The sequence below is a fragment of the Aotus nancymaae genome, unplaced genomic scaffold (genome assembly GCF_030222135.1).
Source record: "Aotus nancymaae isolate 86718 unplaced genomic scaffold, 86718_ANA_hifiasm-v0.15.2.pri h1tg000022l_1, whole genome shotgun sequence".
NCBI lineage: Eukaryota > Metazoa > Chordata > Mammalia > Primates > Aotidae > Aotus > Aotus nancymaae.
In genome coordinates, this window is record NW_026988435.1 from 36614817 (window position 1) to 36683023 (window position 68207).

The following is a 68207-nucleotide window of genomic DNA, read 5'->3' on the forward strand; positions in this document are numbered from 1 at the left end:
GGAAATGCGTCATTCTCTTTAGTAAAATAAATGACTAATTGCTGGGATTAATACTTACACTAGTCAAGACCAGGCACGGTGGCTCATGCCTGTAATCCCAACACTTTGGGAGGCCAACGTGGGCAGATCACTTGAGGTCAGGAGTTTGAGACAAGCCTGGCCAACGTGGTGAAACCCCAACTTTATTAAAAATACAAAAATTAGCCAGGCATGGTGGCACACACCTGTTATCCCAGCTATTTGGGAGGCTGAGGCAGTAGAATCACTTGAACTTGAGAGGTGGAGGTTGCAGTGAGCTGAGATGGCACCTCTGCACTCCAGCCTGGACAACAGAGTGAGACTCTGTCTCAAAAAAAATAAAGTCAAGCTAAGTACAGAGTCATGAAAGTTTTGAGTTGGAAGCACTCTTCTAAATCATCTGTTATAGGCATATACTACACCTGCTTATGAACACAGAAAACATATGCAAAGAAAGAAAATTAGAAGGACGAGACCAAGATAAAAGAAACTCTTCAATAAAACAAAATAAAAAAATAAAAATAAATCATCTGTTGACAGGGCATAATCCATAACCCACTGGCCAAATCCAGCCTATTCCCTGTTTTTGTAAAGCCCGTATGCTAAGAATAGCTTTTACATCTTAGAATAATTGGAAAAAAGTCAAAAGAAGAATATTTCATCACACATGAAGATTATATGAAATTCAAATTTCAGTGTTCATAAATATTTATTAGAACCCAGAAGGTAAACTGGGCTTAGTGGCTCATACCTGTAATCCCAGCACTTTGGGAGGCTGATATGGGCAGATCACTTGAGGTGAGGAATTCAAGACCAGCCTGGCCAACCCTATTTCTACTAAAAATACAAAAATCAGCTGGGCCTGGTGGCATGCACCTGTGGTCCCAGCTACCCAGGAGGCTGAGGCAGGAGAATCACTTGAACCCGGGAGGCAGAGGCTGTAGTGAGCTGAGATCGCATCATTGCGCTCCAGCCTGGATGACAGCAAGGGTCTGTCTCAAAAAAAAAAAAAGGACTTTGTAGATAATGTTTAAAGAAATCTGGATACTCACCACTATGGTCTCTGTGTCTCTGAAGCACCACAGCAGACAGAGAGGCTCTCTGAAAGGAAAGGATACTGATTTGGTAATAGGGCATTACAAGGGGAGTACATGTGCCAGAGTAAACTATGTGCATATTTAGGCAGATAAAGGAAAACAAAGGTTCTTAAAGGAAAAGTGAGGAGGATTAGATCATTGTTTTAAGATAATTATCCTTGGCTAGAAGGATCAATAGCAAGGGTGATTCCAGTTTGAGTTTAGCAGGCAGTTGCTGGGCAGATGTCCTCATAAAAGTGTTTTTTTGTGTGACGCTGTAAAGGGCTTTGTACAAGGCTGAGGTTTCTGCAGTCTTTTGTGTTCATTTTTTATTTATTTGTTATGAGACAGAGGAGTCTTGCTCTGTCGTCCAGGCTGGAGTGCAGTGATGTAATCACAGCTCACTGCAACCTCTGCCTCCTGGATTCAAGCAATTCTCCTGCCTCAGTCTCCTGAGTAGCTGAGACTACAGGGTCCTGCCCCCACGCCTGGCTAATTTTTTTGTATTTTTAGTAGAGACAGGATTTCATCATGTTGCCCAGGGTTGTCTTGAACTCTTGACCTCAAGGGATCCACCTGCTTTGGTCTCCCAAAGTGCTGGGATTATAGGCATGAGCCACCACTCCCGGCCGTGTGATCATTTTTGTTATCAGCATTTAAGCATGAGAATCGGTCTCTTCAGGGCCTTCCCCAGCTCTATTTGTCCATTTTTGTTTGTCTGTTTAAGTGATCCCATTTTGATTTTGACAACTTTCACACTATGCAGTCACATCTCTGAGGCATCCAGAGCCCTCCAAAATATATTTGCTGTCTGCCAAATAGTCTCTATTTGAGATGAGAACATCCCCAGCTGTCCTGTTTGGTGAGGCATGAGACTACACCTCAGCATTTTCCAGAGATGCAGTCACACCTCCCCGCCCTTTGCTGCCACTCCCAGCCTCCTGTGACACTCCAGGACCGTCCCATGGGAATGAAGTGAAAGTGATGTCTTCCTCCTTGTTTCCAGTCTGTGGTGAAGGAAAACACCTGGCTGTGCTTGGGAGGATATGGAAACCGGTTAGAGCGGGTACTTAGGACCCGGGCTTCAGAGCCGCCCATTGCTAAGGAGAGGACTCTGGTCAGGGCAACTTGCCAATGATGCTCTACAAAGATGCTCTAGGAATGACACAGCCTAAAAAATTCACCCCAGTGTAGAAATATAGCACTAGCTTCTCAAAAATAGGAGGGAGATAGACCCTTGGGGTTACTTTACATCCATATACCTAGCTACAATAGAAACATTAAATGATATGGGCCGGGTGTGGTGGCTCACACCTGTAATCCCAGCACTTTGGGAGGCTGAGGCGGGCAGATCACTTGAGGTCAGGAGTTCGAGACCAGCCCGGCCAACGTGGCGAAACGCCATCTCTGCTAAAAATGCTAAAATTAGCCAGGCATGGTGCCACACACCTGTAGTTCCAGCTACTCAGGAGGCTGAGGCACGAGAATCGCTTGAACCTCGGAGGCGGAGGTTGCAGTGAACCAAGATTGTGCCACTGCATTCCAGCTTGGGTGACAGAGAGAGACTCTGTCTCAAAAACAACAACAACAACAACAAAACCCACAACATATGCTATTAATGATTTTCCTTGAAATTAGTGATATGAGTAAAAATGTATAATAAATGTAAATATTAATTCAACTCGTTTCATTTCTGCATTCAGGTGAATAAAAATATCTGATCTATTCTCTGTGGGTAATAAGAGTATTTTTGTTCCTGAAAAGTTTAAGACAGGGTGAAACCCTGAAAGAGCTGTTAAGTCCAGGTAGAACCCTGAGGTCCTTGGAGATGGGCAGGTATAAAATTTTGCCTGGCATAAAATTCAGTTAATCAATCAAACTAATGTGTTTCTTGACTATTTCCTTTCTGAAATGTTGCTGTGACCCTCAGTACAACTGTGAGTACCTTCAGGTGTCCTCCAGACACTTCTCCAGCGGCCAGCCCCACGCTACTACTAAAATCCACGGAGCAGCAGCAGTCGGGGCCGTGAGGACATTCCTGTAGGTGCTGCTGACCTAAACAGAACACAAAGGCACACAGCAACTGCTAGCGGTCCTGATACATAAGCCACTCGAGTTCCAAATGCCTAGTCACAGAAGACAAAGACTAAAGGACCGTTCCAAATTTAAGAGACACTGCAGGGTCATGACAACTAAATGCAATGCGTGACCATGGGCTGGATCCCACCAGAAAAATAGAGGGTTTTTTCTTTACTATAAAGTACATTACAGGGGTAATCTGAAAAATTTGAGTAGGCACAAAGTACTGTATCAATGTTAATCTCCTGACTTTGGCATCGTATTGCAGTTATGTTTTCAGGGAAATGGACACAGTATTCCAGGGTAAGTAAACAGGCATCACATCTGCAGCATGTCGCCAAACATTTAAAATAACAGACCAAAGCAAATTCAGTAAGATGGTAACTTCTGGGAATCTATAAATTCTTTGTGCTTTTTTTTTATCCCCCTGAAATGGAGTTTCACTCTGTCGCCCAGGCTGGAGTGCAATGGCCCAATCTCAGCTCACTGCAACTTCCACCTCCCGGGTTCAACTGATTCTCCTGCCTCAGCCTCCCGAGTACTGAAGTACAGCCATCTGCCCCATGCCCAGCTAATTTTTGTATTTTTTAGTAGAGGTGGAGGTTTCACTATGTTGGCCAGGCTGGCCTTGAACTCCTGACCTCAGGTGGTTCGCCCACCTCAGCCTCCCAAGGTGCCAGGATTACAGGCATGAACCATCGTGTCTGGCCTCTTTGTGCTATTTTTATAACTCTCCTGGTAAGTCTGATGTTACTTCAACATAAAAAGTTAATCTCAGGCTGGGCACGGTGGCTCACACCTGTAATCCTAGCACTTTGGGAGGCCGAGGCGAGCAGCTCGCTTGAGCTCAGGAGCTCCAGACCAACTGGGCAACACGGTGAAACCCATCCTCTACAAAAAATATAACAGTTAGCCAGGCGTGATAACACACCCCTGTAGTCCAAGCTACTCAGGAGGCCGAGGTGAGAGGATCTCTTGAGCCTAGGAGGCAGAGGTTGCAGTGAGCTGAGCTCACACCACTGCACTCCAGCTTGGGTAAAATAGTGAGACCCATCTCTTAAAAAAAAAGAGAGAAAAGAAACCGCTGGCTGGGTGCAGTGGCTCACGCCTGTAATCCCACACTTTGGGAGGCTGAGGTCAGCAGATCCCTTGTGCCCAGGAGTTCAAGACCACCCTGGGCAACACGGTGAAACCCGTCTCTACAAAACATTAACAATTAGCCAGGCTGTGGTGGCATGCATCTGTAGTCTGAGCTACTTGGAAGGCGGAGGTGGGAGGATCATTTGATCCTGGGAGGCAGACGGTGACACAGTGAGACCCTGTCTCCAAAAAATAAAAAGTAAAAGTAACTGCTGCTGGAAAACAGCACAATTTACACCCTTTTTGGAGAGCTCTCTGGTTTTACGTCTAGACCCCTGGGGTGGGAAAGAGGTTAAGATGCTCCCCAAATCAAAGACCCAATGCTGTCTACACTGGCATAAACCACGAGGGTCTAGACAGTCTGTCCTGCCATAGTTACTCAAAGAAATTTAAAATGTCCTATTTGCCACAGCTAAAATAAATGAAGAGGCAGCCAGGCGCAACGGTTCAGGCCTGTAATCCCAGCACTTTGGGAGGCCGAGGTGGGCGGATCATGAGGTCAAGAGATGGAGACCATCCTGGCCAACATAGTGAAACCCCGCCTCTACTAAAAAATACAAAAATTAGCTGGGTGTGGTGGCGCGTGCCTGTAGTCCCAGCTACTCGGGAGGCTGAGGCAGGAGAATCGCTTGAACCCAGGAGGCGGAGGTCGCAGTGAGCCGAGATCGCACCACTGCACTCCAGCCTGGCGACAGACTTGGAAGTCTTGCTTGTTTTTCTTAGCATGGCACGCCACCTTGTGGCAAAAAGTTAAAAAGTCATCAGATGAGGAAGGAAGTCATCTCTACTAAAAATACAAAAGTCATCAGGGGAAAATAAAAAATGCTGGGCGCAGTGGCTCACACCTGTGATCCCCGTACTTTGGAAGGCCAGGGCGGGTGGATCACCTGAGGTTAGGAGTTCGAGACCAAGCCTGGCCAACATAGTAAAACTTCGTCTCTATTAAAAATACAAAAATTAGTCACCTATGATAGTGCACAACTGTAATCCCAGCTTCTCAGGAAGCTGAAAAATGAGAATCACGTGAACCCAGTAGGCAGAGATTGCAGTGAGCCGAGATCACACCACTGCACTCCAGCCTGGGCAACAAGAGCAAAACTCCATCTCAAAAAAATCAAGAAATAACGTTTTTGGACTGAGTTCAGCCCAGGGTTTCTCAAGCTTCTTTGCCACACACACTTTTTCTCAGGTACACCTTCAGGGACACCAGTGTTCTACAAGCAACTTGGGAAAGGTGCAATTAAATCTCAAAAGGAGAGCTGATTGTGTTGGTGCACACCTATCATCCTACTCAGTAGGCTGAAGGAAGGACTGCTTGAGCCAAAGAGTTCGAGGCAGCAGTGAGCTATAATCATGCCACGGTGTCCCAGCCTGAGCAAGAGTGAGACAGTGTCTGTAAAAAGGACTCCATAAAAAAGAACAATGAAAACAATGGCTCCTGAGTTGATGTTGTGACTGAAAACCCTTCCATCGGGGAAAATGTAGAAAACATCATGAGTTTAATGCACCCATGTCAAATCTTCTGGGGGCTCTTGCTCAAGGGGCCAAATTATATGGTTTGATATCATCAATCTTTCAGTCTTCAAATTTCATTTTGATGCAAGTCAATGTCTTTGTATAGAAATGTATATAGATAGATACCAGTGGGCGGTGGCTGGCAAGATAGCAGGATAGGAACAGCTCCAGTCTGCAGCTCCCAGTGAGATCAACACAGAAGGCGGGTGATTTCTGTATCTCCAACTGAGGTACCCAACTCATCTCACTGGGAGTGGTTAGACAGAGGGTGCCGCTCATGAAGGGCGAGCCAAAGCAGGGTGGGGCATTGCCTCACCTGGGAAGCGCAAGGGGTCAGGGAACTCCCTTCCCTAGCCAAGAGAGGCCGTGAGAAACTGTGCCAAGAGGAATGGTGCATTCCAGCCCAGAATGCACTTTTCCCACAGTCTTCGCAACCTACAGACCAGATTCCCTCGGGTGCCTACACCACCAGGGCCCCGGGTTTCAAGCACAAAACTGGGCCACCATTTTGGCAGACACTGAGTGAGCTGCAGGAGTATTTTTTCATACCGTAGTGATGCCTGGAACACCAGCAAGACAGAACCCTTCACTCCCCTGGAAAGGGGGCTGAAGACTGGGAGCCAAGTGGTGTAGCTCAGCGGATCACACCCCCATGGAGCCCAGCAAGCTAAGATCCACTGGCTTGAAATTCTTACTGCCAGCACAGCAGTCTGAAGTCAACCTGGGATGCTATAGCTTGGTGGGGGGAGGGGCGTCTGCCATTACTGAGGCTTGAGTAGGCAGTTTTCCCCTCATAGTGTAAACAAAGCAGCTGGGAAGTTCGAACTAGGTGGAGCCCATCACAGCTCACCAAAGCCACTGTAGCCGGACTGCCTCTCTAGGTTCCTCCTCTCTGGGCAGGGCATCTCTGAAAGAAAGGCAGCAGCCCCAGTCAGGGGCTACTGAAAAATCTCCCATCTCCCTGGGACAGAGCACCTGTGGGAACAGGTGGCTGTGGGCACAGCTTCAGCAGACTTAAACATTCCTGCCTGCTGGCTCTGAAGAGAGGAGCAGATGTCCCAGCACTTGAGCTCTGCTAAGGGACAGACTGCCTCCTCAAGTGGGTCCCTGACCCCATGCCTCCCAACTGGGAGACACCTTCCAGCTGGGGTCGACAGACACCTCATACGGGAGAGCTCCAGCTAGCGTCTGGCGGGTGCCCCTCTGGGATGAAGCTTCCAGAGGCAGGAACAGGCAGCAATCTGCTGTTCTGCAGCCTCTGTTGGTGATACCCAGGCAAACAGAGTCTGGAGTGGACCTCCAGCAAACTCCAGCAGACCTGCAGCAGAGAGGCCTGTTAGAAGGAAAGCTAACAGACAGAAAGGAATAGCATCGACAACGAAAAGGACGTCCACACAAAAACGCCATCTGAAGGTCACCAACATCAAAGACCAAAGGTAGATAAATCTACGAAGATAAGGAAAAACCAGCACAAAAAGGCTGAAAATTCCGAAAACCAGAACGCCTCTTCTCTGAAGAATCACAACTCCTCACCAGCAAGGGAACAAAACTGGATGGAGAATGAGTTTGACAAATTGACAGAAGTAGACTTCAGAAGGTGGGTAATAACAAACTCCTCTGAGCTAAAGGAGCATGTTCTAACCCAATGCAAGGAAGCTAAGAACCTTGAAAAAAGGTTAGAGGAACTGCTAACTAGAATAACCAGTTTAGAGAACATAAATGACCTGATGGAGCTGAAAAACACAGCACGAGAACTTCAAGAAGCATACACAAGTGTCACTAGCTAAACTGATCAAGCGGAAGAAAGGATATTAGAGATTGAAGAGCAACTTAATGAAATAAAGCGTGAAGACAAGATTAGAGAAAAAGCATCAAAAGGAACAAACAAAGCCTCCAAGAAATATGGGACTATGTGAAAAGACCAAATCTACGTTTGATTGGTGTACCTGAAAGTGACGGGGAGAATGAAATCAAGTTGGAAAACACTCTTCAGGATATTACCCAGGAGAACTTCCCCAACCTAGCAAGACAGGCCAACATTCAAATTCAGAAAATACAGAGACCACCACAAAGATACTCCTCGAGAAGAACAACCCCAAGACACATAATCTTCAGATTCACTTGAAATGAAGGAAAAAATGTTAAGGGCAGCCAGAGAGAAAGGTCAGGTTACCCACAAAGGGAAGCCCATCAGACTAACAGCAGATCTCTCTGCAGAAACTCTACAAGCCAGAAGAGAGTGGGGAGTTGATATTCAACATTCTTAAAGAATTTTTAACCCAGAATTTCATATCCAGCCAAACTAATCTTCATAAGTGAAGGAGAAATAAAATCCTTTACAGAGAAGCAAATGCTGAGATTTTGTTACCACCAGGCCTGCCTTACAAGAGCTCCTGAAGGAAGCACTAAATATGGAAAGGAAAAACCAGTACCAGCCACTGCAAAAACACCAAATTGTAAAGACCATTGACAGTATGAAGAAACTGTATCAACTAATAGGCAAAATAACCAGCTAGTATCATAATGACAGGATCAAATTCACACATAACAATATTAACCTTAAATGTAAACGGGCTAAATGCCCCAATTAAAAGACACAGACTGGCAAATTGGATAAACAGTCAAGACCCATTGGTGTGTTGTATTCAGGAGACCCATCTCACATGCAAAGGCACACACAGGCTCAAAATAAAGGGATGGAGGAATATTTACCAAGCAAATGGAAGGCAAAAAAAAAAGCAGGGGTTGCAGTTCTAGTCTCTGATAAAACAGACTTTAAACCAACAAAGATCAAAAAAGACAAAGAAGGGCATTACATAATGGTAAAGGGATCAATGCAACAAGAAGATCTAACTATCCTAAATATATATGCATCCAATACAGGAGCACCAGATTCATAAAGCAAGTTCTTAGAGACCTACAAAGAGACTTAGACTCCCACACAATAACAGTGGGAGACCTGAACACACCACTGCCAATATTAGACAGATCAATGACACAGAAAATTAACAAGGATATTCAGGACTTCAACTCAGCTCTGGACCAAGTGGACCTAATAGACATCTAAAGAACTCTCCACCCCAAACCAACAGAATATACATTCTTCTCAGCACCACATTGCACTTATTCTAAAATTGACCTCATAATTGGAATTAAAACACTGCTCAGCAAATGCAAAAGATGGAAATCATTAACATTCTCTCAGACCACAGTGCAATCAAATTAGAACTCAGGATAAAGAAACTCACTCCAAAACGCACAGCTACATGGAAACTGAACAACCTGCTCCTGAATGACTACTGGGTAAATAATGAAATTGAGGCAGAAATAAATAAATTCTTTGAAATCAAGGAGAACAAAGACACAACATACTAGAATCTCTGGGACATAGTTAAAGCAGTGTTTAGAGGGAAATTATACCACTAAATGCCCACAGGAGAAAGCAGGAAAGATCTAAAATCAAGATCATAACATCACCATTAGAAGAACTAGAGAAGCAAGAATAAACAAATTCAAAACCTAGCAAAAGACAATAAATAACTAAGTTCAGAGCAGAACTGAAGGAGATAAAGATAGGAAAAACCCTTCAAAAAAATCAATGAGGCTGGGCATGATGGCTGACGCCTGTAATCCCAGCACTTTGGGAGGCCAAGGTGGGTGAATCACAAGGTCAGGAGTTCAAGACCAGTGTGGCCAACATAGTGAAACCCTGTCTCTGCTAAAAATACAAAAATTAGCTGGGTATGGTGGCACACGCCTGTAGTCCCAGCTACTTGGGAGGTTGAGGCAAGAAAATCACCTGAACCCGGAAGGCGGAGGTTGCAGTGAACCGAGACCACACCACTGCACTCCAGCCTGGGCAACAGAGCAAGATTCTACCTTTAAAAAAAAAAATCAGTGAATCCAGGAACTTTTTTTTTTTTAAGGATTAACAATAGACTGCTAGCCAGACTAATAAAGAAGAAAAGAGAAGAATCAAATAGACACAATAAAGGGGATATCACCACTGATCCCACAGAAATACAAATTACCATCAGAGAATATAATAGACACCTCTACACAAATGAGAAAATCAAGAAGAAATAGATAAATTACTGGAAACTTACACCCTCCCAAGACTAAACCAGGAAGAAGCCGAATCCCTGAATAGACCAATAACAAGTTTTGAAATTGAGGCAGTAATTAATAGCCTACCAACCAAAAAAAGCCCAGGACCAGACGGATTCACAGCCGAATTCTACCAGAGGTACAAAGAGGAGCTGGTAGCATTCCTTCTGAAACTATCCCAAACAACAGAAAAAGATGGAATCCTCCCTAACTCATTTTATGATATCAACATCATCCCGATACCAAAACCTGTTAGAGACACAAAAGAGAATTTCAGACCAATATCTCTTATGAATATAGATGTAAAAATCCTCCATAAAATACTGGCAAACTGAATGTAGCAACACATCAAAAAGCTTATCCATCATAATCAAGTCGGCTTCAGCCCTGAGATGCAAGTCTGTTTCAACATACACAAATCAATAAACGTAATCCATCACATAAACAGAACCAATGACAAAAACCACGATTATCTCAATAGATAAGACCTTCGATAAAATTCAACACCCCTTCATGCTAGAAAAGACCTTCGATAAAATTCAACACCCCTTCATGCTAGAAACTCTCAATAAACTAGGTATTGATAGAACATATCTCAATAAGAGCTATTTATGACAAACTCACAGCCAATATCATACCGAATGGGCAAAAGCTGGAAACATTCCCTTTGAAAACTGGCACAAGACAAGGATGCCCTCTCTCACCACTCCTATTCAATACAGTATTGGAAGTTCTGGCCAGGGCAATCAGGCAAGAGAAAGAAATAAAGTGTATTCAAATAGAAAGAGAGGAAATGAAATTGTCTGTTTGCAGACGACATGATTGTATACACGGAAAACTCCATCGTCTCAGCCCAAAATCTCCGTAAGCTGATAAGCAACTTCACCAAAGTCTCAGGATACAAAATCAATGTGCAAAAATCACAAGCATTCCTATACACCATAATAGACAAACAGCCAAATCATGAGTGAACTCCCATTCACAACTGCTACAAAGAGAAATAAAATACCTAGGAATACAACTTACAAGGGATGTGAAAAACCTCTTCAGGGAGAACTACAAACCACTGCTCAGGGAAATAAGAGAGGACACAAACAAATGGAAAAACATTCCATGCTCATGGTTAGGAAGAATCAGTATCATGAAAATGACCATACTTCCCAAAGTAATTTTTAATTCAATGCTATCCCCATCAAGCTACCATTGACTATCTTCATAGAATTAGAAAAAAACTACTTTAATTTCATATGGAACCAAAAAAGGGCCCGTATAGCCAAAACAATCCTAAGCAAAAAGAACAAACCTGGCGGCATCATGCTACCTGACTTCAGACTATGCTACCAAGTTAAGTAACCAAAACAGCATGGTACCGGTACCAAAACAGATATATAGACCAATGAACAGAATAGAGTCCTCTGAAATAATACCACACATCTACAACCATCTGATCTTTGACAAACATGACAAAAACAGGCAATGGGGAAAGGATTCCCTATTTAATAAATGGTGTCGTGAAAACTGGCTAGCCATATACAGAAAACTAAAACTGGACCCCTTCCTTACACGTTATACAAAAATTAACTCAAGATGGATTAAAGACTTAAATGTAAGACCTAAAACCATAAAAACCCTAGAAGAAAACCTAGGCAATACCATTCAGGACATAGGCATAGGCAAGGACTTCATGACTAAAACACGGAAAGCAATGGCAACAAAAGCCAAAATAGACAAATGGGATCTAATTAAACTAAAGAGCTTCTGCACAGCAAAGGAAACTATCATCACAGTGAACAAGCAACCTACAGAATGGGAGAAAAAATTTGCAATCTATCCATCTGACAAAGGGCTAATATCTAGAATCCACGAAGAACTTCAACAAATTTACAAAAACAACCCCATCAAAAAGTGGGCAAAAGATACGAACAGACACTTCTCAAAAGAAGACATTATGTGGCCAAGAAACATATGAAAAAAAGCTCATCACTGGTTATTAGAGAAATGCAAATCAAAACCACAATGAGATACCATCTCATGCCAGTTAGCATGACAATAATTAAAAAGTCAGGAAACAACAGATGCTGGCAAGGCTGTGGAGAAACAGGAACACTTTTACACCATTGGTGAGAGTGTAAATTAGTTCAACCATTGTGAAAGACACTGTGATGATTCCTCAAGGATCTAGAACCAGAAATACCATTTGACCCAGCAATCCCATTACTGGGTACATACCCAAAGGATTATAAATCATTCTACTATAAAGACACATGCACGCATATGTTTATTGCAGCACTGTTCACAATAGCAAAGACTTGGAACCAATCCAAATGCCCATCAATGATAGACTGGATAAAGAAAATGTGGCACACACACACACAGAATACTATGCAGCCATAAAAAAGGATGAGTTCACTGGGCATGGTGGCTCATGCCTATAATCCCAGTGCTTTGGGAGGCCAAGGTAGGTGGATCACGAGGTCCAGAGTTCGAGACCAGCCTGGCCAATATGGTGAAACCCCATCTCTACTAAAAATATAAAAAATTAGCCAGGTGTGGTAGCAGGTGCCTATAATCCCAGCTATTCAGGAGTCTGAGGCAGAAGAATTGCTTGAACCCAGGAGACGGAGGTTGCAGTGAGCTGAGACTGTACCACTGCACTCTAGCATGGTCAACAAAGCAATATTCTGTCTTGAAAAAAAATTTTTTTTAATCATACCCTTTGCAGGGACATGGATGAAGCTGGAAACCATCATTTTCAGCAAACTAACACAGGAACAGAAAACCAAACACCACATGTTCTCACTCATAAGTGGGAGTTGAACAATGGGAACACATGGACACAGGGAGGGGCACATCACACACCAAGGCCTGTCGGGGGGATGGGGGGCTAGGGGAGAGATAGCATTAGGAGAAATTCCTAATGTAAATGACAGATTGATGGGTGCAGCAAACCACCATGGCACGTGTATACCCATGTAACAAACTGCATGCTCTGAACTTAAAGTATATTTACTTTAAACTTACACTTAAAGTTCTGAATCAGAACTTAAAGTATAATTATACACACACACACACACACACACACACATATATATTCCATTATATATATATAATGGGAAAAATATAGCCTCTGGGTTTTTTACTCAGTGACGACAGCACAAGGAATACAAGGATCTCAGAAATAGAGCAATAAAATGAAATACTCTGATAATATTGGTCCACATACAAAAGACACTCAGATTGAATGACCACTGAACCTATGTGACAGCTTGAGAACTTTAGTAAGGGAAGGACATGCATTTTTAGATGATTACCAAAGATTCTGCTTTTTCTGACTCATAATATTTGTAAGAATGGATACTAACATAATCTCTTTTAAAATGAGGGAACAGAAAACTAAGTGATTTGCTCACAGCTAAAAAACAAATTCAGGGCTGGGTGTGGTGGCTCATGCCGGTTACCCTAGCACTTTGTGAGGTTGAAGCAGGTGGATGTGTTGAAGCCACGAGTTCAACCAGCCTGAACAGCATGAGACCCCTTCTCTACAAAAATACAATTTTTTTTTTAACTAACCGGGCATGGTGACACGCACCTGCAGTTCCAGCTACTTGGAAGGTGGAGGTGAGAGGACTGCTTGAGCCCTAGCGTTTGAAGGTGCAGTGAGCTGTGGTTGCACTATTGCATTCCGGCCTAGGCAAGAGCGAAATCTTGTCTCAAAAAAAAAAAAAAATTCATGGCACAGTCAAAAATAGAAAAAAACAGCCACCATTTCCAGTCAATCTTCAGGAAAACCTTCAATAACCTTCACATGAGCATCTTACAAGTCTATTTCTTGTTTTATAAACTTAACTGCATCTTTAATTGGGTATACTTGAACAGTTGAAAACTGAATAGCAAATCAATTTTTATGGTTCATTTTCTCCAACAAACAACAATATTAAACGGCATGAGAAGTAATATTTATTGCAACAAGTTATGAGGGTGGAAACAAATCATTAGTCTTACAATTTGCTAGAGGCATGACAGAGCTTGCTAACATTTTAAAGAAAAACAGCAAAGAAAGAAGTCATCAAACGAGATGGTATCTTGACAAAGGCACAGCGCTCCACAACTGCTTCATACCCTGTGCACAATAAATCCTCTGAGAGAGAGGAGAGGAGTGATGCCAAATGGGCTTGCATGTGAGCTGTGGACACTACCACTGGTATTATTCATACAACCAAGGCTCTACGACACCCCACTGGAGAACAAAGTGCAACATAAAATCTGTGTAACAAAGGAATGCAAAAGTAGCAATAAAGGCCCAGAGGAATACAAACAGTGCAAATACAGTACTGCAAACTCAGTAAAAGGAGTTTTTGATTGGAGTATGAACTTCCAAGTTGAAGATGTATTTCGCAGGAACATTCACCCAAAGCTTGAGAGCTAGAGTGAAGAGAGACTTGCAGTTCGGAACTGAAATGAAATGCCTAATTTTTCACTAGCTGATAATTTCCTTTGGGAAGAAATGCTTTATCTTTAACTATTCCACTTTTTGTTATATGGTTCATGCTTTTAAACTGCGATTGTCTCAAACTTGCTTGCTATTGAATTGTGTAACATCAGATAATGGCAGGTTGTCAAAAGATAACCCCAGTGGATAATTTAAGCTGCTTTTATGAGAAGCATGGTACTGAGCTGCCTTACACAGTCTTTTTACAGTAACCATAAAAAACTGAGTTTATTTGATCATGTATTATCCCTTCTCACATAAAGTCATATTAGAGGAATTCTTTTTAAAAGAAGCTTTCAAACTAGTCCTTTGGGCATTTAAAAAATCATTATATAAAAGTACACTTCTTCAATACATAAGAACAAACATTTTCCTTTACAAAAAAACCTTATTTTTAGGCCAAAATAAATTACAACTTGCTGAAATACCTTTTATGGCTCAGTGCTCATTCCAGATATATGAAGCTATATTTTTTGCACATCTTCAGAAATTAGAGATACTGAGTGAAGAGTGGTTACTTTTTTTTTTTTTTTTGAGACGGAGTTTTACTTTGTCACCCAGGCTAGAGTGCAGTGGTGCAAACTCAGCTCACTGCAAATTCCGCTCCAGGGTTCAAGCAATTCTCCTGCCTCAGCCTCCCAGGTAGCTGGGATTACAGGTGTCCACAACCACGTCCAGCTAATTTTCGTATTTTTAGTAGATGGGGTTTCGCCATGTTGGCCAGGCAGGCCTCAAACTTGACCTCAGGTAATCTGCCTGTCTTGGCCTCCCAAAGTGCTGGGATTACAGGCGTGAGTCACCATGCCCAGCCAGAGAGAAAGTGGTTACTTCTAAAATGACATGATGATATAACCCTGGCTCAGGGAACGGATCAAGTTCTAAATCTCAGGAATAAAAAACTGATACTCATTATCCAATTCATATAGTCTTGTATTATATACATATTAACAGTCTATGCAATGAAAAAGAACAGAAATTTCATAAAACTATTTCAAAACCCAGAACATAAAAATGTAAAGAAACAAAACATTTAATGTACAATCTACTCCATTTGGCAATGTGTACTGAGAGATAAAAAAAACTTATCTACAAACAGAATATAACAAAAGGAGAATGTGATTTAAAAAGTGATCTCAGGTCCATAGCTCTTCAGTTCTTCCAAATTTGTAGATCAGAGTGCTAGAAAGATAGGAAAACAAATCATGAGGAAAAAACAGATGAGCAAGCAACACAATTCATTTTCTCAATATGCTTTGACAGGTACTTCACTGATTCCTTTCTATCCATTTTTAAAATTAAATTAAACATCATGGCAGTGTTGGTCTCAATTTGCTTATTTTGTAAAGCAGTCTGTTAACCATGATGGCTGAGCATAACTGTATTCTTTTTTTTTGTTTTTTGTTTTTTTTTTAAAGATGGGGTTTCACCATGATGGCCAGGCTGGTCTTGAACTCCTGACCTCAGGTGATCCACCCACCTCGGCTCCCAAAGTGCTAGGATTACAGGCATGAGCCACCGCACCTGGTCTGTATTCTTTTTTAAAGCCTGGAAAGTTATTATACAGGAAACTTGTAAGGAGAAGAGACATTTCTCTATGACTCAGAAACAAAAACAAAAATGAATTAAAAAAAGAGACAGAGACATTTCTCATAGTGACAGGTATTAGGGCCATTTTACCTAGGAGTCTACCATATCTAAAGTACAATAACTGAAGCACCCTACAACAGAACATGCTGCAATTCTTCATTCCTTTAACAAATAATTATTGTGCACTGAGAACTGGCTATGTATCAAGCACCTGGCTAAGTGCTAGGATGAGACTGTGAGTCCAGACAAATGTGTTCCCTAATGGAGCTAAGGATCTAATAACAAGACAATCAAATAAATATAAAATTCCAACTGTAAAAAAAAAAAAATGCTATAAGCAAGAGTTACACAGTATCCTAAGAGTGAAACATAAGGATCAGACCTAGTTATAGAGGTCAGGAAAGGTTTTCCTGAGAAGTGGTGACTGAACTGAGATCCAAAAGAAAAGTGGGAATTATCTCAGCAAAGTGAGAGTGGGGATAAGGAGTGGGGAGCAGAGAGATGGGACACTCCAGGGCCATGCGTTGAGCTGTGGGCATACTGAATGTTCTGGATTTGTAATGTCAGCAACCCAAGAAGGGATGTTAAGCAGGAACCTAGACATACGGTTTAGACCTGGAAAGGAACATTTGTGACTCACTGGCACATAAGCAATAACTGGGAGTCCTAAGCATACATGAGTTCACCCAGAGACAGAAAAATAACAAGAAGTTTCTTAAGGCCAAGAACAGAGCTTTAAGAGATTTCAAAAGGTAGTAGCCAGAGAGTGGAGGATCAGCTTGCAAAGGAAACAGAGGAGTGACCAGAGATGTAAATAAAAGAGGTTGTACCCCGGAGCTTAGAACAGGCCCCAGCACACAGGCTGCCTGATAACGTGCTGGCCTCTGGGCAGAGCACATAGCTGACATGGCTGTCACAATCTACGTGAGCATACAAGGTTTCTATTCATCCAACTGTCATGTATGTGGATTCATCTACCACCACAAAGTGCTGAATTCGAACTTAATCTCTAGAGACTGCCTAAAATGTCTTTATGATAACTTATTATATCCCTGAAGGCTGTCAATTACATGCCAAAGACATGTGACTGACAGCACATAAGACAGCAGAACTGCCAAACATCTTTCAAAACCAAGAGTGTCAAGGCTGTAAGAGGAAATCCAGGTACAGCATCTCCTCCTGAGAGTTGGAAGAGACCACATGGCAAGAGTTTGCCAAGCAGCGTACAGACAGCCACACAGAGGGAACGCAGGAGATCTGCAGGGAGTGTTCCTCGAGTCTGCAGCTGAGTATTGATCAGTCTATACACAAGAAGAAACTACCCGAGGAAAGGAAAGAACCACTGGAGAGAACACGTCCCAGAGCTACCACAAGGCTGGAAGAGAGGTCATATTCTCACAAGTCAAGTGGAGAAACCTTAGAATACATGGAGCATCAGAGCATCGAAACACTCAAAGGGTATGACTGCCTTAGTAAGGGACAAATTAGTCCTGGACTACAGCTGCTCTCATCCTGCCTATAACAAAGCTTAAAAGACACAAAAGGATCATATTGTTTCAGAGTCACCTAACTGCATCCCAAAACAAAGCTCAAAAACATTTAAAGGACTAGCAAATGATCCAGTCCCAACAAATTACATGCAAAGCTCCAAATAATAGAAAACAGATCCAAAATGAAGAATAAACAGAAGCAGACTTAATCAATAGAAACAGATGTAGAAATGCACAGGCAATTAGACCAGGACCCCGAGATAGCTATAAATATACTCTGTGTTCAAGAAGGTGAAAGAGAGCATGAGCATGTTAAGGAAGGACATCAGAAATATTTTTAAAGACCCAATCAAGCTTCTACAGATAGAAAATACAATGTCTCAGATGAAAAATTAATTGGCATGGTAGATTAGACACTGCAGAAGTAGAGATTAATTTATTTCTTTTAATTCTCCAAAGTGACAATGGACAGATTAATTTAATTTAATTTTATTTTATTTTTTGAGATGAAGTCTCACTCTGGTTCCCAGGCTGGAGTACAACGGCACGATCTTGGCTCACTACAACCTCAGCCTCCTGGGTTCAAGCCATTCTCCTGCTTCAGCCTCCCAAGTAGCTGGGATTATAGGCACATGCCACCACACTCAGCTAACTTCTGTATTTTTAATAGAGACAGGATTTCACCATGTTGGCCAGGCTGGTCTCGAACCCCTGACCTCAGGTGATCCACCCACTTCGGCCTCCTAAAGTGCTGGGATTACAGGCATGAGCCACCATACATGGCCTCCATGTATTAATTCCAGTTTTTCCTTTTTTCTTAATAAAGGTACTTTACCTGTTTTGTTTTGTTTTTCAAAAGGCTGGTCAAGTGAAGCAGTGAGCCTGACAAAGCTTTTTAACAAAACACAGGCTATGCAAGCAGCAGTCTGGATTCAAATCCCAGCTCCTCATTTACTAGCTAGGCATCCTAAAGCAAGCCCTAAGCCTTATTTCCTCATCTATAAAATGGGAATAATGCTGGGCTCAGTGGCTTACACCTGTAATCCCAGCACTTCAGGAGGCCGAGGCAGGCAAAGGCAGGCAGATCTGAGCTCAGGAGCTCAATATCACCCTGGGCAACATGGTGAAACCTCGTCTCTACTAAAATACAAAAAATTAGCTGGGCATGGTGGCAGGCACCTGTAGTCCCGGCTACTCGGGAGGCTGAGGCATGAGAATCACTTGAGTCCCGAGGCAGAAGTTGCAGTGAGCCGAGACTGCACCACTGCATTCCAGCTTGGGCTACAGAGAGAGACTCCGTCTCAAAAATAAATAAATAAATAAAAATAAAAATAAATAAAATGTGAATACCATCTGATGTATATTTAAAATAATTAAATGGGAATTTATTTATTTACTTTTATTTATTTATTTGAGACAGGGTCTCACTCTATTGCCCAGGCTGGAGGGCAATGGTGCAATCTTGCCTCACTGCAGCCTTGACCTCCCAGGCTCAAGCAATTCTCCCACCTTAGCCTCCTGAGTAGCTGGGACCACAGATATAACCACACCTAGCTAATTTTTATATTTTTTTTGTAGAGACAGGGTTTTGCCATGTTGCCCAGGCTGATCTTGAACTCCTAGGCTCAAGCAATCCAGCCACCTCAGCCTCCCAAAGTGCTGGGATTACTGGCATGAGCCACTGCACTTGGCCTAAATGGGAACTTACAAGGTAAATAAGGCCAGGCGCAATGGCTCACACCTGTAATCCCGGCACTTTGGGAGGCCAAGGCAGGTGGATCACGAGGTCAGGAGTTCAAAACAGCCTGGTCAAGATGGTGAAACCCCATCTCTATTAAAACTACAAAAAAAATTAGCCGGGCGTTGTGGCAGGCACCTGTAAGCCCAGCTACTTGGGAGGCTGAGGCAGAGAACTGTTTGAACCTGGGAGGCAGAGGATGCACTGAGCCAAGATTGTGCCACTGCACTTCAGCCTGGGTGACAGAGCAAGACTCCATCTCAAAAAAAAAAAAAAAAAACTATAAAATATATAAAGCATCCAGCTAAAGTCTTGGTATACAGCAAGACCCCTAGTTAAAAGGCCTATGTCTACTCTTATGTAACAGTGGAATTTTCACCTTTTAAAAATCCCAGCACTTTGGGAGGCTGAGGCAGGCAGATCACCTGAGGTCAGAAGTTTGAGACCAGTCTGGCCAACATGGTGAAACCCTGTCTTTAAAAAAAATAAAAATAAAATAAAATAAGTTCTATCATTGTAACCAATCCATGGGATTTATATGTACTCCATGTATATGCTGCCTTAATTAAGCTGACATTTCTGTAAATGTTATAGGTGTGGTTAAGAAATTAGACAACTTACCTAAAAAATATAAGTGCATTTTGAAAAAACACAGCTAGTCCCGGATAAACATCAGTATCTACATATATAAAGTAAAACAGATTAGAAGGTTAGATAGGCAAATGGCAGTATAAAGTATCAGTGCCTTTCATAATGACACATTTTGTGTATTACAACATACTGCTATTATTCATTAACTCTAAGACATCTATAATGAAATTGAAAGAAGAAAATGCCAACTTCATTCCCCCAAAACAAAAGACTGCTCTTACTCTGGATAAAAGTCAATGAACTTATCAAGTTTTCTTTTTGTCTCAAGTAATTGCTGGTTCTAGCTACATCAAACCTGCTGAGAAAGCAGTAACTTGTTCCTTTGCCTCCTACGGCCAATATTGAAATACAAAATCGTAAAAATATATAAATTAAATTCTTAAACTTTTAAACAGCCTGTTATTTTCTTTCATGAATTCAAAAGGCTTATTTTAGTTTTTAAAGAAATGGGGCCTCACTACATTGCCCAGACTGGAGTGCAGCAGCTACTAACAGCCACAATCACAGCACACTACAGCCCAAACTCCTGGGCTCAGGTGATCCTCCTGCCTCAGCTTCCCACGTAGCTGGGACTACAAGCACACACCACAGGGCCTGGCTCTCAATCCAGGAGTTTTATTATGCAAATATGTCAGATATAAACATCATAATTACAATTTATCATCATTCTCTTTCACTCAATCTATCCAGGAGTTACTATCTTTATAGGAAGAGAAAAGAAACAAAATGGAAACTACTTAAATTTTTGTGGATGATTAACTTTTGTAAAACTATAAATATAGATTAAAAAATACTGGACAGGATGAAGAAACTGGTTCAATTCTGAGCTCTTGATATCACAGCAAACAATACAGAAGCATGGTTAAGAGCTCCAAGTTTGAGCCAGACACAAGTTTGAATCCTATCTATACCACTGACTAAATATATGACCTTGGGCAAATAATTTAACCTCAGCATATCTTCATTTCCTCACCTGTAAAATGGGCATTGTAATAGCACCTACTCTAGAGTGTAAGAATTAGATGAGCGACTCTATAATAGTGCTTAGACCAGTATCTATCCTATAAAGTAGTATATAAAAGTTAGCTATTATTACGAATATTAATAGTTCAAGCAAATCTGCACAGTAAAAGACTTGAAACGTGCTAGAAATGCTCTCTGAAATAAAGTCATATTCACTTTACAAATAGAAAAGTATATTTAGGCCAGGCATGGTGGCTCACGCTTGTAATCCCAACACTTAGGGAGGCCAAGGCAGGTGGATCACTTGAGGTCAGGAGTTTGAGACCAGCCTGGCCAACATGGTGAAACCCTGTCTCTACTAAAAATACAGAATTAGCTGGGTGTGATGGCAGGTGCCTGTAATTGCAGCTACGTGGGAGGCTGAGGCAGGAGAATGGCTTGAACCCAGGAGGTGGAGGTTGCAGTAGACCAAGACTACACCACTGCACTCTAGCCTAAGGAGGGCAATAGGGCGAAACTCCATCTTAAAAAAAAAAAAAAAGAAAAGTATATTTAAATGAGCAATGCTGTTGAAACAGGAAGATGAAATTCACAATCAAGAAATTTATCAATATGTACTAGTTCTTTAAATATTAAGATACAATCAACTGGGCTCGGTGGTTTACGCCTGTAATCTCAACACTTTGGGAGGCCAAGGCAGGTGGATCCTCTGAGTTCAGAAGTTCAAGATCAGCTTGGCCAACATGGTGAAACCCTGTCTCTACTAAAAATACAAAAAATTAGCTGGGCATGGTGGCAGGCGCCTGTAATCCCAGCTACTCAGGAGGCTGAGGCAGGAGAATTGCTTGAACCCAGGAGGCAGAGGTTGCAGTGAGCTAAGATCGTGCCATTGCATTCCAGCCTGGACAACAAGAGCAAAACTCCATCTCAAAAAAAAAGATATAGTCAACAAGAGTACAGCCTTTGCAAACACCATTTCCCTACATACTTTGAGGAAATGGCAATTTATTTCTGTTTTCACTATAGAAACTGTAAAGTTCATGCATCACTTCAACTGCTAAAGTAAATAAGAGGCCATTAACCTGAGGCTACCTCCCTACTCTGAGTTCCTGTATGACCCCCAACCTAACTTATGAAAACAGACTGAAACCTAAGGATATATTTTTGTAATAACTGAATTTTAGCCAATCACAAACAGCTAAGCTTTAGCCAATCCCAAGCAGCCAACTGATGAGACCATGCATAAATAAGACACATAGCTATAAACAATCTAAATTATTATCTTTTTCTTTTTTATTATTATTTTTTTTTCTTAAGTCCATTTTCTGTTGCTATAACAAGACAATCTCAATTCTTGACTTTGCTTTCTGTTCAGCCTATAGCTGCTCATGCTGCTGGGTGAAGCTCTCTGAAACTCTTCTTGGTTCTGAGTGCTACTCGATTCATGAATCATTCTTTGCTCAAATTGTTAATTTATCTGGAGTTTTTCTTTAACGTAACTATGGAGACCTTTTAAGAAATCAGTGACAGCGGCCCATCCTTCTTAGAGTCAGGGATAAAATGAGTCTAAAACACACTTTCCAGTTGGGCACAGTGGCTCACACCTGTAATCCCAGCCCTTTGGGAGGCCGAGGTAGGTGGATCACCTGAGGTCAAGACTTCGAAACCAGCCTGACCAATTTGGTGAAACCCCATCTCTACTGTAAGCAGAAAAATTATCCGGGCATGGTGGCATGCACCTGCAGTCCCAGCTACATGGGAGGCTAAGACAAAAGAACTGCTTGAACCTGGGAGGCAGAGGTTGCAGTGAGCCAAGATCATGCCACTGCACTCCAGCCTGGGCAACAGAGGCAGACTCCATCTCAAAAAACCAAACAACAACAACAAAAAACACTTTCCTATAAGATTCCATGTATATGAAATAGATATACCTATAGAGACAGAAAGTACATTAGTGGCTGACAAGGGCTAGGGGAAGGGAGTAATGGAGAGTGACTGCTAATGGGTATGGGGGCGATAAAAATATTCTCAAATTGGATTGTGGTGATGGTAGCACAATTCTGTGAAAATACTAAAAACACTGAACTACATACTTTAAATGGCTGAATTATATGGTATGCAAATTACATCTCAATGAAGCTATTTTTAAAAAAGCATTTTCCTTCAGATAAGTTTCATACCAGAACTGTGTGCTCTAGCAGTATTTTTAATTAACTAAAAAACACGTTTTAGATATAGTTGATGAGCAATGTTATTTAAGCATTAGCCAACCACTGTCCTCTTGTAATCTGACTTATTTTGTACCAAGTGAAAGACAAAGGAAAAACAAAGGTATTCCAAAGATCTTATACTGATCAAACTATGAGACTTAATTGATACTATAAAAAGTATTCAAAAATCAGCTGTGGGTCAGGACAAGGAGATGTGACAGTTAGCCAAAGAAAGATTCCAGAGGCAGAGGAGTCAGAGGATGAATAAATTGTGTTCTCTGAAACTGACTCCTATCTTTGCAGCAAAGGAAGAGGGCCAGTGAAACAGTCTTCCAACACTTCCAGAGACACTTTTGAAACTGGGTTCTGTTTTTCAACACTACCGTGAATGAAAAGCTATGGCACAAGGCACAGCCAGAAAACTCAGAATGGTGTAATAAGAGCTCATCCCACTCCATCAATTGTTTATAACTAGGTTGGCAGCAAAACCTGACCTAAACTGACTTGGGGCTCACTATGGTCTTTACCCCATTTAGTGTAAGTATTCAGATGTTTTATTGTAGGAATGAATATGGATATACTGGATCCAATATGAAGGGTATTGTAAGAAGGGTATGAAGGGTACACATATATGTAGGCTACATATATGTGAAGGGTACACATACATGTACAAAGGGTACACTGTATAAAGGGTACACATATATGTCTTCAGTCTCGCGCTTAAAAAACTCCCCTTGTACCTGTGACTTAAAAACTACAGGCCGGGCGCGGTGGCTCAAGCCTGTAATCCCAGCACTTTGGGAGGCCGAGGTGGGTGGATCACGAGGTCAAGAGATCGAGACCATCCTGGTCAACATGGTGAAACCCCGTCTCTACTAATACAAAAAATTAGCTGGGCATGGTGGCACGTGCCTGTAATCCCAGCTACTCAGGAGGCTGAGGCAGGAGAATTGCCTGAACCCAGGAGGCGGAGGTTGCGGTGAGCCGAGATCACGCCATTGCACTCCAGCCTGGGTAACAAGAGCGAAACTCCGTCTCAAAAAAAAAAAAAACAAACAAACTACAGGACTGGCCATGCCCGGTGGCTCACACCTGTAATCCCAGCACTTTGGGAGGCCAAGGTGGGCCGATCACTTGAGGTCAGGAATTCGAGACCAGCCTGGCTAACATGGTGAAACTCTGTCTCTACTAAAAAAAATACAAAAATTAGCCGGGCATGGTGGCATGCACCTATAATCCCAGCTACTTGAGAGGCTGAGACAGGAGAATTAATTGAACCTAGGAGGCAGTGGTTGTAGTGAGCCGAGATCATGGCACTGCATTCCAGCCTGGGCAACAAAGCAAGACTCTGTCTCCAAAAAAAAAAAAAAAAAAATTACAGGATTAGGTTGGAGAGAGACGGTGTTAATGAAAAGAAAGATTATCCACTGATAATCCATAAATTATTAGATAAAGGGTCTACACCCCTTATCTGAAATCCCTGGGGCAAGATATATTTTATAATTCAGAGTTCTTCAGATTTAAGAACAGTAAGGGAAAGCACATATATTACATAGCATCACCAGCTGGGTAGGGACAAACATCCTATAATCCAATATATCCGTATTCATTCCTATAATAAAACATCTGAATACTTACACTAAATGGGATAAAGACCATAGTGAGCCCTATGTCAGTTTAGGTCAGGTTTTGCTGCCAAACTAGTTATAAATAACTTGATTTTCAGCATTTTGTGGATTTTAGAATTGTATATAAGGGACTGTACACCTGTACTGGTTTCTCATTTTTTCTACTGCAAGGAATGGGCCTCTAGCATAAAAGCCTGGCTGTCTAAAGTAAGGAAGGAAAGCAGGAAGTCTGGAGACAGCTGAGAGGTACAGGCTTTGTCAGTGGCTTGGATTTCCTAACCAGGACTATCCTACTGCACTAAGTGTTCCCACTGACAAGTTTTATTAAACAACTAATGTATCTTCACACAGAGTAGTATCTTCACTCTAGCTGAATCATTAGACTAAATTGTACTCAAGGTAGAGTAAGCCAAATATAAAAGACATATCTGAATCTCTCTTATAAAATATAGGAAGATTACATACTTACTTTGAGTAACATATGCACCAAAAAGAATCCACATGGAAGCAATAAGTGACCCAAACATCAACATGAAACCAATGAAAAGCCAAACTCGAGCACCTGTATGGAGAAGAGGCTTTACGATTTTGCTCATTTTTGCAGCTCTCTAATGTCTCAGAAATATATAATACTAGGAACCCTGTTAGCCTAATATATATTATACATATGTTAGATAGTCATATATTTATATAAATCTGCTGTAAGTTAATGTTAATGATGATAAAAAATGAAACTAAAAGAAGTTAAACCATTCATCAAAAGAAAAAAAGAAAGTTACCTTTTTACTTACTAGAGAAATGAATGCCCTAACTAAAAAATTACCCTGTTGTATATATTATCAAAGTAATTGCTCTATTAAAAGTAGCATATATATTCTAGACAGCCATCACCACATAGGAATGAGAGATTTCAAATGAATAAGGAATAATATGCCCCTTTTTAATCAATGGTAAGCTTCTAAAATCACACCATTACTCAATATGGTACAAATAATGGCCATTCTTTAGGAGTATATTCAGGCCTTTTTATGGCTGAGGCAGCCAATCTGTACCACATATTCTTGAAAAGTTCAAAATCAGAAGCATCTCTTCAACCCTGCATTGAACAAAATTCTAGATCTCAATAATGTAATCATCTGGACACTTGAGTAGATTCAACACATTTTTAGGAAAGCAGGTTAACACTTGCACCAGAACCTGTTCACAAGTATACTGACAGCCCCATCACCTGTGGAAGGAGAACAACGTTCTGCTGAAGTAAAAATAAAATTCTAGCCAACTTCCATAACAGAAAACTAAATTTGCCTCAGTTGAAAATATTTTGTTACCAGTGAATAGATTCATTTTAGACACCAGATAATGAAGAAGCACTGATCAGAGCTCATCATGGTTACAACAGCTGATATTTGAGAGAAATAGGCCTCTATGATATCTAAATTTTATTACAATACTAAGCAGATCTCCAGAATTAAACAGTAATGTTTAGTTGTTTGGAGAAATACAACCTCTAAATTATATTCAATCATATTTTTTATCTAATATGAATAAAGGAACTATTAAAAAATCCTTAAAAGCCAGGAATGGTGGCTCACACCTGTAATCCCAGAAATTTGTGAGGCAAAGGAGGGAGGATTACCTGAGCTCAGGAGTTCGAAACCAACCTGGGCAACATGGTAAAACCCCGTCTCTACTAAAAGTGCAAAAAATCAGCCAAGTGTGATAGCAGGTGTGATTTGTAGAGACATGGCAAAACCTGTCTCTACAAAAAATAGAAATAAATTAGCTGGGCACAGCAGCATGTGCCTATAATTCCAGCTACTTGGGTAGTTGAGGTGGGAGGATCACTTGAGCCCAGACGGTGGAGGCTGCAATGAGCCAGGATCGTGCCACTGCACTCCAGTCTGGGTGACAGAGTAAGACTCTGTTTCAAAAATAATAATACAAAAAAAAAAGAAAAAACATTAATAATAATAACAAAATAATTAATTAACGAGGCCAGGAGCAGTGGCTCATGCCTGTAATATCAGCACTTTGGGAGGCCAAGGTGGGCAGATCACAAGGTCAGGATGGAGACCATCCTGGTTAACACAATGAAACCCAATCTCTACTAAAAATAACAAAAAATTAACTGGGCATGGTGGCACACCGCCTGTAGTCCCAGCTACTCGGGAAGCTGAGGCAGAAGAATCACTTGAACTCAGGAGGTGGAGGTTGCAGAGAGCCAAGATCGTACCACTGCACTCCAACCTGGGAGACACAGCAAGACTCCATCTCAAAATAAATAAATAGGCTGGGTGCAGTGGCTCATGCCTGTAATTGCAGCACTTTGGGAGGCTGAGGCAGGGGGATCACAAGGTCAAGAGATCAAGACCATCCTGGCCAATGTGGTGAAACCCCATCTCTACTAAAAATACAAAAATTAGCTGGGCGTGGTGGCTCAAGCCTTTAGTCCCAGCTACTCAGGAGGCTGAGGTGGGAGGTGCTTGAACCCAGGAAGTGGAGGTTGCAGCGAGCCGAAATTGCACCACTGCACTCCAGCCTGGCGACAGAGCAAGACTCCATCTCAAAAGTAAATAAACAAGTGAATTTTATTGTACTTTAATTATATTCAATTAAGCTAACAAAAAGAAAAATAGTTCTCAATGGGAAACAAGCATAGCATGGTGGCTAAAAGCACAGGCTCTGGAGCCAGACTGTCAGTGTTCACTCCCGGCTCCAACACGTACTTGCTCTGTGACTCTGAACAAGTTATTTAAGCCCACTGTACCTTAATTTCTTCACATTACAATGTAACTTTTTAAAAAATACAATCAGATGACAATTCAAAAGAATTCAAATTACAAAAAAATAATTTATGTGTAGACAAATAGCATCTTTCTTCTCAACAATTTTGTTGCAGTCTGTGGGTAGCTACTCAGGTGATCAGAAGTGAATGTAAAGACACTGTAGTCCTAGGTTAGATCCCCTAATGTGTTCATTATTTTCCTGGCAATAATCATAGTCAGCCATCTTGTAAGTAACATTATTGGTCAACAATTGGGATAAGAATAAATCCATCATTAGCACTGGAGTCCAAGATCCATTTGAATAGCAATATTTGTTTATCGGTATCATTGGCAGTATAACATGACAAAAACAGTAACTTCTAGCAATAACTTTAACTTTCTTAAGGATATGAATAACACCAAAACTTTTTTTAAAGCAAATAAAAAATATCCTATATAATTATTACCAGTCCTGAATAAAGACTCACAAGAGACGCTTTTTTTCTGCTGATAAATTTATATTTTGTTAACACACATTAAAAACTCAAAATCTTTACCTGTTCTTCCTAAACAGCCGCTTTCATAGCTATCACCTCTCACCTGAGCATTGGAGACAGCATTTATCCTAGAAACAGTACAAAATCATCAAATGAATTTCAGTATTTGCTGTTAAAATACTCAAATATTTACATTATCACTTAGAAGGAAAACAGATTATTTCATAACTAAAGTCAGTATCTGAATAATTTAACATATCTTTTAACCTAATAAAAATGCTAGTGGATAGAAATGTTAATCTTATTTTCATAAAGTACATCCAGAAAATACATTTATTTTAAGAGATTTCTATCACTTGTCTCCAGAGATTATACAAAAGATGCCAGTTTTCTGGTTTCTTTGTCTATTTCACATTTATACATGAATGACTCAGTGTTATACCATTTTAAGGTTCTCATTAAGATCAAGGGTTAAACAATTTCTCTTTGTGTTTAAAGTCAGGTAATTTTCTATGATCCATTTCGTAAGCGCAGAGAAAACACAGTTTATGTATAATAAATAAGCCCACTTTATTCAGCTTCCCCTTCGATTTCTGTTAGAGCAAGGTATATTAATTGTAGCAGGAATTGCTTTTTAGCAGCCAGAATGGATATAAGTAGTTTCATTTTCCATAATATAACCTTTTTAAAACTCCTGGCTGGGCAGGGTGGCTCACACCTGTAATCCCAGCACTTTGGGAGGCCAAGGCGGGCAAATCGCAAGGTCAGGAGTTCAAGACCAGCCTGGCCAGCATGGTGAAACCCCATCTCTACTAAAAATACAAAAACATTAGCATCTGGGCATAGTGGTGGGTTTCTGTAATCCCAGCTTCTCGGGAGGCTGAGGCAGGAGAATCACTTGAATCACTTGAATCTGGAGGTGGAAGATGCAGTGAGCCGAGATAACACAACTGCACACCAGCCCAGGCCTCGGCAACAGAGTGAGACTCTGTCTCAAAAAAAAAAAAAAAAAAAAACCTCCTGACAGTATAAGGAAATGTAATCTTAATGTTTAATATTTTTTTTTAATTGTTAAAAGACATCCATAAAAAGCTTCCAGCTGGGAGTGGTGGCTCATGCCTGTAATCCCAGCACTTTGGGAGGCTGAGGCGGGTGGATCACGAGGTCAAGACATCAAGACCATCCTGGCCAAAATAGTGAAACCTATTTCTACTAAAAATACAAAAATTAGCCGGGTATGGTGGTGCATGCCTGTAATCTGAGCTACTCAGGAGGCTGAGGCAGGAAAATCACTTGAACCAGGGAGTCAAAGGTTGCAATTAACCAAGATTTCTCTACATTAAGCACCACAGCACTCCAGCCTGGCAACAAAGCGAGACTCTGTCTCAAAAAAAAAAGCTTCTGGGACTCCATGTTTGGATCCCCTTCCACGAACACTCTTGTGGGAGCTGTTTTCCTCCATCCTGGATTTTCCCTCTGGAGTCCTTCCACACTCTCTCATGGAAACCTGTTTTCCCCTCCTAAACTCCATCTTTCTATTCCCTTCCACTCAGTGTGACAGCTGCTTTTCTCTCCTGGATTCCATCTTTCTGGATTCTCCCACTCAGTGTGAGAGTTAACTGTTTCTTTCTCTCTCCTCCTGTTTCTCTCTCTCTAAATAAATCACTTCTACAAACAAACAAACAAAAGCTTCCAAGCTCTTTGATGAAATGAAATAATATAAACCTAAAAATAATTTAATAAAAAACAAAACCCAGCTGGGCGCGGTGGCTCACACCTGTACTCCCAGCACTTTGGGAGGTCGAGGCGGGTGAATCACGAGGTCAAGAGATCGAGACCATCCTGGTCAACATGGTGAAACCCCGTCTCCATTAAAAATACAAAAAATTAGCTGGGCATGGTGGTGCGTGCCTGTAATCCCAGCTACTCAGGAGGCTGAGGCAGGAGAATTGCCTGAACCCAGGAGGCGGAGGTTGTGGTGAGCTGAGATAGCGCCATTGCACTCCAGCCTGGGTAACAAGAGCGAAACTCCGTCTCAAAAAAAAAAAAACCCACAAACAAATCTCTTTGAGGCCAAACACAGTCAAGTAGCACACTAAAAAAAAAATAATAATACTCCAGCCAGGCGTGGTGGCTCACACCTGTAATCCCAGCACTTTGGGAGGCCGAGGCAGGCGGATCATGAGGTCAGGAGATCAAGACCATCCTGGCCAACATGGTGAAACCCCATCTCTACTAAAAATACCAAAAAATTTAGATAGGCGTAGTGGCATGCGCCTGTAGTCCCAGCTACTCGGGAGGCTGAGGCAGGAAAATCACTTGAACCCAGGAGGCAGAGGTTGCAGTGAGCTGAGATGGCGCCACAGCATTCCAGCCTGGCGACAGAGCAAGACTTGGTCTCAAAAATAATAATAATAATAATAATACTCCAAGGTATAAGTTGAGTGTATTACAACACCTAGGGATGATTTACTACTAAAAAATGCAGAAATGTAACATGTTTTATTAAATCTCAGAGGCCATCAATTTTAAGATACACCATTACTTTTTAATGCTGACAAGAAATAAAAATGTTATCGATTATAATTCTAAGATGCCACTGACTGTAAGATGCATCCTGATATTAAGAGGTATTAAAATATAAAAAAAAATCTTGGAACTGAAAATACATAACAGACCAGATTTTAAAAATATGAGAAAAAAAAATCATAAGATAATCTTTACAGATGCTAAAAAGATATTTGACCAAATCCAGCACTCATTCTTGGTCAAAAAAAAAATTGTAATAAAATGGGAATTATGTATGTATTATGTTTAAAAAGAATTTATCAATTAAATTAAAAAGTTATTCAAGAGAGCACTGCACATTAAGGGGAAAATATTTTTAGAAAAATCATCTTGAATAGAGAATGATCTTCATACTTACATGAAGAAAGCCAATGTGGAAAATACACCACATGTGTGAAAGGCATGGTTCAACTGTTCTGGCTTAGGATACACCACAGCTGCATCAATCATTATCCACCAGCCTGTAAAAAACTTAAAACACAGCCCCAGTCATTGAAACACTAAAACTCTTGCTAGCACAATACCTGCTTTTTAACATTCCTTTTGTCCTACAGATCATATAAATGGGCCAGGGGCAGAGGCTCATGCCTATAATCCCAGCACCTTGGGAGCCGACACAGGTGAATCAACTGAGGTCAGGAATTCCAGACCAGCCTGGACATCATGGTAAAACCCTGTCTCTACTAAAAACACAAAAATTAGCCAGGCATGGTGGAGTGTGCTGGTAGTCCCAGCTACTGGGGAGGCTGAGGCAGGAGAATTGCTTGAACCCGTGAGGTGGAGGCTGCAGTGGGCCAACATTGTGCCACTCCACTCCAGCTTGGGCGACAGAGCGAGACTCTGTCTCAGAAAAAACAATCACATAAATTAAAACTAAAATATTTCTACTTTGAAATCTGGATGCTAAAATGTAAAAAATAAGAATCCTTTGTTTACTTACTGTTTTTTGTTTTGGTTTTTAAGAGACAGGGTCTCCCTCTGTAGCCAGGCTGGAATGCAGTGATGCGAACTTAAACTAACTGCAACCTCAAACTCCTGGACCCAAGCAATCCTCTCACCTCCTGAGCAACTGGGACTACAGGCTCATGCCAAAACTCTGGCTCATTTAAAAAAATTTTTTTTTTTGTAGAGACAGGGTCCCATTATGCTGCCCAAGCTGGTTTCAAACTCCTGATCTCAAGTGATCCTCCTACCTCAGTCTCCCAAAGCACTAGGATTACAGGCATAAGCCATCTTACCCTTATGCTTTATAGCAGATGAGGTGAACATCACTACTCAAATCTATATAAGATTCTGAAGTTCCACTCTCAGTACACACAGACATATTTATTATTTGGAAATGGATTATCTGCTTCTTTCATCCACCATTGCTACATGCAGTAGAAACTCTCTTAACCTCCAACATAACCTACTCCCTAATGACCTGATGTGTTCCATTCTTTCTAGAGAACATTCCTTTTAATATGCCCAAGCACTTTCGCTCCCACAAATGAGTTGTATGCTTACCAAGACTGTTATCAAGTCTCCAAAACCACTTAAGCCTGCTAGTTTTAATTATGTAATTTAATTAAATATTGTATAACTGAACATGGGTTTGTAGAATGTAATGTTTCTATGTAAATTAAGCTGAACAGACTTAAAATAGACAAGTTGCTAAATAATTTCTTAGACAAATAAGTAGAGTTAAATGACCATAAAGAGCAGGAAAAACTTACAAATATCAAAAAGAATTCTGCATGGAGGCCAGGCACTGGTGGCTCACACCTGTAATCCCAGTACTTTGGGAGGCCAAGGCAGGTGGATTACTTGATGTCAGGAGTTTGAGACCAGCCTGGCCAATATGTTGAAACCTCATCTCTACTAAAAATACAAGGCCAGGCAGAGTGGCTCACCTGAAAGTCAGGAGTTGGAGACTCTACTAAACATACAAAAATTAGCTCTGTGGGGCGGTGGGTGCCTGTAATCCCAGGTGCTCAGGAGGCTGAGGCAGGAGAATTGCTTGAACCTGGGAGGCGGAGGCTGCAGTGAGAGCTGAGATCACGCCACTGCACTCCAGCCTGGGCGACAGAACAAGACTTCGTCTCGAAAAAATTCAAATACAAATACAAAAATTAGCTGCGCATGGTGGCGCGTAGCTGGGCTCCCAGCTACTTGGGACGCTTAGGCACAAGAATTGCTTAAACCTGGGAAGTCAGAGGCGGAGGCTACAGTGAGCAGATTGCTTCACAATGATCATTAGTTCTTGCTCTGCTTTATTTCATTTTGTTTTTCTATTGGACTTTGGGTGTAAAACTGTACACTGAAAGAGATGAATTTTTAAAATGTAAACAGATAAAGAAATTTGCTTCCAAAAAATGCAGTGGGAGCCAGGAATGGTAGTGTGAATCTGTAGTCCCAGCTAGTTGGGAGACTGAACCAGGAAGATTGCTTGAGGCCATGAATTTGAAGCTGTAGTACACTGTAATCACACCTGTAAATAGCCACTGTATTCCAGTCTGGACAACATAGCAAGAAAGATCTCATCTCTTTTAAAAAAAAAAAAAGCAGTGCGGACAGGGAGTGGTTGATGGAACTATAAAGCAAGATAGGTCCTGATTTTGGGTGTTGTTTTTTTTTTTTAAAGCTGGATAATAGGTACATGGAATAAAAGAGGAGATGGAACCTTTATACCATTCTCTCTTTTTGTTTTATGCTTCTCATTTTCAATAGTAAAAAGTTTAAAAAATTGTGGAAAGAAAACTAAACAATAGTTTCCTTCACAAATGTCTTCCTCTTATGTTCGTCAGTGTTGCAGCTGAGGAAACAGAGATAGTATTTCTTCCCTAGAGTCACTGCAGGGCTTCAGTTCTAATGCAGCCAAAGGTTGTTACCATTAACTGCAGAGTGCCGTCACTGTTGTCTAACCTTCAATAAGTCACAACAATAATTTTGGGTTACATCAAATTCTGAGCCTTTAAGGATCTTAAAGTACTGCATGCAGAACTGTATCACATATTGTATCACTAAGTTTAAAATGCCATTGCCTATAATAATTATATTATCACTGGAACTGAGGAAAAGATATTAAATACACATTTACAAAGTCAAAATGAATCCAGGGCCTACCATATTCTGTTCGGCAATAGTATCTAGAACTCTGATAATTATTTATACAAAACAATAGTGAAATAAATAGTTCTGGAACGCCATTCTCAGTTCAAAGAAATCAACATTAATTTCCAGAGCAAAAGGTAAGGCATAAATGTCACCAACCAGTCTTTCTCACTTACCAATATACCTGCTACAACAGACGCCACGGCATTTCTTCTCTCACTCCAGTCAATACATTCACATTCTGGCCAACGAAAATTATCTAGGAAGCCTGCCATTTTTACTTCTTAAGCATAAATTTTTCATTAAATGCTGTATCCTACAAACAGAAAGACAAAAGCTAATCAACCTAAGAAAATGTTTTTTAACAGTCTAATACCTTACTCCTTTCTTCTTTTTTTTTTTTTAAAGATGGGGTTTCACCCTGATGGCCAGGCTGGTCTTGAACTCCTGACCTCAGGTGATCCACCCACCTCTTACTCCTTTCTTAAAGCTTTATACACAACTTTACTTTAGGTCCTATTCTACTGTAGTTAAGAAAAATTCAATATTTCAACAAGTACCTAATTGAGATGTATATAGGACTATGCTAGGACACATGGGGGAGGTTGCTATTTGATAAATGAGCACTATGGTTTTAAAACATGTCTAGGAGCTAGGCGCAGTGGCTCACGCCTGTAATCCCAGCACTTTGGGAGGCCGAGGTGGGCAGATCACTTGAGGCCAGGAGTTCGAGACCAGCCTGGTCAATATAACGAAACCCTGTCTCTACTAGAAATACATGATGACACACGCCTGTAATCATAGCTACTCAGGAGGCTGAGGCACAAGAATTGCTTGAACCTGGAAGGCAGAGACTGCAGTGAGCCAAGATCATGCCACTGCACTCCAACCTGGGCAACAGAGCAAGACTCTGTCACAAAAATAAATAAATAAATGAAATAAACATGTCTAAAATATTTCATGCTGCTTCCATTGAGAGGTAGATTTATGTCATACCCTTGAATTTGGGTCAACAATAAAGACTAGCTGACCAGTAGAGGAAGTGATGCTATGTAACTTCTGCCATGCAACTTCCAAGATCAGGTCACAGAAGGCAATGGAGTGTCTGCCTGGGTTTCTGAACACTAATGCTTGGGCTACCATGCTGTAAGGAGACCATTTATAGGTGTTCTGTCCCACAGTTCCAGTTGAGGTCCCAGGCAACAGCTAGCATTAATTGCCACACATGTAAGTAAAGACACTTTTAGGTGACTGCTATCCAGCCATAGCATATCCCCCAAAGTTTGAGCCTTCCCAGGTAAGGCACCAGATACATAGAACAGAGATGCATCATCCTGGCTGTGCCCCTTCCAAATTCCTGACCCATAAAATCTAATAAACATAATAAAATGACTGTTTTAAGCCACAGGGTCTTGGCGTTAATCTATAATACATAGATTCATGTAATGTAATACATAACTAGAAGGAAAAAAATCATGTGCCTAAATAACTATGAGTGCAACATACTATTTTAAAAACACAAAGATACTACGTCTAGATGAGATGTTTAAAGGCCACCATAAATTCTAGAAAGAAAAAAAACATTTGAAAGCACTGGAGAGGGCTGAAAAGCAAGCAGAGTAGGCCGGGCGCGGTGGCTCAAGCCTGTAATCCCAGCACTTTGGGAGGCCGAGGCGGGTGGATCACGAGGTCAAGAGATCGAGACCATCCTGGTCAACATGGTGAAACCCCGTCTCTACTAATACAAAAAAAAAAAAAATTAGCTGGGCACGGTGGCGCGTGCCTGTAATCCCAGCTACTCAGGAGGCTGAGGCAGGAGAATTGCCTGAACCCAGGAGGCGGAGATTGCGGTGAGCCGAGATCGCGCCATTGCGCTCCAGCCTGGGTATCAAGAGCGAAACTCTGTCTCAAAAAAAAAAAAAAAAAAAAAAAGAAAAGCAAGCAGAAATTGGACGAAACTTCACCCTTGTAAGAAGGAACACAAGGCCGGGCACGGTGGCTCACGTCTACAATCCCAGCACTTTGGGAGGCTGGGGCAGGTGAATCAGCTGAGGTCAAGAGTTTGAGAGTAGCATAGCCAACATGGTGAAACCCCGTCTCTACTAAAAATACAAAAATCTGAGGCAGGAGAAGCATTTGAACACAGGAGGCAAAGGTGGCAGTGAGCCAAGATTGTGCCACTGCACTTCAGCCTGGGTGACAAAGCAAGACTCCGTCTCAAAAAACAAAAGCAAACAAAAAAATTCAGCCGGGTGTGGTGGTGTGCGCCTGTCATCCCAGCTACTCTGGAGGCTGAGATAGGAGAATTGTTTGATCCCAGGAGGCAGAGGTTGCGGTGAGCCTAGATTGCACCACTGCACTCCAGCCTGGGCGACGGAGCAAAACTCCATCTAAAAAAAGAAAAAAAAAGAAAGAAAACACAGTAAGTGAGATCAGCTGTTCCCCTGAGGAACCCCTTTAATCTCCCACTACCAGCCCAGGGAGTCCCCTTGGAACAAAGTAGCTAAAATGCAAGCAAAAAGCCACAGTCCTCTTGGCTTGAGATGCCAGAAGATGGAGTTCAGGACCACCAGAGCAGCTGGAAATTGAGGGGAGAAATCTTCAAAAGGAGTAAGTCATAAAGAGAGCCCCAAACACTTAAATATAAGAGAGACATTTTAGAATTTGAGTTCTATCAAGTCAGGGAGGATCAGTAAACACCGTAGGGACATATCCTAACAAAATATAAAACCAAGTCTCCACAATTTTAAGGTAATCAGCCAATATTTTAACTGCCTGTTACAACAAAAAGCAACACTTTTCAGATAAGGATAACTAAATCAACTCGTATTATTCACAATGTCCAATATATACTAAAAAAATTACTAGACATGCAAAGAAGCGGGAAAATGTGCTCTATTTTTAAGGAGGAAAAAGAACAGTCAATAGAAATAAATCCCAAAATGACTCACATATTGAAATCAGCAGGCAAGGACTTCAAAGCACCCATTATAGTAATCATATTCAAGGACTTAAAGGAAAACATCGTCAAAATAACAGAACCAATGGAGCATCTTAGTAGTGAAAAGGAAACTATTTTTTAAAAAAAGAATCAGCCTCAAATGTGATGGCTTGCACCTGCAATCTCAGCTACTTGGAAGGCTGAGACAGGGAGACAGCTGGAGGCCAGGACTTCATGCCCAGCCCAGGCAACATGGTGAGACCCTGTTTCTAAAAAACAAATTAAAATGTAAAAAGATTCAAATGGAAATTCTAGAGCTGCAAATTACAATGTTTGAGTTTAAAACTTAACTAAATGAACTTAATCGCAGATTGAGACAGTAGAAGAAAGGGACAATAAACTGAAACATCAAAATAAATTATCCAGTGTAGAGACCTGAGGAACAATACTAAGTGATCTAAAATACATGTAATTAAAGTCTCCTAAGAAGAAGAGACAGAATGAGAAAGAAAAAAAGTTGAAAAAATAACAGATGGTCTGGGTGTAGTGGCTCATGCCTGTAATCCCAGCACATTAGTTGGCTGGGATCACCTGAGGTCAGGAGTTCAAGACCAGTCTGGCCAACATGGTGAAACCTGTCACGCTAAAAATACAAAATCATCCAGGTGTGGTGGCACATGCCTGTAATCCCAGCTACTTGGGAGCCTGAGGTAGGACAATCGCTTGAACCTGGGGGCAGAGGTTGCAGTAAACTGAGATCACACCATTCACTGCACTCTAGCCTGGACAACAAGAATGAAAAACTCTGTCTCAAGAAAAAAAAAAAAAGAAGAAGAAGAAAAACTAACAGATGAAAATTTCTCAAATTTAGTGAAAAATATTAACTTACAAATCAAAAAAACTCAGCAAACTCCAAGGAGGATAAATACAAAGAAAACATCATAATCAAACTGCTGAAAAGCAGAGATAAAGAGAAACTCTTGAAACAACTTTATGGAGAAAAAAAATAAATACAACATATACAAAGATAGAACAATACGACTGATGGCTGACTTCTAATCAGAACAATGGAAGCCAGAAAACAGAGGAATGACATTGTTAATAACACTTTAAGAAAAAAAAAATCAGACCAGGTGCGGTGGCTCATGCCTGTAATCCCAACACTTTGGAGACTGAGGTGGGCAGACTGCTTGAGGCCAGGAGTTCAAGACTAGCCTGGCCAACATGGAGAAACTCCATCTCTACTAAAAATACAAAAATTAACTGGGCATGGTGGTGCTTGCCTGTAGACCCAGCTACTCGGGAGGCTGAGGCATGAGAATCACTTGAACCCAGGAGGTGGATGTTATAGTGAGCCAAGATCATACCACTCTGGCCTGGGTGACAAAGTAAGACCCTGTCTCAGAAAAGAAAGAAAAAAAATTCAATCCCGAATTCTATACCCAGCAAAAATATTCTCCAAAAATGAGGATAGCCAAACATGGTGATGTGCATCTGTAATCCCAGCTACTCAGGAGGCTGGAGGCTAAGATGGAAGGATCACTTGTGCCCAGAAATTCGAGGTTACAATGAGCTATGATGGGTGACAGAGTGAGACCCTGTCTCAAAAAAACAAGAAGGTGACAGCAATTCTACTCCTATCTAACTACCCAAGAGAAATGAAAACATATCTTCACAATAACTTGTTCAAAGCAGCATTATTCATAATTTCCAAGGAGTGGAAGACCAAACATACATCAACAGATGGATAAACATAGCACATCCATAAAATGAAATACAAATTCAGCAACAAAAAGAAATGAGGTTCCTACTGACAGATGCTACAACATGAACAAACCTCAAAAACCGACTAAGTAAAAGACAGAAGACCACATATTGTATGGTTCCATTTACAAGAAACATCCAGAATAGACAAATCTATAGAAGTGAAGTAGATTAGTGGCTGTCTGAGGATGGGGAGGAGAAAGATATGAAGTGACTGCAAAAGGCCACAAGATTCTAAAACCAGATTGTGGCAATGACTGCAAAGCTCCATAAATACTAAAAATCATTCAACTGTACACTTAAAACAGGTGAATGTTAGAGTATATATACTGTATCTCAACAAAGCTTTTTTTTGGTGGGGAGGGGGTTGTTTTTTGTTTTTTTAAGAGAAACAGGGTTTCATCAAGTTGTCCAGGCTGGTCTCAATCTCCTGAACTCAAGCGATCTGCCTGCCTCAGCTTCCCAAAATGCTGAAATTACAGGTATGTGCCACCATTCCCAACCATTTTTTTTTTTTTTTTTTTTTTTAGTGAAAGTAAAATAAAGGTACTTCCAGGTAAACAAAAACTGAGACAATTAATCACCGAATCTGCATGAAAAGAAGTGCTAAAGGGAATTCTTTAAGCTGAAGGGAATGATACCAGATGAAACTGAGACCTACAAGAAGGAACGAAGAGGCCGGGCACAATGGCTAACACTTGTAATCCCAGCACTTTGGGAGGCCAAGGTGGGTGAATTACCTGAGGTCGGGAGTGGGTGGATTACCTGAGGTCAGATCAGCCTGGCCAACATGGTGAAACCCCATCTCTACTAAAAATACAAAAAATTAGCCATGCATGGCGGTGGGCGTTTATATAATCCCAGCTACTCAGGAGGCTGAGGCAAGACAATCACTGGGACCCGGGAGGTGGAGGTTGCAGTGAACTGAGATTGTGCCATTGCACTCCAGCCTAGGCAACAAAAGCGAAACTCCATCACCAAAAAAAAAAGAAAAAAAGACAACAATTTAAAGCAAAAATCAGAACACTGTATAGAATGTCCACAAATATAAATTTCTTTCTAAACAGTAGGTCAGTTATGTTTTCAAATAATATGCTTAAATATGGTTTTAGGTAAAATATCTCTAAATTTAAAGTAATAAATCCAATTGTTAATCTGAAAAAATACAATAAATATATTACAGAAGGTCCAAACACTGAAAACACAGACTGGGAGACAATATTTGCAAAACAAATATCTGGCAAATGACTTGTCCTTAAATATATAAGGAACTCCTAAACATTAATAATAAAAAGACAAAATATAGGCAACAAAAAGCATGAGACTTCAACAGACAATTTATGACCAATAAGCCCTTAAAAAGATGTTCAACATCATTAGTCAACAGGGAAATGCAAATTAATGAAACATATCTCATACCTACCATAATAGTTAAAAAGATTGATGGCCAGGCGAGGTGGCTCATGCCTGTAATCCTAGCACTTTGGGAGGCTGAGAACGGGTGGATCACGAGGTCAAGAGACTGAAACCACCCTGGCCAACATGGTGAAACCCCGTCTCTGCTAAAAATACAAAAAATTAGCCGTCACCACCAAAAATACAAAAAAAAATTAGCTGGGCGTGGTGGTGTGTGCCTGTAATCCCAGCTACTCGGGAGGCTGAGGCAAGAAAATTGCTTGAACCAGGGAGTCAGAGGTTGCAGTGAGCGGAGATCGCACCACTGCACTCTAGCCTGGCAACAAAGCAAAAAAAAAAAAAAAAATGTATTTTTGAAAAATATTTAATGGCAAAAGTAAATGGTAATGACTAATATTAAGTGAAAAAAAGCAGATTATAAAAGCATATCTATACTATTATTTCCTTTAGGAAAAAAGATTTAACAGTATTTGTGTATAAACACACACATATATAAAAACTCTGGAAAGACAAAGAGGGTCAAACACCAGTACTTTCATTTTATTATTATGTTTGTAGGTGGTAGGATCATGTGTTTGTTTTGCTTTTTGTTTGTTTGTATATTTTCAAAGTTTGCTGTACTAAGCATGAATTATTTTTTTAAATACAAAGTTTAAGTTATAATTAACACAAAAACTTGCCGATTCTTCTTGCTTGTTGAGTGACATCTTGTACAGTATAACATGTCTGTAATTGCTTTTAGTAAACTTTAAATTATCATTGGTTTGTTTTTTTTTTTTTGAGATAAGTTCTCGCTCTGTTGCCCAGGCTGGAGTGCAGTGGTGCTGTGACAATTCAGTGCAGCCTCAACCTTCCAGGCTTAAGCAATCGTCCCATGTTAACCTCTCAAGCAGCTGGGACCACAGGCACAAGCCACTACGCCCAGCTACTTTTTAAACTTTTTGTAGAGATGAAGATCTCCCTATGTTGCCTAGGCTCTTCTCAAACTCCTGGGTTCAAGTGATCTTTCCAGGATTATAGGTATGAACCACCATGCCTGGCAGAAAAATTTTGGAGGTCAAGGTATGTTATCCCACAAAACTGACCGTGGTACCAAAGGGGAAAAAAAAAACAACACCAAAAACAAGATTATTGAACTGGACGAATGGATTACACGTCTGACCCACAAGTCTTATAATATATTAGATAGCAATTATTCCTATTATGAGAGGCAACTCTTTACAAAAAGAAATATGAGACCTTTTTAGAGGGCATTTTAAGTGATTCAAATGTCAAAATTCCATTTTCAAAAACGTAATTTAGAAAACCAAGGAACGCTTACAAAAAGCAAAAGAAAATAAATACATTTTTAAACATACAAACATGGTCTAAGTAATCTCCATATGCATCAGTGTCCCAAATAACGTATTTAATTCAGAATTTGTCATTCATTCATTCATTCATTCATTCATTCATTCATTTATTTATTTATTTATTTGAGACAGAGTCTCACTCTGTTGCCCAGGCTGGAGTTCAGTGGCATGTTCTCGGCTCACTGCAAACTCCGCCTCCTGGGTTCAAGTGATTGTCCTGCCTCAGCCTCCCAAGTAGCTGGGATTACAGGTGCACACCACCACACCTGGCTAATTTTTTTGCATTTTTAGGAGAGACAGGGTTTCACCATGTTGGTCAGGCTGGTAACTCCTGACCTCAAATGATCCGCCTGCCTCGGCCCTGCAGTGTTGGCAAAACCCCGTCTCTATTTAAACAACAAAAAATATTCAGACATGCAAGGTTTCCAAAAAATGTAACTCTTCTTGTCAAGAAGGTATGGTCATTTGAGCTTCACCAGGGAGAGTGAAATAATAAAAGAGAATACAGGATACAGGAAAGATCCTACACAGAAGAGCTAAAGAGAATCCAGCTGTGCCCCAGAAGCAGCAGATAATCAGGCCAGACTGAAGCAGTGTAACTCAGGAGATAATGTCCTAGCTGCTATAGCAGTTTTTTGTGGGGCAGTGGGGGGTTGTGCCTCTATAAAAAACAATTTTTTAAGAAATCCATTGGAATATAGCAGCTTTTTAACCTGAGGACTGAATGCTCCAGGAACTTGGCCCAGAGCCTATCTGTACTCAGTGGGGCTTGGCTTGATCTCGAGCATATGCTGATGCAGTTCCTGTTCTCCTGCAAGGAGTACAGCCTTCGTCAGCAGAGGACACTCACTTCCCTCACAGAGAGGTCCTGCCCTGTTAACTACAGGTAGGCCACAGTGAGCTAAGAAGCAGAAAATCCAGAGAAGTCCACTCCTTCTGACCTTATATTTGTAGTCTTTCCAATACTTGGTCCACTAGAACCTTCACTAGAACCTTCCAGATACCCTGACTGAGGTGATTCCCCCTTTCCTAGGACTCATAACACAGCCCACAAACTCCAAAAGGCCCCCTGTAAACAGGCAAGGGAGCTGGAGCCATTCTGTTCAGCTCATCTTTTCCTGAAAACTTTCATCTAAGTGACTGTCCTTTTCTTAATCAAATTTGACCTTATAATTACAAAATGAGGCTGAGCATGGTGGCTCACGCCTATAATCCCAGCACTTTGGGAGGCTGAGGCAGGTAGATCACGACATCGGGAGTTCAACCAGCCTGGCCAACATAGTGAAACCCCATCTCTACTAAAAATACAAAAATTAGCCGGGCATGGTGGTGCATGCCTATAGTCCCAGCTACTCGGGAGGCTGAGGAAGGAGAATCACTTGAATTTGGGAGGCAGAGGTTGCAATGAGCCAAGATCACGCCACTGCATTCCAGCCTGGGCGACAGAGCGAGATTCTGTCTCAAAAAAAAAAATACATTTAAATGAAAAATAATAAAATTGGCCGGGCGTGGTGGCTCACGCTTGTAATCCCAGCACTTTGGGAGGCCGAGGTGGGCGGATCACAAGGTCAAGAGATCGAGACCATCCTGGCCATGATGAAACCCCATCTCTACTAAAAATACAAAAAAAATTAGCCGTGTGTGGGGGCACGTGCCTGTAGTCCCAGCTACTCGGGAGGCTGGGCGGAAGAATCGCTTGAACCCAGGAGGCGGAGGTTGCAGTGAGCCGAGATTGCGCCATTGCACTCCAGCCTGGTGACAGAGCAAGACTCCGTCTCAATATTCTTTTAAAAAATAAAAAATAAATAAAAATTAAAAAATAAAAAATAAATAAAATAAAATTTCAGTCCCAAATTGAGAAACATCTAGCACTGGCCAGGCACGGTGGCTGACACTTGTAATTCCAGCACTTTGGGAGGCTGAGGTGGGCGAATCACTTGAGGTGTGAAGTTTGAGACTAGCTTGGCCAACATGGTGAAACTCCATCTCTACTAAAAATACAAAAATTAGCCAGGCGTGGTGGTGTGCGCCTGTAATCCCAGCTACTTGGGAGACTGAGGGAGGAGAATTGCTTGAACCTGGAAGGCAGAGGTTGCAGTGAGTGAAGATGGCACCATTATACTCCAGCCTGGGCGACAGAACAAGACTCCATCTCAAAACAAAAAAAGAAAGCTCTAGCATTTTCTAATAAGCACGTCTGGACTTCATCTGTGCTCTCAGGGACAGAACTTTTGTTATTACAGTTTATTTAAAGAACAACTCACTATTAATAAAGATGCACACAGTTTATAGCCCTCTAAGATTTAGCTGCAGAAATAATGAAGTGTTATGATTTTATAGCCTGGTAAGAAAATCAATCCCAAAGATATTATGATTTTTGTTGCCCTGTGGAACATTAACAAATTAAACTAATTTAGCCATATAATTGAGACATTGCTTTCCCTACAAACTATATAAATATCGATTCTTTATATTCTCTTAAAATCTGCTCTCTGGCTGGGCACAGTGGCTCACGCCTGTAATCCCAGCACTTTGGGAGGCCAAGGCGGGCAAATCACCTGAGGTCAGGAGTTCAAGACCAGCCTGGCCAGCATGGTGAAACCCAGTCTCTACTAAAAATACAAAAATTAACCAGGCATGGTGGCGTGCACCTGTAATCCCAGCTACTCAGGAGGCTAAGCAGGAGAATTGCTTAAGCCCAGGAGGAAGAGGTTGCAGTGAGCCAAGATCATGCCACTGCACTTCAGCCTGGGTGACAGAGCCAGACTTCATCTCAAAAACAACAACAAAAAAAAACAGCTCTTTGAAGTACTCTCGATAATAGTAGAGCAAAACTGACACATGCTCACTATTTATCTGTATTAGAATTGTGTTTCTAAGGCCAGGCACGGAGGCTTACGCCTGTAATCCCAGCACTTTGAGAGGCCGAGGCAGGCGGATCACAAGGTCAAGAGATTGAGACCATCCTGGTCAACATGGTGAAACCTCCCCCCTCAAAAAAAAGAATTGTGTTTCTAACACTATTCATACAAAACTAAGGCCAGGCATGGTGACTCATGTCTGTAATCCCAGCACTTTGTGAGACCGAGGTAGGTGGATCACCTGAGGTCAGGAGATCGAGACTAGCCTGGCCAACCTGGAGAAACCCCCGTCTCTACTAAAAATACAAAAATTAGCCAGGTGTGGTGGCGGGCACCTCTAATCCCAGCTCTCGGGAGGCTGAAGCAGGAGAATTGCTTGAACCCGGGAAATGGAGGCTGCAGTGAGCCGAGATCACACCACTGCACTCCACCCCGGGTAACACAGTGAGTCTCTGTCTCAAAAAAAAACAAACACTAAATATACTGTTTAGGATACAGGAATGTGTGTGCAAATTTATGTATGTATCTGTAAACATTTATGTACGTATGTGTAAACTTATATTTATGTGAATTTATGTATATATACCTAAAGCTTATTTTTAAAAGAGAAAGATTAACACAAAAGTCAGGATAGAGGCGACCTCTGGAAGAAAAAAATGCAAACATTTTGTTTCTTTTTTCCCTCCTACTCCCTGAGATGGAGTCTTGCTCTGTCATCCAGGATGAAGTGCAGTGTAGTAATCTCGGCTCACTGCAACCTCCACTTCCCAGGTTCAAGCGATTCTCCTGCCTCAGCCCCAGAGTAGCTGAGATTACAGGTGCCTACCACCACACCCAACTAATTTTTGTATTTTTGGTAGCCACAGGGTTTCACATGTTGGCCAGGCTAGTCTCGAACTCCCAATCCTGTCTCAGCCTCCCAAAGTGCTGGGATTATAGGCGTGAGCCATTGTGCCTGGCCCAACATTTTGTTTCATAAATCTGGTAGTGTATACATAATGATCATTGCAGTAGTATTCTTTAAGTTATATATATTTTATATACATTTTTGTACCCAAGATAAAATTTGCAATGAAATAAATTACTTTTAGCTGGGCATGGTGATGCGTGCCTGTAGTCCCAGCTACTCTGGGGGCTGAGGCAGGAGAATCACTTGAACCTGGGAGGTGGAGGTTGCAGTGAGCCGAGATTGCGCCACTGCACTCCAGCCTGGTAAGAGAGGGAGACTCCATCAAGAAAGGAAGAAGAAAGGAAGGAAGGAAGGAAGGAAGGAAGGAGGGAAGGAGGGAAGGAGGGAAGGAGGGAAGGAAGGAAGGAGGGAAGGAAGGAAGGAGGGAAGGAAGGAGGGAAGGAGGGAGGGAAGGAGGGAGGCAGGGAGGGAGGGAAGGAGGGAAAAAGGGAAGAAGGGAAGAAAGAAAGAAGGGAAGGAAGGAAGAAAGAAAGGAAGGAAGGAAGAAAGGAAGGAAGAAAGGAAGAAAGAAAGGAAAAAAGAAAGAAAGAAAGAGAACCAGCACTTCTGCTGCTGTTGGATATTCAAGGGGATTACCACAGGATGGTATGTACACAAAATGTGTCTGTTTACATGTCTTCCTGAAAGACCCTCTCTAATCATTTCTACCAACCCAATTAAATGAAGCAATATAACCTTAAGATCAACACCACCTCATGTTAAGAACATTAATAAATTCACCATTACTTTATACCGTCTTCAAAATTTTCTATTCCAGTCTCTAAATATAAAAGAATATACAGAATCTTAGAAATGCATTTAATTCTTTTTTCCTCTTTTTTTCTTTTATTTTTTGGCTGGGAAGTCCAAGAAATGCATTTAATTCAAATAGATTTAGCTACTGCTTTTAAATTATAAAATCTTTGTTATAAAAAGATTCCTTATGAAATAAAATTATACTGCCCGGGCGTGGTGGCTCACACCTGTAATCCCAGCACTTTGGGAGGCTGAGGTGGGCGGATCACAAGGTCAAGAGATCGAGACCATCCTGGCTAACATGGTGAAACCCCATCTCTATTTATAAAAAAAAAACAAAAAAAAAATTAAAAAATAGAAATAAAATTATACCAAAGTACAATCATCTGTTTATATTATCTACCTGAAACTTATCCTACAATGACAAAAAGATTTTCATACAGCAAGGCTGTTAATGGCTAAAATCCAGAAACAACCAAAATGTCCATCAATAATAAGGAACCCAAAAATATGTATTAGGGTACATCCAAACAATGGTATACCATGCAACATTTTGAAAATGAGGCTGAGACAGGTGGATGGAATTTGAGAAACACATCTCTACAAAAATTACAAAAAGTAGTTAGGCACGGTGGCACTCGTTTAAGCCCCAAGGCTGCAGTGAGCCATGAGGGATCCACTACACTCCAGCCTGGGCAAGAGAGAGACCCTTTAAGGGTCTGGGGTAGGGGGGAAATGACGTAGGTCTCTAAGTGCTTAACAAGGAAATGTCTCCTTATATTATCATCAGCTGCCAAGCAATAGTGTAGTATGATACCCTCCTGGGGAATGGAATTAAGGATGTAAAGGGCGGAGAGTGAAGAAACAAGGAATCCTAACTTGATATACCTCTGCGCTGTCTGAATTTTACTTGATAGTCTTCTGTAATGTTTAAATGTTTTAAATAACCTGAATGTTACTTTAATCATTTAAAAAGGAAAATGGGGGCCAGGCAGGGTGGCTCACGCCTGTAATCCCAGCACTTTGAGAGGCCGAGGCAGGCGGATCACGACATCAGGAGTTCGAGACCAGCCTGGCCAGCATGGTAAAACCCCGTCTTTACTAAAAATACAAAAAATTGGCCGAGAATGGTGGCGTGCACCGGTAGTTCTAGCTACTCAGGAGGCTGAGGCAGAATTGCTTGAACCTGGGAGGCGGAAGTTGCAGTGAGCTGAGATCGCGCCACTGTACTCCAGCCTGGGCGACAGAACAGACTCCGTCTCAACACGCCTGTAATCCTAGTACTTTGGGAGACTGAGGTAGGCAGACTGCCTGAGCTCAGGAGTTCGAAAGCAGCCTGGGTAACAAGGTGAAACCCAGTCTCTACTAAAATACAGAAAAAAATTAGCCGGCCATGGCGGTGTGCGCCTGTAGTCCCAGCTACTCAGGAGGTTGAGGCAGGAGAACTGCTTAAACCAGGAGGGCGGAGGCTGCAGTGAGCTGAGATTGCGCCATTGCACTCCAGCCTGGGCGACAGACCGAGACTCCGTCTGGGGGAAAGAAAAAAAAAAAAAGGAAAATGTGCTAGGTACAGTGGCTCAGGCCTGTAATCCCAGCACTTTGGGAGGCCGAGGCGGGCGTATCACTTGAGGTCAGGAGTTCAAGACCAGCCTGGCCAACATAGCAAAACCCCCTCTCTACCAAAAATGTAAAACTTAGCCAGGCATGGAGGCTGAGGCTGTAAAATCCTTTTAACCCTGAAGGCGGAGGTTGCAGTAAGCCGAGATCAGGCCACTGTACTGCAGCCTGGTCGACAGAGTGAGACCCTGTCTGGAAAAAATAATAATAATAAAAAGATAAATTCGTTACCTTGGCCCCGAGAAGTGAATTAAGAATTCAGAAAAGACTAGCCAGTGTAAGGCTGCTGTAATCCTAGTTGACAGAGGAGGGATTGGGGTGGTGAGTGGGGAGGCTGTGACTCTGGAAGAAGAAATATACGTCCTCACCTCACTCTAATTAAACCTGCTTTTCTGGTGACATCAGCAGTCCTCATCTCACTCTAATTAAACCTGATTTTCCAGCGCGATCAATATTCAAGATAACTTTTGGTTTTCATTTCAAGAACAAAGTCTGGCACCACTATCCTCAGTTTAAAAAAAAAAAAAAAAAGCTTAAGGATAGCTCTATCTGCGTTTGAAACGTATGCAGGTTTAAAAGACAAAAGACAAAATGATGATGAAAAAGAAGTGTGACCGGCGTAAGAGTTCAGAGACTCTGGAAGTGTCAAGACATGTACAGTGCAGGTAGGGTGAAGAGTCTGAGAGGGGAGGTGGGACCATCCGAAAAGAGAAAGGTCTTCCAGCGCAACGATGCCGATCCCACTTCCTTCTCACCCCGTCCTGTTCCAGGCCTCCGCCCCTGGCCCCTCCGCACCACCCCACACCCCCACCCAGGCACGCGCGGCGGGGAGCGGCCGAGCCGAGGCCGTCTCACCGCTTTGGTTTTGAAAGGTCATGTATTTACTTACGAATTTCAGCACCTTCTAACTTACTGTTTTAAGCACCTTAACCAACTTACTGGCTAAAAAACAAAACGGTCCTACCAGCGACTAACACTGCTACAGTGACAATGCTCTGCTGCTACTTATTTAAAAGGACGGAGCTCAAGGCGTATAATTCTCAAAAGAATGTGGTTCCCCTTCCCTTTCCCCTCCCGCCTCTCATAAGGATGAAATCAGAAAAGTGCAGAAATCATGGGCAGCTTCCTAGCGACGGTTAGGGGCAAACGGGAGGGGCGCAGAAGAGCTGGAGCCGTCCCGGGCACCTCGCTCCGGCCTCGGGAGGGCGTCGCGGCCGCAGCAGGGCGTCCCGAAAATCGTAACTTCCGTGCCCACCGCCCGAGAAGGTGAAAGGCACGAGATGGAGCCTCTCCAGCCCTCCCCAGGAACACAACCTGACGGCGCAACAGCGCTGCGGGGCGGCCTCCACGGGCTGCTTCCGGGTCGCGGCCACCCCACGATCACTGTCGGCCGCGAGTACGCGGGTAAGGGCCGGAGTCTGCAGGCAGGCGCCGGCGCAGGGAAAACCCGGCTAGGCGGCGCCACAGCCCCCGAAGGCCGAGCCGGATCGAGCCCGACGACGGCGCCTCCTTACGTGCAGGCGGCGGGCGCGAGCCCCCTCGCGTCGCCCGGCGCCGGAGACCCGCCGACAGGACTCACCCAGCCTTCCTCAAACGCCCACGCCGACTTCAGGCGCGCGCGCAGGAAGGAGACGGCGGCTGCACCACAGCCTGGCCGGCGTCCTCCCGATCCACCTCAGCCCCGGGAGCCGGGAGCTGGAAGCCGGCGTTAGGCTAGGGCGCCGGTGAGGCGGGGCCAGGAGCCGTGCGCACCGCAGCGACCAATCGGAGCGCAGCAAGTGTCCGGCCGGGGGCGGGGCGGGGCACGAGGGGGCGGGGAGAGGGCGTTGGCTGGGTGCGGCGGGGCGCCGGGCGCCCCTCAGGGACCAATCGGCGTGCAGCAAGTGGCCGGCCGGAGGCAGGGCGGGCTCCGAGGGGCGGGATGGGGACCGCTCCTCTGCGGGCCTCTGGGAGCCGGGATCCAGACCCCGCTACCTACTGTTCGGAGCAGGGTAGGACAGGCCCCTCCCGTCCCCCGCGGGTGGGCGGCCGCCGCCGGGCTCCCAGTGCTGCGTTTTTGCCCGAGGACTTAAAGTGCAGTACCGTGGATCACGTACGGAAGAACGGGTCTCTCTCCCCTCGCCTATGACTGATCGGCCTTGTCTGCGAGCTGCCCAGAGTCGGGAAGGTGCTCCGGGAGGGTTCTCGGGAACGGAGGGTCTTTAGAGATGCCTTTTTCTAATCCCCTTAATTCAGAAATGGAGACCCAGAAAGTTGAAGTTAGTCAACCAGGGCTACCCAGCGAGGGCTGGTTACCCGAGGTTATCAGCACAATAAAACTAGTCTTCTTGATTTCCCTCGGCACTCTCCCGTCTGTTCACCCAGATTTTTGTCTTTCTTATAGTCAGATCCGTTTCAGCCTTTTGGATTTTCAGCATAACTTTAACAGCCTTTGGAAGCCCCGTCTAGATTTCCTACAGAAATGCCTATAACCATTTAGTTGTTTGAGGGGAAATCAAGGTTTGTTTTTTGGGTGGTCTGTTTGTTTGGAGACAGGATCTTGTTCTGTTGTCTAGGCTGGAGTTCAGTGGCGTGATCTTGGCTCACTGCAGTCTCTACCTCCCAGGCTCAATAGATCCTCCCACCTCAGCCTTCCGAGTAGCTGAGATCACAGGGGCACACCACCATGCTTGGCTAATTTTTTTATTTTTAGTAGAGACGAGATTTCACCAGGCTGATCTCGATCTCCTAACCTCAGGTGATCCACCCGCTTCCGCCTCCCAAAATGCTGGGATTACAGGCATGAGCCACCGTGCCCAGCCAAGTAGAGGTATTATCAATGGAAATCTAAAAAGCATTTTCCCTGAGGTATAATGAAGTAAAAGGTTTTGTATCATGGAATTATCACAAAAAATGCCATCCATCCTGGATAATGTTCTCCTATAGCCCTTCTACATGTGCTAGCATCTAGGTGTGCTGAATAAGTTACTTTCAATAAATATGTGCTGAATAAGTTACTTTTGAAATATGTCAGGCCGGGCGCGGTGGCTCATGCCTATAATCCCAGCACTTTGAGAGGCTGAGGCGTGTGGATCACGAGGTCAAGAGATCGAGACCATACTGGTCAACATGGTGAAACCCCATCTCAACTAAAAATACAAAAAAAATTAGCTGTGCGTGGTGGCGCACGCCTGTAGTCCCAGCTACTTGGGAGGCTGAGGCAGGAGAATTGCTTGAACCCAGGAGGCGGAGGTTGCGGTGAGCCGAGATCGCGCCATTGCACTCCAGCCTGAGTAACAAAAGCGAAACTCCCGTCTCAAAAAAAAGAAAAAAAAAAAAGGAAGAAAGAAATATGTCACAGTGCTGGCATTCCACCAGAAGAGAAGATACAGAGGGAACACTCCTCTCTTTAGGAACATTTTGAGGCCAGGTTAGGTGGCTCACGCCTGTAATCCCAGCACTTTAGGAGGCTGAGACAGGCAGATCACCTGAGGTCAGGAGTTCAAGACCAGCCTGAGGAACATGGAGTAACCCTGTCTCTACTAAAAATACAAAATTAGCTGGGCGTGGTGCTGGATGCCTGTAATCTTAGCTACTTGGGAGGCTGAGGCGGGAGAATCACTTGAACCTGGGAGTTGGAGGTTGTGATGAGCTGAGATCCTGCCATTGCACTCCAGCCTGGGCAACAAGAGTGAAACTCCATCACAAAAAAAAAAAAAAAAAAACCTTTTGAAGGGGGTAAGGGTGGCAAGTACCATTTTTGCTTTCATTCTGCTGGTAAAAGCTTAGTCATTTTTTATTTGCAATAGCTTTGAATAAGTAAACAAAAAAAAACTTAGTCATTTGACTACACAAAATTGCAAAGAAGCCTGGAAAATGGGGTTTCAGAACTTGGGAAGGAAGACTAGATATTAGAGGACAATTAGATTTCAAATCTCATCACTTTTTTGGGGGGGGCGGGGACTGTCCCAAAGGGCAGCAACTGGGAAAATCAGCAGTTGGACTTGGCCACACACTCCAGCTTGTCCTTCTTCTTGTTGCCATAAGAGTCAGAGGAACTCTTGGTGGCACTGATGAGCTCTTCTGCCAGGCACTCAGCAGTGGTCTTGATGTTCCGGAAGGCAGCCTCAACAAGTGAGGCGCTACATATGGGGCACTGAGCTTTGTGGAATCGTTTGGCGACATACCGCACAGCACTGTGAGTCACGTACTTGGCATACTTCTTCTTCACTGCAGTGTAATCTTGCAGGGAAATGTTATTCATCTGCACATCATTGGTGTTCCACTTCCCAAAGGAGTTGATGTCAGGGGTCTCTGCCATTGCTGGTGCTGCTGACTCCCACTCAGTGATCCTGAGGGTGCAGCCCGAGTGTCTCTGTAGCCCAGCATGGACCACATGCTGCCCTGGCACACACAGGCCATCTCATACTAATATTTTAAGGTTTCCCAGGATTTTTTTAAAGCTTTGTTACAAAATAATATCTGTATGAAAATGATTACCTCCATATATGAAGGAAGACTTTACTGTTCACCTAACTTTGGGATACACATGCTTTACGTTGCTTTTTTAGTAGTGGAGACTTATGCTAATGCAGCTTGTCTGAAGTCATTTTCTACTGCTATAACAGAATAACACAGAAAAGGTAATTTATAAACAATAGTGTTTTATTTGGTTCACCTTTCTGTAGGCTGAAAACTCTAAGGGCATGGTGCTAGCATCTTGTGAGGACTTTCATGCTGTGTTATTCCATGGTAGAAAACAAGACAGACAGGGACCAACAAGCATACAAGACAGACAAGAAAATCAGGCTGAAGCTATCCCTTTAGCAAGAGCCCAATCCCAAAATAACAAACCCACTCCCACAATAACAGCATTAATTCATTCATGAGGATGGAGCCCTCATGACCCAATCACCTCTTAAAAGTTCTACCTCTCAACACTATTACAATAGTAATTAAGTTTCAAACACAACCCTGGCATGGTGGCTCACACCTGTAATCCCAGCACTTTGGGAGGCCGAGGCAGGCGGATCATTTGATGTCAGGAGTTCGAGACCAGCCTGGCCAACATGGTAAAACCCCATCTCTTAAAAAAAAAGTTTCAAACACATGAACATTCTGGGGACAAATTCAAACCACAGCACAATTTGCTTCTCTCAGTCTATAAACCTCTATTCCCCAAAAAGTCAAACAAGTATTTAGTTGTGCTTTCAAAATATGGACATTTGGCAGAGCACAGTGGCTCACACCTGGAATCCCAGCATTTGGGGAGCCCAAGGCAGGTGGATCGCCTGAGGTCAGGAGTTCAAGACCAGCCTGGCCAACATGGTGAAACCGTGTCTCTACTAAAAAGAGAAAAAAAAAATTAGCTGGCCATGGTGGTGCGTGCCTGTAATCCCAACTACTCAGGAGGCTAAGGCAGGAGAATCACTTGAATCCAAGAGGCAGAGGTTGCAGTGAGCCAAAATCATGCCACTGCACTCCAGCCTGGGCTACAGAACAAGAGTGTGTCTCAAAAAAAAAGAAAAAAAAAAGGGGCATTTGAAAGATATTGGGATTAAGCTGCTGATGTCAACATTTCACTGTCAGAATTCCAAATGTACTGATTTAAGTCTTTCGTAGAATTGTAAATCAGCCTTTAAAAAAACCACACATTTTCTGATTCAGTTGGTATTCCACCATGTAGCTACTGAAGCATATGTTTTGTTAAATTCTTGTTACCTAAGCACTTCAGAGAGGCTAGATTCTGGAGTCATTGTGACTTCAGGACCATTTTCAGGTTTGGGCCAGGACAGGTTCTGAAAGATCGACTTCACCTAAAACTAGACAGAGAAAATGCAGTCCAGTTGGTACAAGTCTATTGAGAGAAGGAACAATCCAGGCTGTCGTTTATGCTACACCCCATGGGTTCTAGATTGTTCTCTCTCAGGGCTGCTTCATGAACTTACTCTGATAGAGTGGTATTCACTTCCATCTTTTGAGTGTACAAGCCAAATGTGTACCATGGGAACTATCTGAAAGCCCAAAACATGTTGCATAAACAGGTACTTCCCAAAACACTGTCTCTCTTTCTCCACATGCTTATCTGGTTGTATAACAAAAAGACTTCATCTGAATAACTCTTAGGCAGCTATTAGAACTGTTGTATTTTGATAAAGGCGTCTTGAGACTAAGGTCATACTTCCTGTGGGTCTGAAATGGACTCTCTCCTGAAAGGATGGATATTCAATGTCAGTCATTTAGGAGAAAAGACTGATCTTTAGATGGGAAACAAGAAACCAAAGCCTGGAAAGTAACTTGACTCCAGCAGGAGAGGAAGCACTTCTTTCCACATCTACACTCTGAAGACAGTAGATACATTTGTCAGTTGGTCTCTTTCAGTTATAAGTAACAGAAAACATCTCAAACTGGCTTAAATAATGAGGAGGATTCTGTGGCTCATGGAACTGGAGGATCAGAGGTATCGTGGGTGTTATGGTTTGAATGATTATGTCTCCTGAAAACTCTTATGTTGGAGTACTATATTAGTCCATTTTCACACTGCTATAAAAATATTACCTGAGACTGGGTAATGTATAAACAAAAGAGGTTTAATTGACTCACAGTTGCACAGGGCTATGAAAGCCTTAGGAAACTTACAATCATGGTAGAAGGCGAAGGGGTAGCAGATACCTTCTTCACAAGATGGCAGGAGAGAGAGTGCCTGCAGGGGAAACTGCCGCTTTTAAAACCATCAGATCTTGTGAGAACTCCTTCACTATCACAAGAACAGAATGGGGAAAACTGCCCCCATGATCCAATCACCTCCCACCAGGTACCTCACTCAACACGTGAGGATTACAGTCTCCTGTGGAGATGAGATTCAGATGGGGACACACAGCCAAACCATTTCAGATACAAAAAAATAGAAAGAATGTGTAACGGCCTAGTATTTGGTAGAACAACAGGGTGACTATAGTCAATAGTAATTTAATTGTACATTTTATAATGAAAAGAGTATAATTAGATTGTAATACAAAGGATAAATGCTTGAGGGTATGGATACTTCATTTTCCATTATGGGATTACTCTTTATTGCATGCCTATATCAAAGTATCTCATGTACTTCATCAGTTAAATACACCAACTACATACCTGCACAATTTTTTAAGAAATTAAAAATAAATAATTCCCATGTTAAAATTCTAACCCCCAAGGTGATGGTATTAGGAGGTGATTAGGTCATAAGGATGATACCCTCATGAATGGGATTAGTGCCCTTATAAAAGAGACTCCAGGGCACGGTGGCTCACGCCTATAATCCCAGCACTTTGGGAGGCTGAGGTGGGCGGATCAGGAGGTCAAGAGATCAAGATCATCCTGGTCAACATGGTGAAACCCCATCTCTACTAAAAAATGCAAAAATTAGCTGGGCATAGTGGCGCGTGCCTGTAATCCCAGCTACTTGGGAAGCTGAGGCAGGAGAATTGCTTGAACCCAGGAGGCGGAGGTTGTGGTGAGCCGAGATCGCACCATTGCACTCCAACCTGGGCAACAAGAGTGAAACTCCATCTCAAAAAAATAAATAAATAAATAAATAAAAATAAAAGAGGCTCCAGTGGCTCATGCCTGTAATCCCAGCACTTTAGGAGGCCAAGGCCAGGGGATCACGAGTTCAGGAGATCAAGACTATCCAGGCCAACATGATGAAACCCCGTCTCAACTGAAAATACAAAAAAAATTAGCTGGGCGTGGCAGCACAGGCCTGTAGTCCTGGCTACTTGGGAGGCTGAGACAGAAGAATTGCTTGAACCCAGGAGGTGGAGATTGTAGTGAGCTGAGATCGCACCACCACACTACAGCCTGGGTGACAGTGTGAGACTCGGTCTCAAAAAAAAAAAAAAAAAAAAAGAGGCTCCAGGCATGGTGGCTTATGCCTGTAATCCTAGCACTTTGGAAGGCCAAAGTGGGTGTATCACTTGAGGTCAGGAGTTTGAGACCAGTCTGGCGAATATGGTAAAGCCCCATCTGTACTAAAAATGTAAAAATTAGCCACCACCAGACACAGTGGCTCACGCCTGTAATCCCAGCACTTTGGGAGGCCAAGGAGTGTGGATTACCTGAGGTGAGGAGTTCGAGACCAGCCTAGCCAACATAGTGAAACCCTATCTCTACTAAAAATACAAAACATTAGCCAAGGGTGGTGGCGGGCACCTGTAATCTCAGCTACTTGGGAGATTGAGGCAGGAGAATTACTTGAACCCAGAAGGCAGATGATGCAGTGAGCTGAGATCACACCATTGCACTCCAGCCTGGGTGACAGCGTGAGACTCCACCTCAAAAAAAAAGAAAAAAGTAGCGGGGCATGGTGACAGGTACCTATAATCCCAGCTACTCAGGAGGCTGAGGCAGGAGAATCACTTGAACCTAGGGGTTCATCTCAAGTGAGTTGAGATGGTGCTACTTCACTCCAGCCTGGGCAAAAAAGCAAAACTCATCTCAAATAAAGAAATAAATAAGACTCCAGAGAGACCCTCATCCCTTCCACTATGTGAGGTTACAGTAAAAAGATGGCTAGCTATGAACTAGGAAGTAGACCTGCACCTGACACTGAATATGCCAGCATCTTGACCTTGGACTTTCCAGCCTCCAGAATGGCAAGAAATAAATTTCTCTTGTTTATAAGCTACCCAGTTTATGGCACTTTGTTACAGCAGACCAAATGGACTGAGACAATGGACTTCAAGGCAGCATGACCCATGGGCTCACCAATGTCATTTCATCTTTCATCTCTGCTGTGTTGTCCACAGAACTTTCTTCCTACAGCTGCCTCCCATTCCGATTGCCAGAAGCTGTTGGATCTACAGCCTTCCCTGACTGATCCAGCAGAGTTGTCCACTGACTGGACTACCCATGAGCCAATTCCTAAACCTGGCTAAACGCCAAGCAGTGATTGCTTTAGGTTACCTAAACCATCTCTGATGCCTGATGTCAAGTTTTGTCTTCTAAGTATCTTATAATGCCCCTTAGTTATCTTGAAATGGAATTCCTGGAAAATGTAACCTACCTGTGCATATAATTTTTTAAATCTAAGTATTCTAATACCCTAAGTATAAGAGAAGTAGAAAATAAATAATTTACAATTTTTTTTTTTTTTTTTTTTTTTTGAGACGGAGTTTCACTCTTGTTACCCAGGCTGGAGTGCAATGGCACGATCTCGGCTCACCGCAACCTCCATCTCCTGGGTTCAGGCAATTCTCCTGCCTCAGCCTCCTGAGTAGCTGGGATTACAGGCATGCGCCACCATGCCCAGCTAATTTTTTGTATTAGTAGAGACGGGGTTTCACCATGCTGACCAGGATGGTCTCGATCTCTTGACCTCGTGATCCACCCGCCTCGGCCTCCCAAAGTGCTGGGATTACAGGCTTGAGCCACCGCGCCCGGCCTATAATTTACAATTTTAATGATGCTTTAATATGTAAGTGATCAGGCAGGATTACGCTAGAGGACATAATGACGGAGTCAAATTCTTGTATCTACTTGAATAAGTTTGGGTTTAAGGGAAGTAAGAAATTAGAGGTGAGGGAAGGCTGGGCATGGTGGTTCATGCCTGTAATCCCAACAGTTTGGGACACAGAGGTGGGAGGATCATTTGAGCCCAGGAGTTTGAGACCAGTCTGGGCAACATTGTAGGATCCTGTCTCTACAAAAAAAATTTTTTTGGCTAGGCATGGTGGGTCACACCTGTAATCCCAGCACTTTGGGAGGCCAAGGAAGGCAGATCACCTGAGGTCAGGAGTTCAAGACCAACCTGGCCAACATGGCTAAACCCCATCTCTACTAAAAATACAAAAATTAGCCAGGTGTGGTGGCAGGTGCCTGTAATCCCAGGCATTTGGGAGGCTGAGGCAGGAGAATCACTTGAACCCAGGAGGCAGAAGTTGCAGTGAGCCAAAATCACACACTCCACTCCAGCCTGGGCAACAGAGTGAAACTCTGTTTCCAAAAAAAAGAAAAAAAAAATTGTTTTTAATTAGCTGGGTATGGTGGCTTAACCCTGTAGTCTCTCCCAGCTACTCAAGAGGCTGAAATGAGAGGATCACTTGAGTCCAGGAGTTTAAGACTAGTCTGGGAAACATTGTGGAACCCTATCTCTACCAAAAAAAAAAAAAATTTTTTTTAATTTCTTTCTTTTAATGATGGGGTTTCACCATGTTTGTCAGGCTGGTCTTGAAATCCCGACCTCAGGTGATCTGCCCACCTTGGCCTCCAAAGTGCTTGGATTACAGGCTTGAGCCACCACGCCTGGCCCCCACAACATTTTTTTAATTAGCTAGGCATGGTGGCTCAAGCCTGTAGTCCCAGCTACTCGGGAGGCTGAGGTCGGGGGATCACTTGAACCTGGGAGGTAGAGTCTTCAGTAAGCCATAATTGTGCCATTGCACTCCAGCCTGGGTGATAGAGTGAGAACTTGTTTAAAAAAAAAAAAGTACAGGAAAAATGAAAGTGCTGCGATACAGGTGGAAACATAGTTTTAAAATAGTAATGACACAACAGACCTATATGATTTAATAAAAGAAAACTTCAGGGCCGGGCGCGGTGGCTCACGCCTGTAATCCCAGCCCTTTGGGAGGTCGAGGCGGGCGGATCATGAGGTCAAGTGATCGAGACCACCCTGACCAACATGGTGAAACTCTGACTCTGCTAAAAAATACAAAAAAATTAGCCAGGCATGGCAGTGCTGCCTGTAGTCCCAGCTACTCGGGAGGCTGAGACAGGAGAATTGCTTGAAACCGGAAAACGGAAGTTGCAGTGAGCCGGGATCGTGCCATTGCACTCCAGCCTGGTGATAGAGAGAGACTGTCTCAAAAAAAAAAAAAAAAAAAAAATGAAAACTTCACTTAAATAGACATACATATGGGGAAAATGGGAAGTATGATACTCTCTCGAATGAATCAGGCCTTTTTTCTTTTTTTGAGACAAGGTCTCACTATATTGCCCAGGCTGGTCTCAAACTCCTGGGCTCAAGCAATCCTTCCACTTTGGCCTCCCAAAGTGCTGAGTGTACAAGCATGAGCCACTGTATCTGGCTGATTGAGCACTTTTTATAAGCATCATGTTAAAATAATCATCTATGTTATAATACAGGAAAAGATGGTGTTGAAATATCACACGTATTCCATGTCAGGGATACATTAAGAGACCAATGTTTAAAAAGCTGATGTGGATGGCTGGGCACGGTGGCTCATGCCTGTAATCCCAACACTTTGGGAGGTCAAGGCATGCAGATCACTTGAGTTCAGAAGTTCAAGACCAGCCTGGCCAACGTGGTGAAACCTCGTCTCTAATAAAAATAGAAAAATTAGGCCGGGAGTGGTGGCTCACACCTGTAATCCTAGCACTTTGGGAGGCCACGGCAGGTGGATCATGAGGTCAAGAGATTGAGCCCATCCTGGCATGGCCAATGTGTTGAAACCCCGTCTCTACTAAAAATACAAAAATTAGCTGGGCGTGGTGGTGTACGCCTGCAGTCCCAGCTACTCGGAGGCTGAGGCAGGAGAATCACTTGAACCTAGGAGGCAGAAGTTGCAGTGAGCCAAGATCACGCCACTGCACTCCAGCCCAGCGACATAGCAAGACTCCGTCTCAAAAAAAAAAAAAAAAAAAAAAAAAAAAATTAGCCAGGGGTGGTGGCAGATGCCTGTAATCACAGTTATTCAGGAGGCTGAGGCAAGAGAATCACTTGAATCCAGGAGTCAGAGGTTGCAGTGAGAGGAGATCACGCCATCGCACTCCAGCCTGGGTGGCAAGAGTGAAACTCTGTCTCAAAAATAAATAATTAAAGTAAAAAGGCTGATATGGAGACAAATACTTCAATGGGTGGCAGGGAACAGAGGATGAGTCAGCAAAAGATACAGTAATATGAGAAGTCATACAGATGTTATGTAGAAGGCAGCTGGGGACAGTATAAGGTAAGATGAAAAGACAATAAGTGACTCCAAAATTAATAAATCACTCCCAGCACTTTGGGAGGCTGAGGTAGGAGGACTGCTCAAGCCCAGGCATTCAAGACCAACCTTGGCAACATAGAGAGATCCCATCTCTACTTTTTTCCAAGATGAAGTCTTGTTCTGTTGTCCAGGCTAGAGTGCCGTGGTGCAGTCTCAGCTCACTGCAAACTCTGCCTCCCGGGTTCAAGTGATTTTCCTGCCTCAGCCTCCTGAGTAGCTGAGACTACAGGTGCACTCCTCCATGCCCAGCTAATTTTTAATTTTACTAGAGATAGGGTTTCACCATGTTGGCCAGGGTGGTCACGAACTCCTAACTTCAGGTGATCCGCCTGCCTTGGCCTCCCACAGTGCTGGGATTACAGGTGTGAGCCACCGTGCCTGGCCAAAAATTTTAAAAAATTAGCCAGGCATGGTGGTGCATGACTGTGGTCCCAGCTACTAAGGAGGCTGAGGTGGGAGGATCACTTCAGCCTGGGAGGTCAAGTGAGCGATGATCATGCCACTGCACTCCAGCCTGGGTGACTGGACAATACATCTAAAAAAAAAAAAATCATTTCAACATGTAATTTTTACAATACAGACTATCACTAGAAAGGTATACTAGAAAGGTAGCACATATGAAATATTTTTAAAACAATGCATTATTGATAAAATCAGTGAGATCACTGAGTTCCATGTATGTCTACTGTATTCATTATCTCTTGCTGTTTAGCAAATTATCCCAAAACTTAGCAACTTAAAACAGCAAACCTTTACTTATTAGATCCCACTGTTTCTAAGGGTCAGGAGTCTGGGAGCAGCTTAGGTGGGTTTTTCTGGCTTAGATTCTCTCATAAGCTAGCAGTCAAGCTGTCAGCTAGGGCTGTGGTCATCTGAAGGCTTACAGACGGCGCTGGGGCTCTGCTTCCACTAAAGCCACTCACATGGCTGTTGGCTGGAGGCATGAGTTTCCTGCCACATAGGCCGCTCCACAGGGCTGCCTCCAAACTGGAAACTGGCTTCACCCAGAGTAAGTGATCCAAGCCGGTGAGAAAGAAGGAAGCTTCTAGCTTCAGAAGCGCCACGCCATTACTTCTGCTGTATTTTGTTGGTCACAAAAATGAACCCTGATACAATGAGAGGGCAATACACAAAAACATGAATACTAGAAGGTGGGGATCATTGGGGGTTATCCTGGAGGCTCGCTGCCACGCTAATTGAGTAATTTTTGGTTCTAAATTAAAAAGAATAAATTCCAGCACCTTGGGAAGCCAAGGCAGGCAGATCATTTGAGCTCAGGAGTCCGAGATCAGCCCAGGCAACATGGTCAAACCCTGTTTCTACAAAAAAGACAAAAATCGGGCCGGGCACGGTCGGTTGCTCATGCCTCTACTCCCAGCACTTTAGAAGGCTGAGGCGGGCAGATCAATTAAGGTCAGAAGTTCAAGACCAAACTGGCCAACATGGTGAAAACCTGACTCCACTAAAAATACAGAAGCTTAGAAGGGCAACCGAGCATGGTGGCTTACACCTGTAATCCCAGTAATTTAGGAGGCTGAGGTAGGCAGATCACAAGGTCAGGAGTTCGAGACCAGCTTGGCCAATATGGTGAAATGCTGTCTCTACTAAAAATACAAAAATTAGCCGGGTGTGCCCCTGTAGTTCCAGCTACTCAGGAAACTGAAGCAGTAGCATCGCTTCAACCCAGGAGGTGGAGAGTGCAGTGAGCCAAGTCGTGCCACTGCACTCCCAGCCTGGGCATCAGAGGGAGACTCCATCTCAAAAAAAAAAAAAAAAAAAAAAAAAAGGCTGGCTGCAGTGGCGCTTTGGGAGGTCCAGGCAGGCAGATCACGAGATCAAGAGATCGAGATCGAGATCATCCTGACCAACATGATGAAACCTCATCTATACTAAAAATACAAAAACTAGCTGGGCATGGTGGTGCGCGCCTGTAGTCCTAGCTACTCGGGAGGCTGAGGCAGGAGAATTGCTTGAACCTGGGAGGCACAGGTTGCAGTGAGCTGAAATTGCACCACTTCACTCCAGCTTGGTGACACAGCAAGACTCCATCTCAAGAAAAAAAAAATAGAAGGGCATGGTGGCGCACGTCTGTAATCTCAGCTACTTGGGAGGCTGAGGCTGGAGAATCACTTGGAGCCAGGAGGCAAAGGTTGCAGTGAGCCGAGATACTTTAATGAGACAGGGTCTCTCTCTGTCACCCAGGCTGGAGTCCAGTGGCATGATCACAGCTCACTGTAGCCTCAACCTTCTGGGCTCAAGTAACTCTCCCACCTCAGCCTCCCAAGTAGCTGGGACTACAGGCTTGTGCCATCACGCCTGGCTAATTTTTGTAGAAATGGGGTTTCACCACATTGCCCAGGTTGGTCTCAAACTCCTTGGCTCAAGGGATCCTCCCCACTTGACTTCCCAAAGTGTTGTGTTTGGATTACAGGCGTGAGCCACTGTACCTGGCCCAGGTTAGGATGCAATGGCACAATCTCAGCTCACTGCAACCTCCGCCTTCTGGGTTCAAATGATTCTCTTACCTCACCCTCCCGAGTAGCTGAGATTACAGGCGCCCGTCAGCACGCCCAGCTAATTTCTGTATTTTTACTAGAGACGGGGTTTCACCATGTTGGCCAGGCTGGTCTCAAACTCCTGACCTCGTGATCCATCTGCTTCGGCCTCCCAAAGCGCTGGGATTACAGTTGTGAGCCACTGCGCCCAGCCGGCCTGTCATCTTTCGAATGGCCCATACTAACAGTAGCATGCATCATTCATCTGGGAAAAATGTGATTCCTCGCAAGAAGCCAGACCTTTTAAGTTGGTCTGGGGAGGAAAGAAAATCCCTAATTTTCTTGAATATGCTCAGGAATGGGCACGTGACCTGGGTTCTGCCAATGAGATTTGTCCTTGGGAGACGAGGTTTCAGAATGAGTGATGGGAGACAATGTGTTGGTTCATCATAGAGGTTCTACTTTACTGGTACAGGAAGGTGGTGGCAGCTCAGGAGAGTGAGGCAGGAGAATTGCTTGAACCTAGGAGGCATGGGAGGCAGAGGTTGCAGTGAGCCAAGATTGTGCCACTGGGACGCAGTGGTGTGATCATTGCTCACTGCAGCTTTGACCTCCTGGGCTCAAGCAATTCTCCTACCTCAGGCTCCCAAGTAGCTGGGACTACAGGCTGTGCTACCACACCTAATTTTTTTTTTTTTTTTTTGGTAGAGACAGAGTTTCACCATGTTTCCCAGGTTGGTCTCAAACTCCTCGGCTTAAGTAATCCTCCTGCCTCAGCCTCTCAAAATGTAGGGATTACAGGCATGAGCCACGGTGCCTGGCCAATCAAAAAGATTTTTTTTTTTTTTTTGAGAGGGAGTTTTGCTCTTGTTGCCCAGACTAGAGTGCAATGACTCATTCTCGGCTCACCGCAACCGCCACCTCCTGGGTTCAAGCGATTCTCTTGTCTCAGCCTTCTAGGTAGCTGGGATTACGGTCATGTGCCACCACATCTGGCTAATTTTTTCTATTTTTAGTAGAGACGGGGTTTCACCATGTTGGCCAGGAAGGTCTCAATCTCTTGATCTCATGATCCACCCGCCTCAGCCTCCCAAAGTGCTGGGATTACAGGCGTGAGCCACTGTGCCCAGCCAAAAAGATTTTTAAAAAATATTTACTGAGGTGGCTAGCCCAAAATATTATTATTACCATTACAACAAATGGCCATTGAATAATCATTACAATAACTTTATTAACATAGACAACATTTATGAACATAAAGTGCACTGTGCAGAAATGAAGAATTTACTGCCATTTTCTGGTAAACTTCTCATTGACCAATATTAAAAATGGTTTTGTTCATCTATGTTGCTGTAATGCAGTTAGGCCTCTTACATCTAATTCCCACCTTTTTTTTTCCTCTGAGATGGAGTCTCACTTTTGTTGCCCAGGCTGGAGTGCAGTGGCACGATCTTGGCTCACTGCAACCTCTGCCTCCCGGGTTCAAGCAATTCTCCTGCCTCAGCCTCCCAAGGCGGCCGCCACCATGCCCAGCTGATTTTTATATTTTTAGTAGATGGGGTTTCACCATATTAGTCAGGCTGGTCTAAAACTCCTGACCTTCTGATCCGCCCACCTCAGCTTCCCAACGTGCTAGAATTACAGGCGTGAGCCACCGTGACTGGCCTATTTCCCACATTTAACAAGAGTCACAAAATTACTGCCTTCTGAAATGTTTTTGGAACTATAGCTCTTATTATTAAGCTACATGTCATACTGTTCACTTTTATTTACAGTGATACTATCATTGTAGAAGCCAAATGACAACTCATTAAATAAAATAATCACGTATTATGCCAATTAATGTTGCAGCATCTAAGCGGAAAGGCCCAAAATTTCCTTTTTTTTTTAAGATGGAGTTTCACCATGTTGGTCAGGCTGGTCTTGAACTCCCAACCTCAGGTGATCCACCCGCCTTGGCCTCCAAAGTGCTTGGATTACAGGCGTGAGCCACCACACCCGGCCCAAAATTTCCTTTTGAAGGTGTAGTTTTATTTGTTGTTTTAACTCTCACATGTTTTACAAAATAACACATTCTTCCAAAATGCAGGTAGTGAGTACCTGGATTAAAGAAGGAAACACACCAGCTCCTATGACCACACTCCACATTCTTCTAGTTGCCAATTCTGTGTGACAAAAGCAATCATCCAAACCTAAAAAAGTCAGATTTTCTGAAAGTGGATGAGACACAACTATCTCATAAGTATCAACCTCAGCATTTGCCAAAGATGCAGATGCATGTAATTCAGATATCTTGTTTTTGTGTATTAAAGGGTCCCTAAGACAGGAAACTGGGTCCATAAGGCAGTAAGTTAGAATTGTCATATGGCTGTAAAGCCACTGGGGAATCTGAATCAAGAGGACACAGGAGGCTTAGGGTAGATTTATGGAAATCTAACATTTCAATCTCTGATAAAAGAAGAAGCTAGAAGTGAAATCTTACATTGCTACTGACCCCAAGGATTTTTATCACCTCCTAAAAAGTGAGAAATACACTCATACTTTTTTTAAAAAAGTGGACACTGGGCCAGGCACAGTGGCTCATGCCTATAATCCCAGCACTTTGGGAGGCTAAGGTGGGTGGATCGCCTGAGGTCAGGAGTTTGAGACCAGCCTGGCCAAATTGGTGAAACCCTGTCTCTACTAAAAAAATATAAAAATTAGCTGGGCATGGTAGGGGAGCACCTCTAATCTCAACTACTTGGGAGGCTGAGGCAGGAGAATTCCTTGAACCCAGGAGGTGGATGTTGCAGTGAGCTGAGATCATGCCATTGAACTCCAGCCTGGGTGGCAAAGTGGACACTGGGGTTTATTTCTAGAATTACTAAATCAACTAGCTTCACTGATTTCCGCAGCCAAGAAGCCATCAAGTTAGACAGGAAAAAGTAGAACCTAGATGTTTGGTGTTTTTCATTGAGTACCCACAGAGAAGGCTCTCATAAAAAGAAAAGTGCAGTAATTTCAGTAGGCTAATTTTCTGATCTTAATATTTCCACCGATATGGAGGGTGTCCCAAAAGTCTTGGAACAGTTTTGAGCCTTAATAAGCTCAGGAGTATAAATACAGCAAACTTGTTAAAAAAAAAAAATACATCATTTGGAGGTTTAATTAGTTAAATTTCATTACACTTCAGTTTTGCGACTTTTGATAACATATTTTTCCGTTTCTATGTTAAGTACCTACGTTTGAAAATGGCAACAATAACTGCTTTTAAGTTAGTTATTACAGCTCAAAACTGCACTAACACTTTCAGAATACATGTGTGATTCCTAAGTCAGAAAACTGATCCTCGCCCATTTCACTGGATGACTGACATTTAAACACTGGAATGGACTTCTTTAGAAGTTTTAGTCCTTTTCTTTTCTTGCTACGTCCTCAAGACAAACCTGATAGGTTTCTCACTCACAAGTCATTGGGTATGTGATTAGTTTTGTGAAAAGTACAATGGCACAGTTCTTAAATTCTTATATTATAGCATAAACCTCATTTTCCATGTTGGTGTCAGTGGAACTAAGAATTATTTATGATAGTAAATATCAAAATGATCATATTTTAATAAATTTCCATAAATTCATCCAGTTTAAAAAACCTTTTTTAATTCCAGGCATTTTCTCTCCTTCTCCTTGATCAATGTTATTTGAGTTTCCATCTGTGACTTCTTTTGTTTTTATAAGGGTCTCATATATTTTCTGGGCTCTGATAATTTCTTTCTGAGCATCAAAATGGACTTTTTGCCTGGTCAGGATGGGAACAATTAAATTAAAATCATTAATTCGCTTGTTTAATTTTCTGATGTTTTCTTGAAACTGCTCACAAACATGGTTCCATTGTTGCTGTTCAGTTGGTGTCATTGGATTCCCAAGTTTTTTCCTAGACACTAAAATTGCCTCTCTGAGTTGCTCAATAGTGTCATTTATTTCCTTTTGCATTAGGATCCATTCTGGTTGGTATCCATTATCGATCAATATTCGGTTCAGGTTGTGAGTCATGGGATCAATATAAGAACAGTCAGAAAACTTTTTCAGAGGTTTTCCTTTCCCACTGAGATTGTCAAAGTCTCCTTTTGCCATGGATTCTTGAATGAGGTCCTCCACTAAACGCTCTATAGCTTGAGTTATCTTTTGTTCTTTGCTCTGTCTTATATTTTTAACAGTTACACTATCAGGAAAATACTGGCTTTGTAGTTTCTGCTTTTGATACTCCATCACTTGTTCAGTAGCACGGTCTGCCCTAAATTGCCTGTATTGCTTCTCTCGTTGACTTGGCGTCCCAAAACCAATACCTTCAAAACTTAAATAATGCCGGTGTTGGGGTGTTTTATATTTGAATTTTTCTGCTTCTTCTTCTTCATCTTCATTCTGTCTGGCATTTGTTTGTTCTATCACATGTGAAAGGACCTTTCTATAAGCTTCTTCAATTCTTATAAATGTTGCAGAATCAGCAGTATTAGAGCTACTGTCAGGATGATACTGCTTGGCAAGCTTACGAAAAGATTCCCTGACGTCATCTGCAGAGCATCCTTCCTCCACATTCAGCAGCCTATAATATTCTCTGATCTTCTTTTTAGATTTATGGGTTGACATCATTCTATTTCTAATGATACCAATATAAGGAAGCATTTTCACTCGATTAGGAATCACTGTAGCCTTTATCAGGTGAGATCTTAAGATCTGAGCCATCATCACATACACTGTGTTCATTATTGTACTCAGAGTTCTTCCTAGAAATGATCTATAAAATGACAACAAATATAGGTTGAACAAAGTTGTGTTATCAGCTAATTTTTTATTTTCAGCAATAAGGTATAAGTTAGGGCATGAATTCACAAGTACAGCAATAGGTAGTTCTTTCTAATGCTGCTGTTAACAATTCTTTTTACTTTTTTTTTTTAAGACAGTGTCTTGCTCTGTTGCCCATGCTGGAGTGCAGTGGCACAATCACAACTCACTGCAGCCTCGACCTCCTGGGCTCAAGTGATCCTCCCACCTCTGCCTCCCCTGTAGCTGGGACTACAGGTGTGTACCACCACACCTGGCTAATTTTTGTACTTTTGTAGGGATGGCATTTCATCATGTTGTCCACACTGGTCTTCAACTCCTGAGCTCAAATGATCTGCCAGCCTCTGCCTCCCAAAGTGCTGGGATTATAGGGTTGAGCCCCTGTGCCTGGCCGAATTTTTTTTTTTTTTTTAGATGGAGTCCCACTCTGTTGCCCAGGCTGGAATGCAATGGCACAATCTCGGCTCACTGCAACCTCCACCTCCTAGGTTCAAGCGATTCTCCTGGCTCAGCCTCCCAAGTAGCTGGGATTACAGGTGCATGACACCAACCCTGGCTAATTTTTGTATATTTAGTACAGATGGGGTTTCATCACGTTGGCCAGGCTGGTCTCGAACTCCTAAGGTGATCTGCCCACCTCAGCCTCCCAAAGTGCTGGGATTACAGGCCTGAGCTACCGCACCTGCCCAGATGCATTCTTATAGCTATATTTCACTGATGTTGGCAGAAAAATGGAAGCTGATGAAGTTTAGTGTTAACATATTGTGGGACCAGGCACAGTGGCACACACCTGTAATCCCAGCACTTCAGGAAGCCGAGGTGGGTGGATCACCTGAGGTCAGGAGTACGACATCAGCCTGGTAAACAAGGCGAAACCCTGTCTCTACTAAACATATAAAAATTAACTGGGTGCTTGCAGTCCCACATATTTTACAAGTGGAAAGTTCTTAGAGGTCATCTAATCCAATCTTCTCATTTAATGAGAAAACGTAGCTCCGGAAGGGTAAGCAATTTAGCCAAGTCCCGTAAAAAGCTGTAAGCAGGTAGGGGTGGGCACAGAAAAAGGAGGCTTGCTTAACTCTCTATACCTCCAGTCGGTTATAAACTGCACGGCGTCTGCACCCTCTCAAGGAGTCTTCTCATAAGAAGACTTATGGACAAGGTACATACCTGATCTGATACCGGATTGAATAGAATCAAGTGTCCAAAAGACTTTAAGCTCCATAGCTCGCTAGGAAGGAGCCGCCAGAGGCCAGGAAAACCATGATGAACAGTGAGGCCTCCCAACACGTTTGCTGTTATTGCAATAACATGGTCTCGAAGAGGAGGAAGACTTGTATGTACACTGACAACGGCCAAAAAATATTGGAAGTGGCTTAATTGGAAGTGGGATATATAAAGCTAAAACGGAGAACCTGAGACCCCCTATTTTCTGGACAATCGGGCCAACGGCTTTGAGAGCTGGCTGCAAAGGTGGTTATCATAGCAGGGAGGTCGGTCGGTCCGGTCCTGCCCCGCCCCCTCCTCACCTGCGCAGTCCAGGGGTAGGGGTTCCGCGGCTCCCGCCCTCATGCCGCGCCTCTGCGCATGCGTGCACGGTCCGCCCGTCACGCCGGGTGTCTGTACCGCGGCCCCCAGCCGGTGTCTCCGCCGAGA

The 68207-nt window shown here is 42.8% G+C and overlaps 2 protein-coding genes across 3 annotated transcripts in view; both read right to left on the minus strand.

Moving 5' to 3' along the window:
* Positions 1 to 13874: 13874 nt before the first annotated feature.
* TMEM50B (transmembrane protein 50B) lies at positions 13875 to 48990 on the minus strand. Its single transcript, XM_012446217.3, has 7 exons — positions 48850 to 48990; positions 33791 to 33930; positions 30880 to 30992; positions 28014 to 28081; positions 25161 to 25253; positions 19861 to 19918; positions 13875 to 15603 (listed from the first exon to the last, which is right to left on the minus strand). The coding sequence occupies exons 2-7, from the start codon at positions 33887 to 33889 to the stop codon at positions 15558 to 15560; spliced, it is 477 nt and encodes a 158-aa protein (XP_012301640.2). The 5' UTR covers positions 33890 to 33930; positions 48850 to 48990; the 3' UTR covers positions 13875 to 15557.
* A 13955-nt stretch (positions 48991 to 62945) lies between these two features.
* Positions 62946 to 68207, minus strand: part of DNAJC28 (DnaJ heat shock protein family (Hsp40) member C28) — a 5439-nt gene continuing 177 nt past the window's right edge. Inside the window, exons 1-2 of one of the 2 annotated variants that reach the window (XM_021669452.2) lie at positions 67722 to 67971; positions 62946 to 66504 (exon numbers count right to left, since the gene is read on the minus strand). In XM_021669452.2, coding sequence (XP_021525127.2) covers positions 65319 to 66473 — 1155 coding nt within the window. In that variant the 5' untranslated portion in view covers positions 66474 to 66504; positions 67722 to 67971 and the 3' untranslated portion in view covers positions 62946 to 65318. Of the gene's footprint in view, positions 66505 to 67721; positions 67972 to 68207 lie in introns of those variants that run through there. The other variant, XM_012446202.3, reaches the window with a different exon arrangement.

Bases quoted from the DNA above. Each gene is read 5' to 3' on its own strand.
- TMEM50B (XM_012446217.3), bottom strand. From the start codon at position 33,889: ATGGCAGGCTTCCTAGATAATTTTCGTTGGCCAGAATGTGAATGTATT. The intron at 19,919-25,160 runs GTAAGTATGTAA...TTATATATGTAG, and splicing joins TGGTGCATATGTTACTCAAA to ATACTGATGTTTATCCGGGA. The intron at 15,604-19,860 runs GTAAGTTGTCTA...CTATCTTTCTAG, and splicing joins AATGCACTTATATTTTTTAG to CACTCTGATCTACAAATTTG.